Here is a 72,089-nt window from a genome sequence, read left to right as displayed (position 1 = left end):
AACACTTGTTGGACCAAAGTTCTAAGAGTAGACAGGATTAACTTAGTTCAATGTTGGGTACATCACTTTATCCTGAGACTAATAACTGTCTTAGTTTTATATACGAGGGCTTGGATTCTTCCACAGTAGGCGTCTGCAACGTTTTGGTGATAAATTCGAATAATAACCAAATAAAATATATTTCACTTGTTTTAAAATAATATATTTCAAACCAAGTTATATTATGTACAAACTGTCTTTACACTACGGATATCACAGTCATATCTCAAACTCTAAACAATTTTATTTTCTTGTCAAAAGTCGTCTAAGGCTGATTCAATTACTTTAGAATCCAATTTTTCCTTATATTCTTTTTTTCCACAACACAAATCAGTGAATAGCTCACTTATGCCACCCCATAGATTACTACAGTTGTATCCTGAATTTTAAATAATCGTTTTTTATCTGTCAAAATCCACACAGACAGGTTCAATTAGTTTGGAACATTTTTGACAAAAAAAAATTCTCCTTATCTCTATTAAACTGTGAAACACATTTCAAAATCTTGCCTGTTATGGTTAATCACTCACATATCTCTAACTTCATATGTTTTTTTTTGCTAACCAATTTTCTGAGTGAACTGCAGTTATTTCTTTACTTTACTTTATTTCACTTGACTTTGTTTCTTTAGTTCTCAAGTCGGACTCGCTTGGTCGCCCGTATTTATGCCTTAATCAGCGAGGTCTCGAACTTTCTGTAAAGTACGCGAACTGTGTTGATTTAACAATATTCAATTAACATAACGAGAAAAGTAGCGAAGTTTTGAGTAATGTGACGTCAACGATATCAGTGAAGCTTGGACAACAGTAGGATTGCAAACACAAGGGCCCGGCATGGCCTAGCGCGTTAAGGCGTTCGACCCGTAATCCGAGGGTCGCGGGTTCGAATCCCGGTCGCACCCAACATGCTCGCCCTTTCAACCATGGGGGCGTTATAATGTGACGTTCAATCCCACTATTAGTTGGTAAAAGAGTAGCCCAAGAGTTGGCGGTGGGTGGTGATGACTAGCTGCTTTCCCTCTAGTCTTACATTGTTAATTAGGGACGGCTAGCGCAGATAGCCTTCGTGTAGCTTTGCGCGAAATTCGAAACAAAAAAAGCAAGCTGCAAACACAAAGTACAACTAGTTACGAAACGAAATATGTCACAACTTATGCTTTTAAAAGAAGCACTCTTCAACACATTAGTCTTAAAACTAAAAAATTATTAAACAAGTCACAAAATAAACTAAATTACAAGACTTACATTAATCATTTTTGTATATTTAACAGTAATTAAACAGAATGACCTGTACTTAAAAAAAAGATATTTACAGTAATTTATATTTTTTTTTTTGGAATTTCGCACAAAGCTACTCGAGGGCTATCTGTGCTAGCCGTCCCTAATTTAGCAGTGTAAGACTAGAGGGAAGGCAGCTAGTCATCACCACCCACCGCCAACTCTTTTACCAACGAAAAGTGGGATTGATCGTCACTTTATAACGCCCCCACGGCTGGGAGGGCGAGCATGTTTGGCGCGACGCGGGCGTGAACCCGCGACCCTCGGATTACAAGTCGCGCGCCTTACGCGCTTGGCCATGCCAGGGCAGTAATTTAGATATATACATATACTAAGTCACGGTGTTGTTTAATTATAACATTTTCATATTATATCGCTGAAAGTCCATTACTTTCATGGCTGTAAAAAAAATGGATGACACATAAAATTCTGTTTTGAAAAAAAATTAAAATTGCGCTGAATGTACCATGTTTTGGATAAATTAATGCAAATTAGAACAGTCAATATTTATAATTATATGTATCTTTTATAATTAGGAAGTATTGCATAAACATATTTTTATTTTTATTTAATGAGAGCGTTGTGGGGTTTATATATATTTTGTTATAAATGAATCATTTAGATTTCTAACTATCGACTAGACTTTTAAATTATTTATTTTTCTTATTAACAAACGTATTTCATTTACTCAAATAAGAAGTAAAACGTTAATTGCGACAATAAATTAAATCAAATAGTTATATTGTAGAATAAATTTAACTTACTCTAAGCCCCTTTATTGATGTTAATTTCAAACAACCTCTGAATATAAACAAAGTTTCCCGAGACCAGATTATTAGAAGACAAACCTAAGAAAAGACTAGTTGAAAAAATTAATATAACATCCAAAGAGTACAATAAATAGAACTCTAAGTAATAGCTGATATACAGCCATGTGGCTAAGAATATCACTAACAACGAGAGTAACCATCGAATGAAATAACTACTTTGTTCATTTAAGAAAGAACGAAAAAATGATATGCGTAATTAGCAATATTTATTACTATCTTGGCGTTTAGGTTTTAATAATATAGGTAACTTGCTTTGACCAGAAATTAATATTAATAACAAAAATCCACGTTTTTATGAAATCTTATATAATTTCACATCATTCTTCGTTTTGTACTCCTTCAATGACAACATTAGAGTTACTATTTACCATATAGTATTGGGAACTGCTTTACAACGTAGGATGTTTCTTTTTAGTTACAAATTGATTAAAATATTATTGTAAAAAAGTAATAACACGTCTTTAATTAATATTTGCTTAAGTAATATCAGCTTTTCTCGAATGATATTTTTCTGTTTCCGAAAATTAAATTTATAAGAAAACTACAGAATGTGGAGGAATTACATAAGTGATGACGTCACTTAAGTCTCTTGCCAACAGATACCAAGTTTCGCTTTATGCTAGGAAATAAAAACTAACATTATGTAGCTGAAACAAGCCAAGCTTTGCATATGCAATAACAATTATTAAAGAAGAGGATTTTGTGACTTTTTTGTTTAATGAAATACATTCAGAATTTGAAAATCTATAAATATCCTCAACATAAAAAGTAATGTAATTTAAACTGTATATATAAAATCCAGTGCAATTCAACGTGTAGTTTATACCTAAAATGTTTTCATATTCCATTTGATTTGTATGTTACCTTGGAATATAGTTTTAGCGTGTGAAGAGGCTGGTCTTCAATTGTTATCATGTACTTTACTAGGTTTAATCATATTAAACATTTTATTTTTAATTACCTTCTTATATATTAAAGTAAGGTTTAATAAAATATATTAAATATGTGGCTTGGTATAGCCTGATGATTAGAGCGCTCGTTATGCAATCTACGGGTCGTCAGATAGGAATCTGTCATCAAACATAATCACCCTTTCAGCCGCTATAGTCTGACAGTCGATTACACTACTCGTTGATAAGGAGTAGCTTAGCAATTGGCGGTGAGTAATGTTGACTTGTTGTTTCTCCTGTAGTTTATTACTTTAGAATTAGTGATGGCTGGCGCAGATAACCCTAGAATAGCTTTGCGCGAAATTCAACAAGAAAGCAAACAAAAATGATCTTGCACGAATTTGGAAAATTTTTAATACAGTTTTGTTATCATATGTTTTGTACCTCACGTGCGAGTTGACGTAAAATTGGCAGTTTATTCCCATGTACACTTCTAGACAACGCAAAAATAATTAGAAATATTTCATTATTCGGTACTTATCTTTGAAGTAATCTCAAAAGTAGTACGCTAAAATTCTGTTTTTATTTCTGAAAGCTAAAGATTCATTACTTCTATATGATAGCTTAACAATTAAATTGCATTATGTCGTTTCTTCAAACATTCCTGGCTTATTTGAGATTTAATGTTGTACAAATTGTTTTGGAGTATTTGAGGTTCTTTCTTGTGAAATGTGTTGTATGAATCGGACATCAGTTTGGAATTGTTAATTTGAAGGGATAAAAGTTAAACCAAACACTCCAATTCAAAGCATAAAAGTAGACTTATATATTTTTTTGGAAAACGAACGGATAATGTAAAAAGTACCGATAGTTTCATCGAAATGCCATTTTTTACTTATTATTTTATGTTGAATACGTAAATTTTGAAACGTTTCACTTACTCATTATGTTTCGTATATCAGGTATTAATATTTCAAAACGCAGTGCCCCCAGCGGCTTAGCGGTATGTCTGCGGACTTACAACGCTAAAATCCGGGTTTCTATACCCGTGGTGGGCAGAGCACACAAAAAGCGCCCCATTGTGTAGCTTTGTGCTTAATTCAAAACAACAAAATTAAAAAGCCGGAAATTTTAATTTAAATGTTAATATGTATCAAATTCATGATATTAACCAACAAGATTGATACCAACAAATATTTTTAGCAAAAATCTATATTTTAATATACAGAAAAATAACAATAATATAATTTACAATAACGGTTATTACAGATGATGGTTTATATACAAACTTATAAGCTACACCGAGTCTTCTATCTGGTCTAGAACTTAATATTTTTTCAACGATCTAGGTCCACGAGGCACAAATTATTTTTATATTGATACGTCTGTACACTTCCTTTAATGGTTGGTTAAGTTTGAAGCACCCGTAAGTTTTTGCTGGCAACAATATCTAATGTTCTCGTAGAATTACTAACATTCAAAGTCAATTCACTGAAGTTGAACGGTTTCTAATGCTCGAAATATATAAATGTTCATGATTAAATTCTGTAGTCTTCCAATTAATAAACGTTAATTGCAACTATAACTATCAAGAACTAAAACACACTGACAACAACTGACTAATAATAATAATAATATTGTCTCTTGGCTCGTTGGTGTATATAGTTTAAGACATATTTCTAGATTGTTCAACAAAGTTTGAATACCCTAGCGTTTTCGTGAAACAAATATTGTTGACTCTTACTCTCAAGAGTCTTCTACAAGTTTAGAGAACAGGCGGAATTGCGTAATACACAGCCAACAATGTACGTCACATGCATAAAAAAACTATACTGAAATAAACGTAGGCGCTAAAGTAAATGTACAACAGTAAACCTGTTACAATTAATTTATATATATATATTTAAGTATTTAGAGGAGGTGGCTAGTCATAAATTCGCCAGTGAAATCATATACTTATGTAAAATACTTTTACATTAATCATAATTTTAAGCAGCAGCTGATTAGTTCATCAAGTACAAATCTTTATCTTATAGCTTTCTTATATTTTGACAGATTTGAGATCTAATTACACGTTTGAGCTCGGGAGGTCAAACCCTATTAATTGAAGTTTGATCACACCCGGGTCTCATAGATTAATATACCAGTATAGCCTAAGAGAATTTCAATGTGATGGTAGGCTAGTAAAGATCCTGATTAGATATAAAATAGAATCGGGTATACACGCGCATTAAGCTTGGTAGTGGTGATGCACAAAAATCTAGCTAATAAAAAAGGAATCAAAGGTCTCATGGATTAATTTACTTTTATCCTGCCTAAAAGAATCTTAAGTGCCGAAGATATTGAGGATTCCCTCTAGTTTTAGTTTTAATTACTTTTAATTGATTTTTGTGGCCTCTGTCTTTCAATATATGCTATACTTTGGCACTATACCAGTTTGTTTGAAAAACTATACGTTGGTATAGTTCGTTTGCTGTGCGGTAAATTAGTGGTTTTCAACCATACTGGGGGCTGAGATGCTAACTTTAAGAGGTAAGTTTTCAACTATCTTAACCCCAAATCGTAGTACCTTATTTCCTTATTTTCTCTTTTTTATTTTTAGTTCAATTAATATTTCCTTCTTTATTCTGGAGAGCAGTGACTTTCGCACAACTGTCTGTAGGCAGTGAAGGGTGACAGAGATGTGGGACGTTATTTGCTTGAGCACCCATATCTCACTCTTCTAATTTCTATTTCTATATCTATTGTTAATCTTTTATTTCTTATGTGAGACTGGCGAATGGAAGTTAAGACTAATAGACCGTGTATCCCCATCACAATGTGGGTCCTACTTCCGCAGTCACCACCAAAATCTAGGGCACATCCTATAATCCCCCATTATAGCTTGTATCCTTGGATCTTTTCAATTAGTGCAGCACTTTTTGTTTAATTCATTTTTGTTTCGGCTTGTTTTTACGTTATGTAATTAGTCAGAGGTTTGGATTTGCTGTTTTTAACTCAGTCCTTCCTTGTGAATTTGCTTATCTAATTTCATTAAAATGTATTCATTTTCACGAAAATATATATTACTTTTCTAGTTTTACAATTTGCTCTCCAGTGGTACTTAGGAATTTTCGCGGACATACAACATTATAAACCGGTTTTTGATACCAATGGTAATCAGAGCAAAGATAGTCACTTGTGTATCTCTGTGCTTAATTATAATCAAACTTCATAATTAATTTAAAAGTCATGCGTGATTCCTACTTTAAGAGGCTCGGCACGGCCAGGTGGTTAAGGCACTCAACACACAAGCTGAAGATCGCTTGTTCAAATTCCCATAACATTGAACATATTGTCCTTTCAGCCGTAGGGGCATTATATTGTGACGCTTAATCTCACTATTCGTTGGTGAAAGAGTTGGCGATGAGTGGTAATGAATAACTGCCTTCTCTCTTGTTTTACATTGCTAAATTAGGGACGGCTACTGCAGATAGTCTTCTTGTAGTTTTGCGCGAAATTACCAACGCACTTAATTTATTTTATTAGTGTGTTGTATTAGTTTGTTTTTTTTAGCCATTCCTAATTTTGCAGTGTACGACTAGAGAGATAGAAGCTAGTCATCACCACCCACCGCCAACTCTTGGGCTACTCTTTTACCAACGAACAGTGGGATTGACTGTAACTTCATAACGCCCCGACAGCTGAAAGGGCGAGCATGGTTGGTGCGACGGGGATGCGAGTGCCTTAACCACCTGACTATGCCGGGTCATCATTCAAATGAAATAAAGTAAAGCAAAATAAATGAAATTCAAAAAAGTATCAGAATACAGTCCTATAGGTGAGAAGTCGAAACCAGTAAAAACGATCAGAAAAAACAACAACAAAGAACGAAGGAGTAACAGACCAGCAAACACATTCATTAATAGCTAAAGCTAATATAAAAACAATATCATAGCATTGTGGTACCTTCATCTCTATAGAGTGATTTCGTTTTTGTTTATTACACAATCTTAATATTTGAAGTAAAAACAATACTAGCAGCAGTAAACTAAAGGTTAAGTGAGACGTTCTCTGCTGTTTCAATTAGAAATAACTTTTTGCAATTACTAAAAGCTGAAGTTTCTGTCAAACAAACTTAAATGTAACTGTGTCAAAACTTATAGAACTCTGCGTTCCATTACTGACAGGAATAACAAAAATGAATCCAAAGTTTAAGCACTTTCTGTGAGAAGAGACATTTAGGTTAAGTTTCGAAATTTTTAATCTTGCGAACTTTCTTACGAGCTGTCCAACAATGATGAATTTTTGTTCAGACTTTTCTATAGAATACTATAAAAAGAAACCGATTTTCATATTAGAAATCGGAATCATACTTTTTATTTTTTACATATTATTATCATTTACTTGTTACATAATACACAGTTACATTTAACACATCTATCAAGTGACTTCAGCGAATTCTGTTATTCTAAACTGAATTCCAAAATTAACAGATAGAGAGTACAGGTTTTAGAAAATGAATAAGAAAGTTTTCCTTTATTCTGTATGATAAAGATATTGATATATGATCCTGCAAACATAACAGCTGCTAAACGTAATGTGTCGCTAATATAGATCATCAACCAAGTAGAAAATGCACCAATAACTAATTATAAGGAAAATTATATTCTGATCTCATGATGCATCACTGAAAGTAAGTTAGTTTGGTAGTTAATTTTCTTATAAATAAACTGGCTCATGTATTTACAGAGAAGAGATTTTCAAAATTCATTTCAAATAAAATATTCTGTGACAGATAAAAACGTTATTTTCACATGAGAAATTTTCATAAATTACGTTTATATATTATATGTATATATTGAGCTTATGGCTTCATTGTAATATGCTGAAGGGTCATAATTAGATATCTAATGGAGGTATCAAGAAAATTACATAGCTTTAACCATATTTGTATAATCGTAAATGTTATGATAACTGTAACAAAATTTCACTCTTAATATTGTATCAGATAATTGAGTTAAGTAGATAATGTTGTAACTTCGTGGGAATTATAACTTATATTTATGGCGAAGCTACTGAAGCTATCTATCTATCACTGTTTCAGTTTTGAACTTCTAATCAAAAGGAAGACAGGCATCCTGTCGGTTTGTTTGTTTGTTGTGAATTTCGCACAAAGCAACGCGAAAGCTATTTGCGCTAGCCGTCCTTAATTGAGCAGTTAGTCATCACTACCCACTGCCAACTCTAGGGCTACTCTTTTGCCAACGAATAGTGGGATTGACAGTCACATTATAGCTTCCTAACGGCTAAAAGAGCAAGCACGTTTGGTGTGAAAGCGATTCGAACCCGCGACCTTCAGAAAGAGAGAGTCGAGCGCCCTAACCAGCTGGCCATGCCGGACCGGCAGCCATTCACCAGTACCCACTATCTAGTCAAAGGTTTTGAGTGTCACTCTTATAACATACATGCAGCAAAAGGTGTGGGAAATGTTTTTCTAGTAGAGCACGGAATTGAACTCGTCTACAACTTCCAGAACTCTAGTATATGGCCAGCCTGCGTCCAAAATTTATTATGTTAATTATAAACTCCAAGAAATTCATAATTTGTAGGTTTATTATGGTAGCAAATCATTCCTATAAAAAAAAAAACAATATGTTTTGTACGAATAATTAAATGCATTATCTTAAGCTCGTTTTTTTAAAATAACTTTTTATCAATTTAATAATATTAGAGAAAGATATTCTTTTTATGTTTGTTATTTTACCATTATAAAATGTATTAGTTAAAATTTACCGTCAGACATTGGAAACAATTCTCGGCCCGGCATGGCCAGATGGGTTAAGGCGTTCGACTCGTACTCTAAGGGTCGCGGGTTCGAATCTCTGTCGTACCAAACATGCTCGCCCTTTCAGCCGTGGGGGCGTTATAATGTTACGATCAATCTCACTAGTTGTTGGTAAAATAGTAGCCCAAGAATTGGCGAAGGATGGTGATGACTAGCTGCCTTGATTCTGCTTTTACACTGCTAAATTATGGACGGCCCTCGTTGAGCTTTGCGCGAAATTAAAAAAAATCCAAATACACTATTTACCTTTTTGATATATACTAAACATAAAAAATAACTATTTAAAAGATTCAATTATGTTAATGTATTATGCATGTAATTCCCTATATCACACTATTGCATAACAAGCAAACACAAGAACAAAAAATTAGAACCTTTCTACATATGGAAGTAATAACTGTACTAAAATGCTTTCTTTTCCGTCTCGTTACTTGTATTTTTACGCAAAAAAGATTTATATTATTTTCAATGGACTTATTAAATTGAACACATTTCGCTTTCAATGACTGAGTTAACTTTTTTAAACTAATACCTGTAGGGTACATGTAATTAAACACAGATTTTTGCTTTGTAACTTTCAGATACCAAAACCAGATTCGCAACTCGTAAACAGTTGTCTACAATACACAACAGCATAATGGCATTACTTAAACCATAAAATAGAAAGAGGTAACACATTCATGAAATTCATTCCACTCAAGAGAGCATTCTGAGCAAACATTCAACTTTCGGGCTCACTATCTTTCGGAATTATGGTATTGTTAATTTCATGCAAACATGCCAACTGTTTGATCTTCCGAATGTTTCTACTTATTTGAATAATTAATCTTTTAATGAAGTTGTATGCGAATTAAATTCATTTTATGTGTCAAACTATGGATATCGTGCTCTATGAGGTTTACGTAAGATGAAAATTTAATACATCTTGCTAGAACTTTTGCAACGTAGCACTTTACGTAACAGTTTATGATGCATCAGTGAAACAATATAGTTAAAGCTGAATCGTGTGCATAAGATATTCTGGCAAAGTTATAAACAGCAGAGATATTTCCCAACGTTAACTGGCTTAATTCCCACCTATGTGTTGTTTGGTATATGAAATTCGACTACATAAAGAAAATAAATGGAAAACCCGATGTATAAATTATTTTAATATTTCTGATAACTATTTATAAATTTCCAGTTTTTGTCTGTTTTAGCTCTGATAAGCTTACCATGGTGTAAGATAAAATGATTTTTGTTTAGTTTGATGATTATCTTTGGTTTTATTTTTTACTCTTCTTCTGTCTTAGTGTTCTTTCATCTTTCGCTAAGTCTATTATTTTAAAGTGTTCGATGTTTGACTTTTAAACACAGTCTCTGTTTACATTGTTGTAAATTCAAGAATTGTTGAAAGGATTATTTTCGACATGTTCCTCAATTCTGGTAACCAGCTTCATGTCATTGACCTAATGTAGTCATGCCTACAGCATGAACACATGTATGTATGTGCCACAATGAATCTTTTAAAGAACGTATTTTTGTCTCTGAAAAGTAAACACAAAAAGCGTATTCGTTTATTCAGTTTGAAAAATCATTCTTAAACTGACTTATAATAGGTTTAATGATTTTCATCTCGAACAAACGAATATGTTTTTTTTTCCTTTAAAAACAAAACAAAATATCTCTTACAAGAAAGTGCGTGCAGTTTATCAGTATACGTGTTCACGCTATAGACATGCCTACAATGGGTTAACAACAAGAACCATGGGTACCAGAATTAAGAAACATACGTAAAACAGCCCTCCTAACAACTAGAATTTTCAGTCATCTAAACATAAGGTTGTATTGGGAAATTACACACCACACATTGTCAATATCATGGTTAGTATAGTTAACACTTTAAAAACGAAGGTTTTAGAAGTTGTACTGATTTGTTATTCAATTGGTTATCAACTCATCACAAACCTAAAAAAATAGGGATAATAAAACGTTATTATTAAGTGTGTGTTTGTGTGTGTTTTCTTTTAGCAAAGCCACAAAGGCTATCTGCTCAGCCCACCGAGGGGAATCGAACCCCTGATTTTAGCGTTGTAAATCCGGAGACATTCCGCTGTATTAGCGGGGGGCACGTTATTAGGTACTGGTAAAACTAACCGAGTTCAAAAAAAGAGTTGAATAATAAAGTAGATTATCTGGAAAATGTACTAGTGAAGGAGAATGATTATCCTATAAGCGTGGTTAGAAAAACTTCAGGACTGATAAGTTGACGGAAAAAAAGAAACTGGTTTATTTTGTAATTCCTTATATAGCTAGTTATCAAATACAATAAAAACACTTTGGAGAAAAAAAAAGAAAGGATGTAAGGCTACCAGTTGAACAAAACTGGTATACTTTTACCAAGAAAAATGATTAATTTATACTTTAAAAACAGAAATAAAGCAACTACTAATGATAACGAAGTAGTTTCCACCGTGAAACGAACTGAATGGATTAATCTCTCTTTAGGAGAGAGTGGTAGAAATTTAAATATTAGAATACCAGAATATGGATATTTTCTGTCACGTCTACCAACATTTTAAAGATGCAGAATATTGTAATAAAAATAAATTGGTTAAAATTATATTTCGAAAACTTATGATTAGTAAATATAAAATAAATGAAACCATATTTCGTTTTTCTTACAATAGAACACGTTTTTACGCACTAAACAAAAAAGTTTTTTTTTCACGCATTTTTACAGATATAACGTATAACCATTAAAAAGAGTTTCAATGATGGTATGACATTATAAACTTTAATTTATCCAACAAACACAGGAAGAAACAAATATGTTTTTGGCCAAGCTATTCCCTTTTATAACACCAAACACTTTGTGTAGAAGCATGATAAACTGAAAACATTTTACATTATGTGCATATTGTCCGATAACAATAACTGAAGATGCATTAGGAACAAAAATTCTTAAAATTTCGTAAATATTTCAAAACATAAATAATGTTAATAATCATCAGTTCACAAAACGTCAACTTAGAGATCAACATTAATATTTAAACAGAAATTTAGAGGAGTTCTCTGTCTGCAATCCATAACCTTTGAATAAAACTTTTGCTGTCAAACGAGTGTAGATTAGGCCTATTGCTTAACACCAAATCTCACGAGGAAGAATGTTTGCTACAATAGGGAACAAACTGTTAAACATTTTATTGTACTTGTTAAAAATTTGCTGTTGAAAATGTTAGGACTTCAATCAGAAAGGCTTTCTCTGAACTTTTCGTTTTGGTGATCAACAGAGAACCAATCATACTTCATTTGAACGATTTCAATATGTTGATACAGTAACGAACCATGGCGTCATGGTGACGTGTTTATCACTCATATCAGTCCTTGGCTTTTGGCAAATTTCCAACTATTCAGTAATTCAATGCCTCCAGAAACAGGCCTATGCTATATGTCATAACATTTTCTGATGAAGCATATTCGTGTAATGAGACACAAAAATGACGTAGAGAAAAATTCATAACGTTTCCTCCCCTCAAAAACCATTCTCCAGTGTTCTCGCTAGAAACAGAAAAACAAAACTCGAACAAGTAAGTAACTGGAACAACACAGAGCTTCACACCTGCACCCATTGCCAATCTGAAGTAACAACATCGTCAGTAAGGTCAGAAATTTGGTAACAGAAGAGAACTTTTCTGTCAAAAATCGTTATTCTGAGGAGGTCTGGCATATTACTTCGTACCATTAACGAGATAATAATTAATAATAATAAACTTCATTGAGATTCACGAGCCAAACAAAAAAGTTACGTATCTAAAGCCAAACCTTGAAATTAACGTCTGTTTTTGAGAAAAATATCCGATATTTACGATATAACTTCAATGAATGCTACTGCTTTTGGTTTAATTGAATCTGGTTGCGGTAATCGTCCACATACAGTGGCTAAAATTAACCCCGTTATCCTTTGAAAGAGCTTGTTATAATGGAAATTGCTATGCCTTTAAAAGTATATATTTAAATCAAACTGAGCAGAACTACTGATGTAGAAAGTAACTCCAGGGACAACACAAGATCTGGAATATAGTTTTCTTACAAAGTGTGATTTACCTCAGTATATTGTGAAATTAAACCCCAAAAGCTACTATATTCAACGTAATTAAACTCCAACAGGATCTGCAAGGTTCTATTCGTTTAAAATATCTAGAAGTTCAAAGGTGACGGTTGTTGAAGGATTCAGAACCCAAAATACGTTTGAGGATCACGAACTGTATATTGCTGTCGATAGGACTTTCAAATTAAAGGAAATTTTCTGGGTTGATCTCAACTTATTAATTTTTTACAACTTTACTTTAAAATTATACATTTAATAAAATTCTGATGTAAATGCAGAGTTTTGATCTAGCATAACGTATTTATTTTTTAGTTTATTGTTGAACAGATAGGTCATTCACGTAACCGAAATAAAAAAGAAACACAATAAACAGATAGGCTTTCAAACTATAATTCTACATTTTAGTGTAACAATTGTCAAATAATTTTAACAAAAAGGCATATTGGTGGCCAGCAAAGTTTGATTTATGCAATATTGGATTGCTTCCTTATACAAAATTAATATTTTAGTTACAAAGTATGCGTTATTGCTCTCAAAAAACAAAATTAATTTAATCGCAAAGTTTCACTTATAATATGCAGAAAACAGATTGCTGCAATATTCCAGCATGTACATCTTTGTTCTTCACTTCCATTTCATGCCTATTAACGACAAGAACAAAATAAATATACATCATTTACTTTATTCAAACATCCTGGCTTCCGGTCCTGCACGTTTACTTGACTTAGAAAAAATGGCAGAGAAGGTGTAACCAGTTAGAAAAGTTACATCTGTTTTTTATCAGATAAGTGTCATAATTTTTGGTGCATGTAATATTCCTTCGTTATAATGCTTTTATACATTTTGGCTTACTCATTTATCTATAAAAGTGTTAAGTTTTTCTCTTCCAACTAAATTGAATTGCTGTGTATTTTTGAATAAAATCAGCAACAAAAGACGATTATGTAAGCTATGTATATATGTTAATGTTTTTTTCCCATGGTAGTTTTTAGAATATTTTAAAATGAGTTTATGTTGTCTGATACGTTGTTTTTAGTATTAGGCCACAATGTTTTCATTAATGAACTCATATTGCGCTTCAAGTGGCATGTTTTGTCACGTTAAAGTACACATGTAAAATATATTACACAAAAATAACGTAATATGAAGTTAACATATTCCATTCTATTCTCTGATAAGCAGTGGCAGAATAATCAAGTACGTGCCTGTGCCTCCCCGCCACACCAAATATGCTGCCTCCGTAAGTACAGTGGTAAGTCTACGGATTTACAACGCTAAAATTAGGGGTTCGATTCTCCTCGGTGGCTCAGCATATGGCCCGATGTGGCTTTGCTATAAACAAAACACATATCAAACATGCTCGCCCTTTCAGCCGTGGGAGCGTTATAAGTTGACGGTCAATTTCATTATTCACTAGTAAAAGAGTAGCTCAAGAGTTGGCGGTGGGTGGTGATGACGAGCTGCTTTCCCTCTAGTCTTACACTGTTAAATTAGGCTATCTGCGTTAGCCCTCGAGTAGCTCGAGAATTTCAAAAGAAACCAAACCAAAACCCTCCAGAGAAAAATGAAATGGCCACAAAGTAATTACATACTTTGTAAAATTATGACCTTTATTTAGTGTAAAATTTATAACAAAAACTTACATATGTAAACATCGATTTTGCAACGGATGAAAACAAGAAAACCATCGCTAAGCAGCTACAAAGAGAGAGATAGAGTAAGAAAAAGATCTCACCAGGCTCTCGTGTTCTCGAATGTAGAGCTTAATTACGTGTTTTAACGAAAAGGATAAAAACCTTTTATGACATCATATGAATATAATTAAATGAATGAAACTTAACCGCTGTATAAAAAGTGTTAAGCTATAAAATATTATATTTTGTAATGTCTGCAGATTTATTGTAGCCAAACTCAGTTAAAATATATATTTGATTAAAATCTGTGTGAATGTGTGTTCGCTTATAACTTATATGCTGCTAGACCAGTGTGGCGTGATATAGGTGGGCCACTGAATCCAAGCCCCATTTTTATATTCCAAAATCATATTTCTTTTTTATGTGAGTCGAACGTGGGTGTCAGCTAGTACGTATGCGATATAAATATTATGAAAGTAATGTGTGTTATAGAAGAAATGTAGTGTTTTCTGTTTCTTTTTATATAGCTGAGTATTTGGCCAGGTGGGTTAAGACGTATAACTCGTAATGGGAGGGTCGCGCCCTCCCGTTCGTATCCTCGTCGCGCCAAACATGTTCGCCCTTTTAGCCGTGAGGGCGCTATAATGTGATGGTTAATCCTACTATTGGTTGGTAAAAGAGTAGCCCAAGAGTTGACGATGGGTAGTAATGACTAGCTGCCTTCCCTCTAACTTTACACTGCTATTTTAGGGACTGCTAGCACAGATACTCCTCGTGTAGCTTTGCACGAAATTCAAAACAAACAAGTTGAGTATTTGTCCAGATTTAAAAATCAGGTGACTAAGGTAAATGAATTCTGAAGTTTTTAAACTTTTTAAATTCATTTTTCCTCTCCTTTTCTTTTGATCACGAAATAAAATGTTGTTTTTGCTAACTTTTGAAAAAGTAAACCATACGCTTAAAACAGTATTTGTTTGTTTTTCGTACGGTATAAAGCTACACAATGAGCTATTTGTGCTGCTCTCACTCCGAGTTTTAAAATCTAGGTTTTAGCGGTGTGAACCGTCGGACTTAATGTTGAGCCAGTGGGGTACTTTAAATAGAAAGCATTTTCTTTAGAATGGATCTGGGATGATCATGTGGTTAGGGCTCTTGACTCGAAATCTGAGGGTCGCGTGGTTCGAATCCCTGTCAAACAAACATGCTCGCATTTTCAGCAGTGTGGCGTCATAATGTGACGGTCAATCTAACTGTTTGTTGGTGAAAGAATAGTCCAAAAGTTGATGGTGGGTGGTGATGACTAGTTGCCTTCCTCCTGGTCTTTCCCTGCTACATTGGTGGATAACTGCGCGAAATTCAAACAACCAACCAATTTTTTACATCAGGGAACGACAAAAATTAAATACATGCATCATATTCTTATATTCTACTATTTAAAACACTGCAGTCTATAGTTTCTTTAAAGTTTCTAGTTCATAAGTATAATTGTACACGCTTAGCATCAACTACACGTTTCGAAATTTAGATGTTAACAGGTTGAATGTCGGCACTATGATGCCGGCTGTCAAAAAGTTAACATCCGGGGTAGTTGTTTATTATTTAGAACTGGTGTATTGTGCACTGGGGTGTGGAGTGATTTTTGCTTATTATATTTTAACAAAAAAACAACAACAGAAAAGTAGGGTAGATGTGGCAGGAGGTGAACAGGATAAAGGTTCGTGCGCGCTTGTTCTGACGTTTACCGAAGAAGCAGTACGTCATCAACAACTTATCAACAAAGGACTATTTCAGGACCTAGCAAGGATGTATGAGTTCACATCCATTACTACAATGCCTAGATTAAGTCATCCTTCTCTGCAAAGAACACTGACTCAAGATCTAAAGTTTTTATGTTGATATGTAACGAAGTAGCATAGCGTAAAGCACAGTTTTGATAATATTTGTAGTCTTTATATAAATATTTCTTAATTATTTCAGTTAATTATCTGTTATAATTTTAACAAATAAATATCCTTATTTGATACAGTGAATCTAGAAATTTGTGGAAAGTGAATTTGACGTTAACGTGTTGAGAATATTATTAAAGCATTGGAAATAAAGCTAGACGTCCCTCCGCTGGTAAGTCTACGGATTTACAACGCTAAGATCACGGGGTTCGATTCCCTGCGTTGGACTTAGCAGATAGCCAGATGTGGCTTTGCTATAAGAAAACACGCACATATAAGTCTTTAGACTAAGTAAACGTCTTTGTTAATAGCATCAGAGGTTGTTAAAAATTGAAACTATATTTTGATTTAGAAATAAAACGACAGTTGGTTTAGTAAATTATAGCCACGTGGTATTCTCAGGTACAACGACAACATCACAATCATAAATCGTAACTACAATTGTTGGATGAATAACTGAAAATTTTGAGCGAAATGAAAATGTAATTTTTATATGTGTACGTTGAGAGAAGAGAGGTTGAAAACAGTGCTGAAAAAAGTGAAAAATAAGAGTTTGTTTTATTTTATAGCAAAACGCATGTGTAATCTACAACAGATCACGAATTCACGATTCAACACATAACACTTCTCTAGAAAGAAAAATCTGAAAATTTTAAAGAAATACTACTTATGTCGTTCTGTGTTTAGACTAGGAGACCTAACCACTATATACTTGAACTAATAACGTCAACATTTCCACAGTGAATGCTACATCCACGTCATTTAGTCATCCTAGATGTGAATAAATGTATGGCATAATATCCAGATATCTTGTGACTGTGCACACGGTGATGTTACTTACTTGTACCACAAGGTACAAGTGGGAAATAGTAACGCAAACGCAAACTAACGTGGCAGGGGTTTAGTTTAGAGAGAGAGAAATCAGAAGAATTATCTCTCCAACTGGGGTGTTCAGGAACGTTGTGGTTCCTCTTCGTACCCTTTCGTGGAAGGTTATTAAATTTAGCTTTTTTTTATTATTTTTAAACTCTTTTCTTGGGTGAAGAAGTGAAGCTGGTCATACTTAATATTATTCATGAACAAGGCAAAGGTACCACCGGAGAAAAGGCCAGATCCCGTCCCGAAAGGCAGATGTCATAGTGAATGTAAACATACACATAAACGACCCGATTCAGGGCATAAAGGGAAATAGTTCTCCAGTTCGCTGTTTATATATTTCTCATAAAGTCACGAGTATATTTGAAGCAGCTTACTGAAAACTTATTGGGTTAGAATTAATTATTAAACAACACACTGGTGATTAGTTAATAATTTTTAAGAAAGAAAATTGGAATAGTTTATTTTACAATAAACTGTGTTACTTTCTATAAGCATCTACCACGTATTCCAAAGTTCTTCTCAATAAATTCTAATAATGAAAGTGATGAAAGGAACAACTGAAGCTTCTTCTTTGCAAACTGGTATTTCGCGTTTTATATATAATATCCTTTGAAAATGGTCCCCTGTGTTAAAAATTGCGAAGCAAATTATGTAAGGCTACAAGGTAATAAATTACTAATTTAGCGGTAAGTTTGCACACTTACAACGCTATAAACTAATTGGATAATAGGTAGTTTATAGGAGAGAAGGAGAAAGGAAGGATTAACCTTATAAAGTAAAAGGATGAGATGATTGGTTTGGTTTGTTCTGAATTTCATGCAAAGCTATCTGTGCTAGTAGTCCCTAATATAGTACTGATATATTAGACGGAAGGCAGCCAGTCAATAACATCCACCCCGACTCTTGGACTACCTTTTTACTAAAAAATAGTGGGAATGACTGTCACTTTTTCACGCTCTCACGGTTTTATGAACAAACATTTTAAATGATGGGGATTTGAGCTCGTGATCCTTAAATTGTGAGCCGATCTCCTTACCCACTGGTCATATTAGATCCTGACGGGATGGGATAATTTCAAATAGCTGCTAAATACTTGACGCCTTCTTGCATGTCACCTTTGAATACACTTTATCATTCTGATTATTTGGGATTCGGATCTTCCATTTTACATAATTTTTAAAGGCGCATTAATAAAGCTGGATTATTATTTCCACATATAAATTTATGAAATAGATATTAGGTTGCTCAACTACAAACTTCCAAAAATCTGCAACCTATTTCTTTATCACATTCAGTTTCTAAGTGTTTGTGTTGCAAATAACTCATAAATTACCATTTATGAACCCATTGCATTCTACTCCCGTAATATATGCAATCTACTTACACTTATTTAAACTAAATACACAATATTTGAGCTTTGTGGTTTGTTAAGTAAAAACTTGACAGTAACAAAATATACATTTTCAGAGTACTTTTAAGTTATTTCAGTGTAGTATCTTTGTACCAGTAACACCAAATCATATGTTACTGTAAATATGATGCCCATCAAAGTTCTTTCTCTGAAACTATTATAATAATAATGTTAACATTTAAACAGTAAAGAATTACGATTTCCTTGGAGAGCCAGACACGAATATTAAATAAGCCGGCTAAGTGTCCAATTAAATGTATATAATCTAGCCTATGTAATATTCAATTAACAAGGCAATGGTGTAAAAGCTAATTCTTGAAAAACATTTCCAAGTCATTTGATTTCGTAGCAATTTCCTTAAATAACTCTTTTTTATTACAATAACCTTCTAGTAATGTGTAATTTATTCAACTGATTATTTTTACGAACTTTGTAACAGTTTTTGAAATAGATTCAGAGTTATCGAAGAAACAATAGAAATCTATATAACATTAAATAATAAAAACAGGATTAAGCACAGAAATTTGCATCTAAATGTTAGAGTGTAATTTAGTGTGAGATTATTTATAATAAACATTTTGTATGTTAAAGTGTTATTGCTTTTCTGCTTATTTCTAGTTGATTTGTTTCGGCGTTGCCTGCTTTTCTTCCTCGTAAAATATTAAGGCAACATAAGGAAAGAAAGCAATTGCAATAAAAATGCCACTTTATTCAGCACAAATCACTACATATATCATTTATTTAATAACATAAAAATAGTTCGTATATCATTTTTACCCAAACGCATTCTACATATATTAAATCATAGAACAATCTCTAATAAATTTAGACATTTCAAAAAATATTTTCTCAATGAAACTCTCGCTATTATAGTTGTTAATAGAGTTTTAATGTCACTTTTGCATTTGTTAAAGTACTATTCAAAATAAAGAAAATACTCCATAAGTAATAAGGCCCTATAACAGTGGTTCTTAACCTGGGTTCAATCGAACCCCAGGGGTTCGGTGAGTCAGTCTCAGGAGTTCAGCGAAGGTCAAGACACACACACTGTATGTGTGTCCGTTCCGTTCACCTCACTCATATGATTCGTGACTTCATGCTCCACTTGGCCATCATTGGCTGCCGCTGATCACGTCACATCACCTGGCCTTAATATCTGTGCTGCAGGAAACTTTGTGCGCTTAGCAGTCTATTTATGACTGTAGTAATCGTGCGTCATTTGTAATTTTTTTCCTAATCTTTCAATCCCTTCATACTAACTATGTAGAGCAAAAACAGAAAGTGGTCGGACGAATACGTACAATATGGATTCACGTGTATAACGGAACATGATGGGAGTCAGCGTCCTCAATGCATGATTTGCAATGTCAAGTTGAGCAATTCTAGTCTAGCACCGGCAAAACTAAGAGAACACTCCATAAAGCTGCATGGAGATGAAAAATACAAGAACACAACGCTTGCTGAATTCATGGTAAAGAGAGCAAGGTTCGATGAAAAGGCTACTATGCCTGTTCTCGGCTTTGTACCCATCGACAAACCGATCCTCACAGCATCGTACGAAGTTGCGTACTTGATCGCAAAGCAGGGCAAACCACACACCATTGGTGAAGCACTCGTAAAATCAGCTGCGTTGAAGATGGCAAATATCATGCTGGGAAAAGCTGCTAGAAATAAGTTATCCCAAATTTCTTTTTCAAATGACACCATCAGCAGCAAAATAGATGACATGAGCGATGACGTTTTGGCTCAAGTAGTTGCAGATCTGATTTCAAGGCCAGCAAAATTCAGTCTTCAACTCAACGAGACCACCGTCGTTTTCAATCTAAGCCGGCTTGTTGTATTCGTGTGCTATGTGAAGAACGACGAGATAAAAGAATATATTTTTTTTATTTTGTAAGCCTCTTACAACAACAACCAAGGCAGCACAAGAAACTTGTGAATGACTTCTTCAGAGACAACGATCTTTCGTGGAATATGGTTTCTGCAGTTTGTTCGGACTGAGCTCCAGTCATGCTGGGACGAAACTCTGGTTTTGGTGCACTGGTGAAAGCCGATGCACCACACATCATTGTAACGCATTGTGTTCTGCACAGACATGCGTTGGCAATAACCTTGCCTTCAAAACTGGCAGAAGTATTAAAAATTGTAGTGGAATGTGTGAACTTTGTACGAAATGGTGCCCTGAAGCACCGCATCTTCAAAGAGCTGTGCGATGAAATGGGCTCTGAATTCGAGGTACTTCTGTATCATTCTAACGTTCGGTGGTTATCCCGAGGAAAGGTGCTGAATCGTGTTTTTGCCATGCGTGTGGAATTAGCCCTGTTTTTGCGAGAGCACCAACATTGTTATGCAGATTACTTCGAAAAATCTGAGTTTATTCTCATTTTGGCGTACATGGCCGATATCTTTAATGTTCTCAATCAACAGATGCAGGGTGGTGAAGTCAACATCATAGAAGCGGAAGTAAACCTGAAGGCTTTTCAAAAAAGCTACCGTTATGGAAACTACGAACAGAGAATGATAACTTCGCAAACTTTCCCCTGCTGGACGACTGTGTAAGTAAGATCGAAGATATGTCTGAAATCAGAGACATTTCTGTACCCGGGGAACTGAAGCAAGCAATTGCCAAGCACTCAGATGAGCTCGCAAAGTTTCTCGGCGGATACTTCCCTACCAGAGAATCACATCCATCATGGGTGAGACAACCGCTCACGTTTAGTGTTGCGACAGTAGATGCCAATGATGAATACCTCGGCGGAATCATTGAACTTCAGCAGAGCCAGGTTTAACAGCAACTCTTCAGAACAACAATGCTCTCAACGTTTTGGTGTCACCAAATCGTAGCATAGCCTCTTATTGCTAAGAAAGCCCTTGAGATACTCATACCGTTTGTTTCAACGTATCTTTGCAAGCAATCCTTTTCGAGGATGGTAGACATAAAAACAAAGAAAAGGAACATACTTTTTGCGAAAATGATATGAGAGTGGTACTTGCCGAGGTGAAGCCGCGCATTTCTGAACTTGTTTCTGAAAGGCAACAGCAAATGTCACATTAATTTGCAGTAAATATTCATTGAGTTATGTTTTCTGTGTGAAATTCATGTTTTGTTGGTTTTGTTCTTTGAATACAGTAATATTGCCTACAACTGATGCATGGTTCATTTTGCGCTCTAATAAAATATCTACTTATGTTTTGAATTTGAAAAAAATCATATTTTATTTTTCCAATTACGAAGGGTTCAGTGAATGCAAGTACGAAACTTCCTGGGTTCAGTACCTCCAACAAGGTTCAGAACCATTGCCCTATAAGTATATTTTAAATGTTAAAACTGAAAGTAGCACACATTTAATTTTTTATTTTGATAATTATAGCAGTCATTGGTTGTTCTTAATTAATTATCGTTCTCCAGTGTCACAATTATTGTATACAGTTACTACCTTAATTAAAACACCACAGAAAAAATATATTAACAATTTCCATTCGATTTTGCTGTTCGCAGTTAGTGATCTTTAAGAGTATGTAGTTGCAATCGCCAGGTGGTTAGGGATCTCAACTCGTAATTTGAAAGTCGCAGGTTGGAATCCCTGTCACACCAATCATGCTCGCCCTTTCAGCCGTGGGGGTATTACATGTGACGGTCAATCCCACTATTCGTTGAACAAATAGTAGCCTAACAGTTAGTAGTGGGTAGTGATGGCTAGCTGTCTTCCCTCTAGTCTTACACTGCTAAATTAGGGACTGGTGGTGCAGATAGCCCTCGTGAAGCTTTTCGCGAAATTCAAAACAAACAAACAAACAAACAAACGATTTCGCTATTTCTGTGATGTGATGCTGTCACAACACTATAAATGTCTTCGTAATGAAAACTATGAAAAAGAACGTCATCACACACTGTTAAACAAATAACAAAAAGTCCGGCCACTCATTGCTTTTTAAATATAAAATCTTTGGTAATGCACAAAATGTTTAAATTTAATAATTCATTCATATGCCTATATGAAGCATAAAGTAACTATTAACACATGTAAAATTAATTATTTTTTCAATAACACATATATGCAACAAAAGTCATAGTTATATGGGTAAAAAAATAACATAAGAATGTATTTAATCCATAAAGGCAAACTAGTGAAACAGTTACGTAAATACTGTTAAATTATTGCATGATATGTACAGATATAATTATGAAAAATCCGTTCTTTTCAGGACGATTATTTGTAAAAAATATGCTAGGAAAAATACTACTGCTTAATCGAGAATCCTACAAACTACGTTAACGTTTCACAATAACACAATTTGTGAAATTATACTATCCGTTTATAGAATCACCATCCACCTTTGTGAGATACATGTAATTAAATATATTAACAAAAACTGTAAAGATCATGAGATTAAAATAGCAAATTTAATGTTTTATCAGTGGTTTACAACACGGATCACAAGGAATTGCACAAAACATAGTAGACCGTTCAGACAAAAAGCACCTTAAACAACAAAAGTTCAGTTCAAACAACATTTTAAAATCTTTACTATTGACTGTTAAGGCTGTACACAGATAATAATGCACAAAAAACACGTATGTTAGACGTACAAGGAAAGAAATCATCTCTAAATGGCATGTTTGTAATCATTATTATTCTCTTTTATGTTTTACGTAAGCTAAAAACACCACAACTTCAGTATTAAATGAGGCTATATTAACCCCTTGAAGTAAGCTTGTTTTCAAACATCTTGTTATTTTAAAAAGCTTATATGCAGAGTGAAACAGGAACTACAAGCTAATAATAGATGAACATTAGATGACAGCAAATTTGGTTGACTCAATGCTTTCTACATTATACTTTGAGAGCCAAACGCTATATTATGCACGAAATGAAGGAATAAAAAATCGTTACACATAATATTAAATTTTATTTCACACAATCGTAGAATAATTACTTTTAATGACAGGAAAGTTTATTTAAAGCTATTTTTAGATGTAAATGTTTCGTTTTAAAAGGCTGCTTTTCTACTGGAAAAAATCGAACTATCGCGATAGTTACACTAGATACAGTAAATCATCACAATCCGTAACAATCTAGCTACTGGTTATGTTTATCATTATTACAATGTATAAAGTTAAGTTCCATGTCAAATAATCCTTTGCCTATAACTATGCAATAAAAGGGTTGTAGTTACCGTAGTAATCCTTTGCCTATAACTATGCAATAAAAGGGTTGTAGTTACCGTAGACATTATTTACTCAAACTACAATTCTATAATTTGACTCCTTCACAAGTAAGTCCTCGCTAGTACAGCGGTAAGTCTACAACGCTAAAATCAGCGGTTCGATTCCCCGCTGTGGGCTCAGCAGATAGCCTGATGTTTAGCTTTGCTATAAGAAAACACACTTATATCATATCTATTTGAAATAACCTTAAACAATACGTACTTTCTATTGTTTTAGAAACTTATTTTTTAATGCACTATTGCTAATATTCTTACTTATGTTTGCAATTAGAATAGAAGATTTCCGTACATTTACTTTGGATCTTGTTGTTTGTCAACATATTATCATTGTGAGCATACTGTGTTCTTGCCTTGCTCGTCATCGTAATGAAATAACCGTGTTTAATAAGCTTCGCTACGCTTGAACTTCTGCGTTTAAACTAATATTACACATGCACATACATCTAGATTTATGGCGAATTGTTCATACTTCTAGTGACTTTAAATACAATCAAACAGTTTATATAATAATTCCATTATTTAAAGGAATTTATTAGAGTGTTTGCTATAAGTAAAGTGAGATCTTTTTTACGAGAGAATAATAAACAGTACGCTATACAAAAAAATTATGATTTTGTTTATTCGTACAATGGCTTAATTTTATTGTATTGTATTATTTGTTGTATTATTCAAAGTTGTCTATTCTTATGTTGAATTCAATATTACAAATCATATCTTTTTCACTGAAATATTTCATGCTGCAATGAAGTTTTAGTTACTACAGGTTATTTCTACAATTAATGTATTTTCTTTTCTCCATATATATCAAAATTTGAATTTTATTTTTCCAAGTATAATGCATTTGGCTAGTTGCTATTGTGTCAATTTGTTTGTTCTGTTGAAGCTGGTGAAAGACTACTCGAAAACTATCTGTAATAGCCTTTCCTAATTTACAAGTGTCAGACTAGAGAGTTATTTGTTATTTTGAATTTTGCGCAAAGCTACTCGAGAACTATCTGCGCTAGCCGTCCTTATTTTAGCAGTGTAAGACTAGAGGGAAGGCAGCTAGTCAATACCACCCACCGCTAACTCTTAGACTACTCTTTTACCAACGAATAGTGAGATTGACCGTAACATTATAATGCCCCACGGCTGAAAGAGCGAGCATGTTTGGTGCGACCGGAATTTGAACCCGCAACCCTCGGATTACGAGTCGAACGCCTTAACACAATTGGCCATGCCGGGCCTCAAACTAGAGAGAGGGCAGCTAGTTAAAACCATCCACAGCATAATGTTTTATTTATTGTTGATAGATAGATATTTGCTAAAAGAACAAATATGTAAACAGTTAGAACAACTTGCAAGAGAATCAATCGTATACCACAGAATTTCATTTCAAAACATGATTTTACAAATTTCTCTGAAAGTTTGAATTTTCATCTCTTTAAAATTTACAAATGCTTTACTATTTCCGCGATGAGCATTTAAATAAAAAAAAAACAAAATCACACAAGAAACTTAGGCCCAGAAAATTTTAAATTACAAACTGTTATTCTTTCTGTAAATTTAACGGAAATGCAAATGATTCTTAATTCATGTCCAAGAACAAATTTGACCTACAATTATTTTCATGGAGATGCTTTTCAAGAATGTCTCCCCAGTCTTTTCTTGAAGAGGGTAAAGTGAATTTGTTTATGTAGTATCATGTTTCTACCTCTAAAATTCTAATCATTGGTAAGGTTTTTCAAGTTAATCTCTTGTTTTTTTTTTATGTAGAAACCGCAATAAGATAGATGTTAATTAAACATAATGAATGCGTTACATTTTGAATATATATATTTATAATGAGAATACTATTTTATTATCTAGAATTTTCATGATACTAAAGAAAGAAAATAGCCAGATAATTCCGGTATTCAGTAACATGTATTATATTTATGATAAAACATGTTATTCTTTTACTGTGGTACAGAGTAAACTGCTGAGAATACAGTGTTCTATTTTACAAAATAAAAAAAAAGTTTAACTCTAAATAACTCTGAAGTTTAGTTACATCGAAGCTATTATAAGGCAAAATATGAGTAAATGAAACCCGTTTACCAGTTGCTCTCAAACATTTTAATATCCTCGTTTTAAAATTATAGTTTGAACATCGAAATCTGGCGAAGCATTTTGAACCAATAACGTAATATTGATGATAAAAAGCCAGCTGTAGCCCTTTCTTCCTTTTCTTCCCTCTTTCACTTTCTTCTCAGTTTATCAAATTAAGTCAGCGATTATCCAAGAAAGATTTATATCTTATACTGTTACACGTTTATTAGTGGATGAGCTAGGATTATAACTTCTTAACTCTTAAAAAAATAGCTTTTTGTCACTTTTCCAGTGAGCACTTGGTAAACAATTTGGTCAGTAACGAACCAAACCGTTGGGGACCGTAACTACATGATCAAGAGCAGAAATCTAACCTAATATTGTTTTATTTTTACCTTTCTGAAGCGTTACCATGACAATCGATCCGATGGTTTCTCAGAAGTGTCTTGATAGATTTTTATGAAGATATTAACCAAGGTAACTTATGTAAAGAGTGCCTAAAGGGCAGTTTGGCAGAATATTGAAAGAAAATGAGTACACATGACTTTATTACGCCGATGGAATGATTAGGTTTAGAAAAAAAAACTAACTTCAACTAAGCCATGGATATAATTTTATAACATGCAGTCCCATTTCACCAGAAAACGTGCTATTATCATTGTATTTCGATTTTTAACGTCTAACTTCATTTTACTTACAATACCCTAGTTGCAAACGTACGAGTAAGTGGTGCGACGGGGATTCGAACCCGCGTCCCTCGAATTGAGTGTGAAGCGCCCTAATCACCAGGCTATGCTGGGCCTCTGTAAGTGTTAATGAAGATACAAAAATACATTTTATCATATATTTAAAGATAAAATTGCATTGATTTTACATTGGGTATTCCTTTGAATCTTTCACTTTACTTCTTCTCCACATAGGCCCGGCATGGCCAAGCGTGTTAAGGCTTTCGACTCGTAATCCGAGGGTTGCAGGTTCGAATCTCAGTCGCACCAAACATGCTCGCCATTTCAGCCGTGGGGGCGTTATAATGTTACGCTCAATCCCACTATTCGTTGGTAAAAGAGTAGCCCAAGAGTTGGCGGTGGGTGGTGATGACTAGCTGCCTTTCCTCTAGTCTTACACTACTAAATTAGGAATGACTAGCGCAGATAGCACTCGAGTAGCTTTGCGCGAAATTCAAAACAAACAAACAATCTTCCGCACATAATTATTTCCTTACTTGAAATAAGAAATTTTCTTATAACTATATTTTCCATTTATTATTTAATGCAAACAACTTAATTTTATGTAACAAACACATTTTCTCACATATGAAACTTATAAGCACGCTTATTTTGTTATGTTTGTTAAAAGTAAATATGCAGTCTGTGTATGGTTCTATAAAGTTCAAACAAGTTAGTGCTAGCGATAATAATTTAAATAATCTTCAGTGTCTTTTGTTGTTCATACTATTACATCAAAGAGACGTGTAAGGTTTTATTTAAAATTTATCAAAATATTTATGTCTTTGTTTTATTTTTCAAGACAGTGCATTGAAACATATTAAGTTCTAAGGTATGCTCTAATAATAATAATTTGTAATTTACATTTAAATTGCTTCATGCTCATGAATGTATAAAAGTATTTCTGGCAAGAATGATGGTGTTTGTTAATATAATAAATTATCCTTTCATGTAATGTTGTACTGTTTTGCTGAATGTTTTAAAAATATCAAGATAATTGAGTTTCGCCTCTTAGTGGTTGATGGGTAAGTCTGAAGGCTTATAAAGCTAAAATCAAAGTTTCAACACCCGTAGTGGGTAAAGCACAGATAACCATTGTCTAGCTTTGTGCTTAACTATAAACACACAAATAATAAAGAAGTTTATTCTTAACAGGAAAGTTGACAGAGAAAAATCTAATGAAGAAGTTTTTTTTATACATTTTAGATATCTAATCAGCAATATATCTTCGAAGAGTTTTTGTATTTCATGATCTGAGTCCTGACGTGCTCCGACTGTAAACCAGAAGATTCACAAACAACGTGCTTTGCACTTTAAACCGCGAATCCGAATATAGGGTCAGACATTTTTAATACAAAAATAGGCATGTTTCTATAGTCTATGCTCTAAAAATTAATTATTGTTATTTGATGCTAGCTCTTACGTAGCTTTGCACAAAAATAAAACAAAAATATAAAACATATAAAAAGTCATTTTTAAAACATATTTACCTTATACATTACGGTCCGACATAGCCTGGTGGGTAAAGGCGTTCGACTCGTAATTTGAGCGTCACACCAAACAAGCTGGCCCTCTCTGCCGTAGGGACGTTATATTGTGACAGTCAATCCCACTATTAGTTGGTAAAAGAATAACCCAATAGTTGGCGGTGGGTGGAGATGACTAGCTGCCTTCTCTCTAGTTTTACACTGCAAAATTAGAGACGGTTAGAGCAGATAGCTCTTGAGGAGCTTTGTGTGAAATTAAAAAAAACAACCAACCTTATACATTATTAAAAACCTGTATCAAAATAGCAAATATTATTAGATATATTATTTATCTGTGAAATGGAAATTGTAGTTGTAGAATGGTAAATATTGAAAAAAATTGAAATACTTTCTTCTAGTTTTTTCTGCACAGAACAATATTGAAACACTACAAACACGAATGTGACTGTAAGGAATAGATGAGTTGTTTTGTTATCAAACAGGATTCAGTTTGTTTTGAAATCTTTTGGAACAATATATGATCCATTTTCATCGTTTTATTAACTACAGCCGCTTGTCTTCTTGACGGCAAGTATGCATAAAAATGCTGTTATTTGTTTTTGTTCCTTTTGGAAAACCTAGATCTATAATTCTCTATCTATAAGTAGTGTAAACGACAACAATGACTAAACAATTACAACGATATGTTAATTCCAAAATTCATGGCACTTGATATAACGAGTCCATTTTTGCATATGTTACTTCATTTCTGTAGACACTAGACAAAATAATCTTAGACATCGGACATCTCATTGAATAATATTCTGAATTGTTCTGGATGCCTTATTAATTTTCTTCTGCAGAAGAGAGAGATTCACTGAATAATTATATAAAGAAAACAGTAAAAATAGTTCCGTGAGCAGGACCTGAATAAAAAGTGACCAACTTTTACTTAATATAAAAAAAGTAAAACGTAACCTGTAGCCTGAAAATATTTGACAACACACAAATAAATGCACAGATCAAACAATTTCGATGATAAGTTAAATTGTAACTTAGTTATAACAGGTTATCGATGAAACTTTGAATTCATGTATCTCCACAAATAACCCAAAATTTTCTTTACACATTTAAAGAACTTGCGAAATGTAAGTTAATGAATATTTAATATACAGTGTTTCCAAAGTAAGTGATATTTAGTTAAACAAACAAACAAACAAATCACAAGAACGCCGTTTGTGTTTCGCTAAAAGTAAACATAGTCAAAATATCTATTGAAAACTACCAATACATAAGAAACACCCTAACAAGCACATTGCTCAGATTATTTGTGTTCAGTTTATTTTAAAACAGTAAAGTTACAAAACATTTTCACTAGGTTATTTCTCCAAATGTAATAAAATTCCGTTATTTGACAATAAGATTCCTCATCCGACAATGTAGAATCCTTTTTATATGTTTATATGAAAGGACAGTATATTAATATGAATTCTTTAGACTGTAAGCCTGTAGTGAGTACTGGGGTTCATAGTAGCTATTTCTCATGCTTATACTGAACAATGCTAGTTCCTTTCTTGCTCAAGGGTGAAGTGAATATAAAGTACAAAATAGACGTCTCTCAAACTCTGTGCTTGCATCAAATTCGTTATGAGTATATTTAATACTACCATAAATCTAACTTATAAGTAAGGGATTTGGAGTCTCTTAATAAACATTATTCACGCAGAGAAACACATGGATCTATCTGAAAACACAAAACAAAGCAAAACCAATCCTAATGAAGTATTGGAGCTTCTTCTCTCACCAGACGTCTTTTTGCGAAAACCCTAAAGTATTTCGATCTCACTGATACTGTACAACGATAAAAATTAGATTACCACATCTTAAGTATAAATGTGAGAAAAATAAATAATAATTTCTTAATAAAGAAATGACACGGATATAATAAGTTTCTTAATAAAAAAAATGGCATGGATAAAATAAATTTCTTAGTAAGTTGAGAATTAATTATTGTTACAACAAAGTTTCATTTTGCTACTTTGATTCTTAGTGTAGTCTGAATACGCTTTTTTATATTATGTGAGAAGTAGTGATTTTTGTAATAAAATGTATGTATTATTCTTACTATATTAACCAGTTAGGATCATTATAAACTTCAGAATGTTGTTCTTCTGCAATTATTATTAATTCTCACAGTTTCTTGGTTTAATCATCATCATGGACTCTTTAATAAATAACTAAAAACAGTTTTTGTTTTATCTAATTTATTGTTTAGTAGGAGTTTTATACAATATTGTGCAAAAGAGTTAGAACAAGTGAATAATGTGTCATTATTTCTATTCTGTGAGGCTAATTTATTTCATGTCATTACAGAACATAAATTTGAACACTATGCTTCACTGACCCTTGATAACAACTGAATCAGCCAGGGTGAGAATACTTTTCGTTCTTTAGAATTTCCATATACTTTTATCAAGGGAATGTCATAAAGGTTCTGCTTTAATGAACATATTGATCAAATTTAGGGTCTGAAATAACTGTAATGGTACCTCTAGAGTATCTTAACTGTACAGAAAGAAGTTAGCAAGGAGCTAACATATAGTACCGTTAGACGCTAGAAGAAACTAACTGAACAGTACTTTCCAAACACTCTCTAGTACATCTTATATTGTGAGACCAAGAAAGGCAAATTTTAAAATAGAAACGAAAAAGGTAGAACATTTAAACTTAATGATACTTATATTAAGTATCTTCGTTTATGTGTATGGTTTATGTGTATGTGTATGGTTTATGTGGAACAGAATGAAGACTACCACTGATCTCAAGCATGAAATAAACGACCAAATTTCTGTAACAAATTTCAGAAAAGTGTTTGTTTGTTTGGAATTATGCACAAAGCTACACAAAGAGCTATATTCTGCCCATTCGATATTCGAGTATCGAATCCCGATTTTTAGCATATAGCTGGACCAGTGTGGGGCTCAGAAAAGTGTCCAGATCTGCAGTATCAAAAAAACTAAAATAAAATGGAATATTTTCTCGTGTAGCAGTTTTAAAAAAAATCTTTATTTTGATCTCCAAATATTGTCAAGAGATTGAAATTTGCTAAAATGTATTAAAATTGGACTGTTAATGGTTGGAAAGGGGTGTTATGGATGGATGAATCCAAGAGTGAAATGTTTAGTTTAAGCATAAGTTGTATGTTTGACGGAAGCAATGGGAAAGATACTTTCCTCAATGCATAGTACCTATCATGAAGAATGGAAGAGGCAGTGTGATAGTTTTGGGTGATTGTCTGGTGAGACGACTCGAGATATTTGTAAAATAGATGGAATAATGGATCAGCGCAAGTACCATCAGATAACGATCCGTCATGGTATACATGGTGGTTTGTGAATTATTGGTAAAGGCTTCTACTATCAAGAACATATTGAACTCAAACACTCATCCAGCCTATGCAGAAATTATTTAGTTAAAAAAAAGCTGTTAAAATAATTCAAATAATGCATTAGTCCCCACAGAATCCCGATCTCAACCCAATTGTACAAATCTAGGATTTGACACTTGATAAATCGAAAGTTACTTTTTTTTTGGAATGTATTAGAAACATTTGGAATAAAATGACAAAGGGAAACACCCTCATTAAATATGTTACAACAATGCTTTACTTGTTAAACAAAATGAGAACGTACAAAATATTAAAATTTTGCTGAACTGAAGCACTTCCGTTAAGTTTCTGTTGTACTAAATATGAAGATTAATTAAATATTGATGTTTCTTTTGTGATTTACCTTTTATTGTTTTTTGAAAGTGGCCTGAAATCTAAATTTGATGTTTTTCTAACACGTTTGTACATTACTGTATATACTTATTGATTGTACTGACTATTGAATTAAAACTCTGAAATTAAAAAAACGAAAAATTAAATTTCTTTCTAGGAAAGAAAACTAAAAAGAAATAATAAGTGACAAATAAATATTAAACTAATGTTGTGGAATACTAAAACTGAATATAAACGTAAGTTATTTAGATGCCGTTTTTATTTTTCAAGACAGCTTCTAGAGCAATGGTTATGTAGGTTATTCAAGCAGAAAGGACTACATTGCATTGGGAAAAAGTCTGAAGTCACAGGCGTAAGATAGAATAGTTTGTCTGTTTCGAATTTCGCACGAAGCTGCACGAAGGCTATCTGCGTTAGCCGTTCCTAATTTAGCAAAGCAAACCTAGAGGAAAGGCAGCTAGTCATCATTACCCATCGCCAATTTTTGGGCTTCTCTTTCACTAACAATAAGTGCGATTGACCTATATTATATCGCCCCCACGGCTGAAAGGGCGAGCATGTTTGATGCGACGCGGATGTTAAGGTTAAATCCACGATTCTAAGATCGATTAAGATTAAGATTCGAACGCCTTAACCACCTGGTTATGTCGGTCCGGATAGAATGGACACAAAAATAACTGATTCCAGCTTAACATATAAGTTTGTCAAAAGATATTGACAAATATTGTATTGCTATATCAACTTCGATTGACCGATGTATCATAACGCTCCCACGGCTGAAAGAGCGAACATGTTTGATGCGACGGGAATTCGAACCTGTGGCCCTCAGATTACGGGCCTCTCATTTCTAAAAGAGCTATTGACTTTACATATACGTGTTCGAATTCTCGTACCAACAAACATGCTCGCCCTTTAAGCAGTATGGGCGTTATAATGTTACGGTGAGTTGATGCCTCAGTCGTGATGCTCATGTAAAAGTGTGGTTAACATTTTTTTTTTATAAATTTTTCACTCAAGCGTCTTAACCACTTGTCTATGTCGGGCCTCTTTTATAATGTAAGAGTTCAAACATTAATAATTAGTTAACGAAAATAATAAACATTTTATAGCTCTGTCAAGATAAAGACGTTTTGTGTTTTCACTGTATTTTCTTATTTTGTCCGAAAATTAATTTAGTTGTCAAGTATAAGAGGAAATTATATGAAGCTATCAACTTGGTAAGAAAACTGCTGAGTTGAGCGTACAGAAAATATGTTTGAGTGTAACAATATTGCGTGCTGTCAGCGCCGATCATAGCTTAACTCACACCCCTACGAAGAAACGAAGGCTGCATCTCCTCACACTATAGATCCTCCAAGTATTCGAAGCCCTAGGAAACCACATAAGTTACCTATCCTTATCGATGGTCTTGTGTGCTGTACTAATTTATGAATATATGGAAATATAAAGTTAATGCTTTAGTGATGTAAATTTTATGATAAACAAAGGAGATTGTAGATTAACAGCATCTTGAAAACGAGGTTTTAAATTTCATATAAAGAGATAATAAACAAAAAGTATTATAAATAAAGAACACATTAATGAAAATTAATACAAACTATAGTTGTAATCTCTAATTACTCCAACATTGTAGATTATCGCCTGTAGTTTTGTTTGTTTGTCCAGGTGCGACATATTTTGTTTATGACGTGAAAATATACATCAAATGTTGTAAATATTCCCAATGAAGACGTGTCTATTTCTCACTCGATAATAAAACCCTCTGAAGTTATTTCATTAATGTTTAACCCCCGAAGTATTTTCTAATTACTTTTTTGTCATTTTGTAGCATCTGTTTAATATAATTACCAAACAAAATGAAAAATAAATCCACTTTTTATTCTTGTTCAGCTGGTAAGAAAACAGTCGTTTATCGATGTTTTTAGAAATTTTCATCCAATTGTAAAGTGATGATTTATATTTATTGGAATCTACCATCCAGTTTTGTTTCTAATGAGTTTTTTCTTCTCTATTAAAATTGTTCTTATGACTATTTCTTCCAAACGTGTCATCATGTCGCAGCATATGGTAGTCTCAGATTTTTTTGGTTGGAATTAAGCACTAAGCTACACAATGGGCTGTCTGTACTTTGCCCACCACTGTGAATCGAAACCCTGTTTTTAGCGTTGTGAATCCGCAGACATACCACTGTGCCACTGGAGGGCAGGTGGTCTCAGAAGTTACGAATGGAGCATAGCTACAGGTAAGGCTTAAATATGATCAGATATAGCATACTATAAATTACTTGCACAAACATAAAGTGATTAGGGCAGTGATGTATAGTCTCTCGAGAAAATAACTAGCCAGAGCTCCTGTGGGTGGACAAAGGAATCTAATAGAAATTTAAGACGAGAAACTACAGATATGAGAATAATATATTAACATAATATATTATGACTCTTTTCATGGTTGCTCAGCACGACCAGGTGGTTAAGACTCGTAATCTGAGGATCGCATATTCAAATTATCGTCATACCAAACATGCTCACCCCTTAAGCCGTGGGAACGTTGTAACGTAATGGTCAATCCCACTATTCGTTAGTAAGAGAATAGCCCAAGAGTTGGCGGTGGGTGTTGATGTCTAGCTGCTTTGCATCTAGTCTTACAGTGCTAAATTAGGAACGGCTAACGCAGATAGTCCTCGTGTAGGTTTGCGCGAAATTCAAAACCAACAAACAAACCTTTCTCGGTCCTTACTTATAGTTGGAAATATATTTTTGCGAAGGTTATCAAAACCATGCACTCGAGAAAGCCTCAGACTTCATATATTGGATCTTCTTACCCTGAAAAAGTATCTTCAAACATATTAGTTCAAACCTCCTTATATATATTATTTGTAATGAAACGGACACGTAACATTCATCGCAATACTTTAGTGGCTTGGCATTCAAGGCTGACCCTGAAGACCTACTCATAAACCCAAAGTTTACACTTTTGTTTAAAGACAACTAAATTACTTACATCCCATCTCAGCTTGATAAAAATGATGTTCGTAATCAAGTATATTGACACAGACGAGAAAAAAGCAACTTTGGGATTATAATTATAACAAATAGAAATAATGTTTAATGCTTAAGTACCGAGTCTAAGAGTTATATCACCAAGTCCCTCAATTATAGGTATCAACTTCTTACTTCCTTCATCTAACAAACAACTCACGAAGATCAGTTACGATACTAGTACCGTCACTGATTAACAAGGCTAGAAAAGGTAGTGAGACATATTTCAATTAGACGAGTGTTTTATACAGAGTTTTACCACTGTTTAGAGGAAACTGCTAGATTAAAGGAGCTATAAGTTAACGAGCATGCTTTGATTGCTCTTCGCTTCTGGCTTAGCTTCATTATCAATGAAGTCCACACCATACAAACGCTACTCTCAATGTACCTTCCACATTGTAGCGATTAGAGGAACGACTAACTAGCACTGTTATTGTTTAACACGTTTCTTTTCGAAATCTTATATCTCATTAATTGTCAGTACCATTTCAAACAACATATCACTACATTTATTTTATTGTTATCATTACTCTTGAATGTAAATTAGACTTAAAATGATCATCTGTAATATATTACGACTGTCTTATCGATATTTACTTGTAGTTGCAAATATATTTTTGTGAATGCTATCAAAATTATACACTCAAAAAGGCTCAGATTTGCAAAATACTGGAGAAACAAAACTTTTTCTGCTATATAATATCTTTACAGATACATTTAGTTTTCTAACAAACCACGAACCGTATAATGCAGGCAGGCTAACTATCTTACGTCGTGTGAATAATGAAGTTTACCTGAACTAAGTGCTTTTAATATAACCACAGCACTGAGAATATACAACTTAAGGTATTGTAAAACCAGTCAAATTCTTTTTTTTTTTCAACAAATTTAACATATTTTTTGGATATGTTTAAATGAAATTACCTACTTAAATTTGAGAAATTAGAGCAAACTCAGACTAAGAACTGAAAATGCATCGAAAATGTAATCAAATTTTTAGTTCTCACTCTACTTAAAATGTTACCCTTGACTAAATATAACGTCTTGGTTTGTTATAAATGATTACATTCTGAAGACTGCGTTGCTCAGTATATAACAGAAACGAATACAAAGCAAAATATAACTTCAGCTGCGTTCTGAGTTTGTTTTTTATAAAAGTTTTAGCACAGTTATTCATTTACGTTATTCTACGTTAGTACAAAATAAACATAGACATTATATTATTACATTAAATAAAAACTTTTGTATTTTTTTATTTTATTCTGTCTGATGCAAACACAGGACTGCAATGGATTTGTCTTGAAATGTTGACATGTTCTACAGTAATTCCTATACGCTGATTCCGAAAATGATATTCATTTTTCTACATCACGTACAGATTTTTTTACAAAACGTTACAAGTATCTTTATATGTGTGAATTATTTTCATTGAAATTTGGTCATATTTTGTTATGCTTAAAATGTTAACAACTACTGACTATAGATTTTTCTAGATCAATCGCGATGTGAAAGTCTTATCGATAGTTCTAGAACCCAAAAATAACAAAAATATTATTAAAAAATGTTCGATATGGTAAACGAAACGATAATTTGATCTAAGTAAGAAATGTTTTTCTCCTTGATTTGTAAAAAATTCTTGCGTGCTAGAAAAAATAAATATTATTTTCAAATCTGCGTAGCTGAATTTTAGAAATCCATTATTAAAACCAAAACAATTTAAATTCTCAGGCATGTGTATTTACCAAATAAATCCAAGTGTTAACACGCATACAATAAAACAATTATATTTAACAACCCCTAAGTTATTTTCTTATGAATTATTCACTTGGTAAGGTTAACAGTAGTAAGTAACACAACAAGCAGTTAAACTTTGAAATATATCTGCAGGAAGTTTTATAATAATGTTCCTGACGAGTCGGCAATTAACGAGTACGGTAAATTCATCGTTATTTGTTGTTTGTTTCTTGAATTTCGCGCAAAGCTACACGAGGGTTATCTGCGCTAGCCGTCCCTAATTTAGCAGCGAAAGACTAGAGGGTAAGCAGCTAGTCATCACCACCCACCGCCAACTCTTGGGTTACTCCTTCACCAACAAGTAGTGGGATAGACCGTCACGTTATAACGCCCCCACAGCTGAAAGGGCAAGGATGTTTGGTGTGACGGAGATTCGAACCCGTAACCCTCAGATTACGAGTCGAGTGCCTTAACCACCTGGTCATGCCAGGCCTTTATTTGTTGCTTGTGATAGTTATTTGCACAAAGAACATAAAACATCTTATAACTACAACTATAAGTAACAATGTGATTTAACTAGAATTATTTGTATACAAGAATACTAAAATATTTTCTTTGGATCAAACTATTCCAAATCATTTAGCATATCCTATTAAAATGTATAATACTTATTTTATTTAATAAAATGAATATAATATTTCAATGAAAATTTACAACGCATGAACTTCAAATTGGTGAAACAGCTGAATAAAGTACAGTCAATTCCCGTATTTATGGATGGTTAAGCCTTTCAAACATTTTATCTGAACAGTTTTCCGACAGTTTATACAAATACAACTTTTGATCTGTACAAAGTACTTTGCAGTTTTTATTTGTCTGGTAAAAATCGACGTCTTTTGGATTTATCTACATTAAAGAATATCAAATACAGTCTTTCGTAAAACCCCACAGAAAACTTTATAAGCTGATAACTAGTGGCAGCGTTTACGAATGTCACAGAATATTTTTTTTTTTTAAAAAATCTATAACAAATATAACTTAGACATGTCTTGAAAGCACTCCAAAACAAATCATGTTTTGATCTCAAATTATGAAGACGATTTATACATGAAACTATTTAAAATGAGTTTGAAAAACATTTTACCGTACGTTTGGAATCTTTCTAAGTAATATATCCCAGTTTATTCAACTTGTTTTGCTATGCTATCCCGTTTATTCAACTTGTTTTGTTGCATAGCAACCAACTAACTTTGTTTTTCAGTCAAATATTTTTTTACTGCAAAGAACTAAGTAGAACTGTACAAACGGAAAGAAAGAGTAAGTTTTATATAAATAATGAATTAAGTTTGTATCTCAAGATGTGTAGTAAAACTTTTATTAAAATAAAGTGGAGAACAACGTTTCGACCTTCTTAGGTCATCTTCATCAGGAATGAATTAAGTTAACTCTATGCATGTGTGATAAAGAATATATATAATTTCATCCAGATGGCATTTAATGTCAGTTATTTACGATAGTTGAACATATGGAATTCACAACTAATTTCGGGCGAAACGGTTAAGTGAATATTCATTCAGAAATAAGCATTCCCTTATTAACTATTTCAGGTGTAATTCACAAGAATATGTATTAATTAGATAACTGTAAAGATAGAATTGTCAAATTTAAATTTAGTCGCTATTTATTTGCTTTGGCGTTTTCCACAGAGACATCAGTTTATAGTTAATATCTTTATTTCATTCATTTGAGTTGACTTGAATTTTACATAAAGTGACTTTGACCGAATTTACATTATGAGAACAGTCAACAAAGGTAAGCTTCCGTCAGTGGCTCAGCGGAAAGTCTTGAAGCTTATAATGATAAAACTTTGGTTTCGATACCTCTGTTAAGCACAGTACAGATAGCTCATTGTGTAGCTTTGTGCTTAGCATCAAACAAACATTCAGCTACTGCTTTTTATTATTCGTATCCTTCATGCTATAATTCATGGAGAAATGTTATAATAATATATATTGATTATGTGTAATTAATTACATGCAACTATATAATGTACAATTCTACGTTATGTATGCTATTTAAATGTAGAAATATTATTGAAAAACAATAATCTACCTTTTATAAAAAAAATAATTTGGAATATAAATGACAGCTGAAGAAGCTACTCATCGATTTTTAACTTGTGGAAGATGCATGGAACTACGTGTGTGTATGCGTTTGTTTTAAAGCAGAGCCACATACGGCTATCTGCAGTGTCTAAGGCAGGGAATGAACCCCGAACTTTAGCGAGACTACGCCGAAAGAGTACAGGGTAATTATTATTTTTCATTTTAAACAGACTTTTTATTTTATAATAGGGGGCCCGGCATGGCCTAGCGCGTAAGGCGTGCGACTCGTAATCCGAGGGTCGCGGTTTCGCGCCCGCGTCGCGCTAAACATGCTCGCCCTCCCAGCCATGGGGGTGTATAATGTGACGGTCAATCCCACTATTCGTTGGTAAAGAGTAGCCCAAGAGTTGGCGGTGGGTGGTGATGACTAGCTGCCTTCCCTCTAGTCTTACACTGCTAAATTAGGGACGGCTAGCACACATAGCCCTCGAGTAGCTTTGTGCGAATTCCCAAACAAATTTTATAATAGAATATAATTAAAATTATTAACTTAAAACAGGGAATAAGGATCATCAAAATAGGTACAGAAACAAGTTGAATCAAAATAAAAATATTATATTTTTCAAGCCTACGACTATGAGCTCTAATAATTAAACACACTATTATTTTCGCAAGCTACAACTCCCTATTTTGACAAAAATTAATCAGTACTGTAGACATCTTTACTTTTTTTTAGAGTCTCTAGTTGTAGGCTTGAAAATATAATCTTTGCAGTTAGATTCAACTTGTTTCTGTACCTATTTTAATTATCTCTATTCCCCGTTTTAAATCAACAACTTGTAGTTATACAGTATTATATAACAATAAGGTGTGTTTGGAATGTAGAATAACAACTGCGTTAAACAAACTAGGCTAGAAATAGTGTCTACTTTATATTTTCAAGCAACAGTTCTCACTCCATGTCTACAATACTTATTAATTTTAGCCAAAATAGGAATTTGTTGCTCGAAAATAATAGAGACACTATACGCTATTTGCAGAGAGTTTATTTAATGTTTTTAGATACCCTTAATTGTAGGCTTGAAAACAAAATATTTGCGTTTTGATATACCCCTTGTTCCTATACTTTTGTTTAATGATCCCTGGTTACTTTTTTACATTATCAATTTTTAATTATTTTGTTTTTTAATATTTTTTTATGTCCATGTATGGAGCATGACTTTCAATCTACATGTGTGCACATTCATTCAGTTGAATGTTACGTGTTTTTCCACAGTTTACTATTGCGTTGATATTTTCTCCACCCAACCATTATTTACTGAGCCGTGTGGTTTTGTATCAGCACGCGTTTAACAAGTGAAATATGAAAATTAGTGGAATAAAAACCCAATTAACAAGAATAAAAAATACATACTATGGCAGTCGTCTACTGTTAGAACACTCACTGAAATAGTCGCAGAGAACTACCTAGAGACAAAGTACAACAGTGAACTCAAAAAATGATGAATCATCAATGTGCCAATTTCCAATTAGTGTGCAATAAATTGTATAATTATTTCCCAATCAATGCGCATTAGTAAAATGCCGCATTTTTCAATGGCTGAAACTGAGAGACTTAGAGAAATTCTTCATGGCAAAAAATCAAAGGCGCTTGAATTCATTTTAAAACTATTATATAACATACTCAATGCTACATTCATTACTATTGTTCACTTATTACTCTAATAAAAGAAAGCGTTTCCGGATAGTATAAAACGGAATATTTCTGAGCTTCGAAGAGCTTACTTATGCTGGTAGCGAAGAAGTTAGAGTAGGAGTATATTTGGTAGCTGTGCATAGCTTATCAAGCAGCCATTTTGGCTGTAGGCTTCGGTGTTTTAATGGCTTCGAAGAGCAACATGGACAGAAGCAATGGAAAACTGACAACATTTATTCTTCTCTTTCAAGAATCAACATGGTAATAATCCTATAACTAGCGCAGGAGTTGTTTTATTACAGGTTCGGTGAAGTTTGAATAAAATACTCATAACCGTTTTTTCTGTAGGCTTGTGATACAAGAATAACATGAATAATAATAATGTGAATAGCAAATGAATTAACTTTGTTTAACAATCGAAAAATCAACGTTTTTACTGTTATCAATAATATCGCAGTTTTAACCATTGAAATAGAAGATCTTGAATGTTGTTTCAAAGAACAATAGATGGTTTTTGCCTGTATATTCTGCCACAATTTTGTGAAATTCTTAGGCGATTTTTTATCATGATCGCCATCGTGGTTCATGGTGATTTATTAACATTATTAAACAGGAACCTCAGCTTCATGAGGAAATTAGTATGAAAATATGAATATGTCAATTTCTCAGAAAAAAACCTTTCATGTAATGAAGTATGCAGTTTCTCTAAATGTACAGCAAATAAATTAGATCATCTCATTCAACAAGCAGCCAAAAGCTGAGTTGTTAACCATATGTACAAAAATCTATGAAAGGAAATGCTTGTTTGTTGCTTGTCAACAAACTTACTTGCTTATATGTAACATTAAATACAACTATGATCGGCAAAAAATAGGTTGTTAGCCTACTGAATGTACGGTTACCACCAAATCATATAATTTTGTCGTGTACGATCGTATTACGCACACGTTATTTTCTACGATAGTATATTAGAAATACAAATGACGTTATGTAACTTACTGTGCATGTAACAAATATGTTTTAAGAAAAGAGCCCTTTTCTTAAAAGAGAAAAAAAATGTATGTTCGTTTTTAAAACGATTAAACGAAAGTTTCACACAACTTCAGGCTAATAAGGGTTCTATCGTCAAATATTTTAGAGGTAGCACTTAAACAGGTCATTCCAACAAATACAGTTGATTAATTATGTAGAAACATTTCTCACCGGAACAAAACTTGTAGTTGAGAGTTGGAGAGACAAATACACAGTAATAATTTTTTTTTTGTGAAATATTTAATTCAAGCGCGTTCTTGAATAGAATAAAAAAAAGAGGCAAGTGTAAGAAATAATGTTATTTCACACTATTGTGATGATGTAGAACGTAATTGTGCATCAAATAAAACATAATCGCTGCTTTTGACCAACGCGGGAAAGAAATTTAAAGAAACATTACATTGAAGCAGTGAAGAATGTTGCCGATAGAACTTTATCTTGTATGAATTTCAGCTCATACCAATGTTTTCTCGTAGCAAATAATATTTAAGGTTGCATAAGTTTCTCATTAAATCTAGTATTAATAGTTTCTTCAGTCATGGTTTTCAGTAGATTAAAATATAAATCAGTTAACTACGCCACAAATTAAAGAGTGTCTTAAAGCCAGATTTAAAATAAAGCTAAATAGATTCAAACAATCTTCTGTTATGAACTGAAGAGTTTGAGTTGTATGACAAAAGTAAACATAATCATGTCTCTTTTGTAGCTTGACTATCAAAACCTTTGCTAATTATTTCATAAGAGACAAACTAATTAATCTGATCACAAAAGTATAAACATATTTGAAAAGTTTATATTACTAAAGATCAAATTATTAAAGTATATACGTCAACAATATATGTAAGCATAATGTCGCTTCTTAAACATTGAACTTACACTAAATATATATACATACAAAGCATATAGTTATACGTTTTCCTGTATTTCATTGTATGTCTAATTAGTCACATTTTAATTTTACTCTTTTGTCGTCAATTCATTTTTACTTGAGAGACATTTATCTCTCTCTTTATGTGTACCCGCTAGTGCAGCGGTATGTCTCCGGATTTACAACGCTAAAATCATGGGTTCGATTCTCCTTGGTGGGCTCAGCAGATAACCTGAAGTGACTTTACTCTTAAGAAACACGCAGAAACACATTCTGTTTATATAAATGTGCAGATATATATGCATTTACTCATTAATTTGTGTTCATTTAATAAAAGTTAACTCTGCACTTTGTGTATTCATAATTAAACATTTATATGTGATATTTACGCATGTAATACATATACATGAAATCAGTTCTTTTAGAAATTATTTAGCTTTAATTGCATTCAAAATCAATAGATTTTTCTCAAGCATGACACTTATATTTATGATTTACAGTCCTAAATGTCATAACTAACCTTTGAACACAAGTTAGTAAATAGCATCATTTCTCAATCCCAAGATATCCTTGTCCCCAAATAAGTCTTCTTTCTGTAAGTCGTTATCCAACCACGAGCATAGATTTCTGTAGTTGTCATGACAACATATACGTATTCGCTAAACGGTCAGCGTTAAGAACGGGCCCTTTCTATGCAAGCAGCCAAACTATACTTGTTAGTTCATACTGCAGTGATCACAGATCTCTTCAGCCACCAACAGCGACCGAATCTTTCAATAGAGAAAGAACGTACAATAGAAGTCGTAGTGAAGTAATGTTAGATATAACAGCTTAGAGAGTAAAACACAAAACGTGAAGTTTTCAGAAGATCTGATATATTGAAATATTTTCTATATGTCCTTGTACGGTATTTGGTAGATGCTAATATTTTAAGGTTAATACGTTTAACACACTAGCATTATTTAACAAATTGCTTTATGAATTGAGCAAGATAATAAAATAAGAAGTTAAAAATAAATAAATGGCTTCTACATTATCGTCTTTACTGGATACAGAGCACGAGCGTGACAACAAAAATGAATTGAATGACAAATACATACTATATTTAACAAACATTACCGCAAATACAACAAATGAGACTTATGGCGAGCTACCAGATCCTTCATTCTATTCTATGTATTATCGTATAATTGGAACCGTATTTCAAGGCTTTATCTTCATAACAGGAGCTTTAGGTAATATTATGGTGGTACTGGTCGTACTCAGAACTCGAAGTATGCATTCTCCGACCAACTGCTATCTGGTTAGTCTTTCCATTGCTGACCTCATGGTTCTGATAGCTTCGGTCCCCAACGAGATTTTATCATATTTTTTGCTTGGCGACGAATGGATCTGGGGAAGAGCAGGATGTGCAATCTTCATCTTTCTCCAGTATTTAGGAATCAACGCCTCATCCCTGTCGATCACAGCTTTTACAGTTGAAAGATATATAGCTATATGTCACCCGATGAGAGCCCAGATGGTTTGTACCGTCAGTAGAGCTAAGAAAATCATCATCGGGGTCTGGGTGTTTGCTTGTATTTATTGCTCTCCTTGGCTCTTTCTCACCAAGATTAAATCCATCTTTTACAAAGGATACAGCAATAAAGAAACGTGCACTTTTGCATTGTCAAGAAAACATTATCTGGGATATTTCTTTGCTGACCTTATTATTTTCTATATCTTACCTCTTCTCTTGTCCTGTATACTTTACAGTTTAATTGCAAGAATCCTTTTCTCTAACCAGATTCCCAAGAATCCAGAGAATGGCTTCAGTCAAGCTACGGTCTCTAAACGAACCCATAGCATGAACGCCAGAATACAGGTAAAGTGTATTATATTCTAGAAGTTAATATAACCAATTTTGAAAGGTACCTTTAGCAAAATAAGCATCATGAGCCATAAACAAGATGATTATAACTCCTTTAAAGTTGTAGTTAGAAATAAGAGTATTAAATGTCACTATATAATATTATCTTTAGCAGTGACATCACATCGATCATACATGATTACTAAAATACTTTAGAAACTATATATTAGGATATTATATTTTTGGAACCAATGACACCAATGCAATATGCAGATGTTGTTTGACAATTCTAATAAGTAATTTTAATCAAAAGAATGTCAGAACTCCAAAGTTTTAAGAAAGATGTCCATTGGCGTTTTTTATAACGTGAGTAATTAATTTCAGAGAAAGATACATTTTCAAGTCATTCATTTCTTATAAAGAAATAGGAAAAGTAGTAAAAGACGTAGATTATAAATATGCTGAACGTTTGATGGCATGAAACTAATGAAATATACACTGTTGGCCAAAATCTTAAGACCAATGAACATAAAGAAATAAAACGCATTTTGCGTTGTTACACTCAACCACTTATTTGAGTAGAGCTTTGAAAGACGAAAATAAGAAAAGGAAAATAAAAATAAAAAACATTTTTAGCATTTAATACGGAAAATGTGAACACTGTAAAATTAGTCTAAATGCTAGCCGGTCAAAAGTTTAAGACCATACTGAAACGAAGCGTTAATAGGTAAACACGTAACAAAATTTAGTCATTTGTGTTCAAGCATTAGCGTTGTCAACACCTTCCACTGACATCTCCTCTGTTACATTGGGTAACAACATGGCAAAAGCTAAACAGTTGACAGAGTTTGAACGTGGCAGAATTGTCGAGCTGCAAAAGCAAGGTCTCTCTCAGCGTGCCATCGCTGGTGAGATTGGGCGTAGTAAAACTGCTGTTCCAAATTTTTTAAAAGACTCTAAGGGATACGGAGCGAGAATTTCAAGTTGTCGGCTTAAGAAAATTTTGCCAGTGTTGAGCAGGAGGATTTGACGGGTTGTTTGGCCAGACACCAGCAGATCGTCGAACCAGATTAAGACCCTAACGGACGCAGAATGCAACTCAAGAACAATAAGACGGCATCTACTAGAGAAAGGCTTTAAAAACCGTAAACGTCTTCAAAGGCCACGTCTCCTTCCACACCACAAAACAACTCGGTTAAATCTTGTTTAGAAGCATCAAACATGGGACGTAGAAAAGTGGAAGAAGGTTTTGTTCTCTGATGGGAAAAATTTAAACTGGATGGTCCAGATGGCTTCCAACGTTAATAGCACGATAAGGATATCCCACCGGAGACACTTCCTACACGACACAGTGCAGGAGCTTCCATCATGATCTGGGGTGCTTTCTCCTTCCATGGAACAATAGAGCTTCAGGTTATAAAGGGGCGTCAAACAGCAGCTGGCTACACTGGTACGTTGAAGAGAGTGTTCTTATTGACTGAAGACCCTCGCTTGTGTGGAAATGACTGGACCTTTCAGCAGAACAACGCTTGAATTCACACTGCCCCAAGGACAAAGGACTTTTTTATGCCGAATTACGTGATTCTTTTGGATCATCCAGCGTGTTCGCTCGATCTAAACCCCATTGAAATATTAGGGGGTGGATGGCAAGAGAAGTCTATAGAAAGAAATGGACGTCAATTCCAAACAGTGCATGATCTTCATAAAGCCTTTTTCATCACTTGGAATAACATTCCATCCAGCTTTCTGCAAACGCTTATATCGACCATGCCAAAGCGAATGTTTGAAGTTATTCCCAATGACGGCCGTGCTACTCACTACTGAAACCTCTTGTTGGGTATTTCTTAGCCTGTTTAGGACTTCTTTTGGATACTGTCTTGAACTTTTGACCAGCTAGTATTTAGGCAGATTTCATAGTGTTCACATTTTCTCTATTAAATGCTAAAAACGTTTTTTTATTTTTATTTTCCCTTTTCTTATTTTGATCTTTTGAAGCTCTACTCAAATAAATGATTGAGTTTAACAACGCAAAATGCATATTTTTTCTTTATTTTTATAGGCCTTAAGATTTTGGCCAGCAGTGTATACTCAAAATATTGGCCAATCTAGCTCTTAAAGATCACACAAACACGGCAATCTAAGAGTATTTCATGAATTAAATTTTACTTTTTCAGGCAATCACACTTTCTGAAACACAAAAATTGTAGTTTTATGCGTTAGAAAATCGTGTTCAACCTGTCTTTCTTAAACATTAACGATAAAAATGTTCAATGAATATTTCATAGAATGTTACGAGTAATTTTAATAACAATATAAGTAAAGACAAGTTTAGTTGGAGAAAGTAAGTTTTATTGATATTAAAGTGCGTAAAAAATTATTGTGCTTTTGAGAACTTAAGTAACAAGTAAGTTTACTGACAGGCAAAACTCGATTTGCTATATATGTTTTAATTACACGATACAAGCTAATGGAAACGTCGAAAGGAAGTTTAACAGTTCCTCATCAGATTGTGTCCACTTATAATATGATTTGTATAATGTTAAACTTATAATGTGCTTATATTTCTCGCTTTTATATAAAGACAAAAACAATTGACACATTTTGAAAATTATAGAATTGTTAATGCAATAGAGTCATTAGTTTCATACTTACAGCATTTGAAATGCTTGAATGATTCATTGTTGAAACACAGAAATAAACATTGTTAAAGTGATTTGTTTGTTTGTTTTTGAATTTCGCTCAAAGATACACGACGGCTATCTGCGCTAGCCGTCTCTAATTTGGCAGTGTAACACTAGAGGGAAGGCAGTTAGTCATCACCACCCACCGCCATCTCTTTGGCTACTCTTTTACTAACGAAAAGTTGGATTGAACGTCACATTATAACGCCCTAACAGCTAAAAGAGCAAGCATGTTTAGTGCGACGGGGATTCAAACCCGCGACCCTAAGATTACAAGTCGAGTGCCTTAACCACCTGGCCATGCCGGGACTAGACTGATTTAAAAAGGAAGGGTTTTTCAACCGAAAAGTAATATTGGAATTTAATTACAGCTTACAGTAGATAGTTAGAAATTTTTGAATGTTGAAATACGTACAATGTTTCAATTATTAATGTGATCATTTTAAATACAATACAGAACAATTTAATTTAAATACCATTGTGAAAACTAATAATATGATAGATATGGCACGTGTTAATAATGTTAATGACAGAAAGATAAAGTATCCTGTCAAGATTCGTGTAAATTGCATTTATTACAATTAGAATAATTGAAATACACAAAATGTTAAACGATAGGTTAAAATTGGTTTACTTTAAAAATTAAGTATTCGACAAAGTATTTTAGTTATAGTAACAAAGAGAAACTAGAAAAACGTCAACAGTCGCACAGCATAGTCAGTATAAAATTATACAAGTAGCTTTCCTCAAGAAAGATTTAAGTAGTAATTAATATTAGATGGTTAGTTAGTTACCACCATTAGATTCCATCTAGGAACATAGGGCCGTAATCGCTTGCGGATTCTTCAAAAAGTATTTAAGTGAGTAGGTCTTACTTCTAACGTTCGGAGGAAAATAGGATAAAAATAAAAAACGATAAGATTCCTAGCTTACTACATTATTTTGAAAACAGAATTTCCACCTTCTACTTCCTAAGAACCATATTATTCAGTATACGATATTTTAACTTTCATACATGCTAAGATACCTTTACTTCAAGCAAAATAATCATGAAAGATTAGATGAATTTAATCAAATGACGTTTTCTAAGAAACAAATAAATGAATAAATTACACTTGACCTGGCATGGCCAGGTGGTAAAGGCTCTCGACTTGTAATCTAAAGATCACGGATTCGAATCCTCGTCACATCAAACATGCTCGCTCTTTCAGAGGTGGGAGTGTTATAATGTGATGGTCTATCCAACTACGTGTTGGTAAAAGTGTAGACCAAGAGGTGGCGGTGGATGGTGATGAATAGCTGTCTTTTTTTTCTACTCTTACACTGCTAAATTTGGGACGGCTAGTACAGATAGCCCTCGTGTAGCTTTGCACGGAATTCGAAAACCAACAAATTACACTTTTTAATTTTTTTATCGTTATCAAGAGTTTTGTTCGTCACAGGACACCACTGAAGAAATACATTATTCTGGAATAATTATATACATTATATTTTTTATCCGGGCATAAGTAACTCTTACTGTAGACTACATTAAGATGTCGTATGAAGAAAGAAAACCAGGTTATAAAATTAAATATTTGCTTATGTGTAGTATCCAAGTTTGTGAAACGTCTTGAAACAATAGTTCTTGAATGGAATAAAGTGACTATTAGCGTTACATTTTTGTCATGGTATTACCAATGTTGGATAGATTTATTTAACTGAAACTGGTCTTATTCTTATCCCTAAAGGTTTACACCTATGGTACTTCGATATACCCCATACAGTGCGATGCAAAAGTGTTTGGACAAAAGAATATTTTGATGATCTTTTTATTTTCTCGGGTTAATTTTTTCTGTGCCATTACAGAATGTAACTTTTAACAATGTGGTAATGGATCACTGATCCTTGTTGACAAATGAATGAGCCAGGGTGACAATACTTATGTTTTTTTAGATTTCTCAAGGACATTTCGTAAGGGTTCTGCTTGAATGAACACACTGACCAAATGTATGGTCTGAAGTAACTGTCATGTTATCTTAACTACACTAGGAACTTAACTACAACTAAGAAGCTAGCAAGGAGCCAGTTTATGGTACCAGTGTATGCTAGAAAAAATCAATCTAACAGCACTCCACAAATAAACCTTTATTAAAATAGTGTTTAACGCTATATTTTAAGTTTTGATGCCACGCTACAGCCCCAAAAGCGTAGAGAATTCTCAGTAGAGCAGAATGTACACATAAACGCTTTCTGTGATGCTGGTTGAAACTTCCGAAAATTGCTGCTAACTTTAAATGCTCCCCACACACTGTCAAATACAAAGCCTGTAAATTTAAAAATAGGAAAGGAAGAGGCAAAATACTTAAATTTAGTGATAGTGATGTTAAGTATCTTTGTTTATGTAGGCTGTGAGGCAAAAGGAACACCACCACTTATCTCAAGCACGAGATAAACGATCATGAATCAAATAACAAAGATCTGTCCAGGTCTACAGTAACAAAAAGGCTCTATTAGAATGGAATATTTGGTCGTGTAGCAGCTAAGAGACCTTCACTTTGATCTCTAAATATTGGTAAGAGACTGAAATTTGCCAAAACTTTCAAAAACTGCAGTGATGATGATTGGAAAAGGGTGTTATGGATGGATGAGTCCACGTTTGAGTTATTCATGTTTGTCTCAAAGCGTAGGTTGTACTTCCAGCAGAAAAAAGGTAAAAGATACCTTAATGCATAGCACCTACTGTGATGGTTTTGTGGTGGTTTCCTGCTGAGAAGACAGAAGATATTTGCAAAATAGATGGAATAATGGATCTGCGTAAGTACCATCAGATACTGATCCATTATGGCAAACTCAATAGTTTGTGTATTATTGGCAAAGGATTCTCCTACCAAGACGATAATAATTTCAAATACTCATCCAACGTATACAGAAAGTACTTAGCTAGAAAATAAGATGCTGGAGTCATTAAAATGATGCAATGGCCCCCCACAGAGTCCAAATCTCAACCCAATTGAGCAGATCTGGAATTTGATAAATCAAAAACTTATCAAATAAAAAATTACTTTATAGGAACCTATTAGGAACATTTGGAATAAAACCTCAAAGGACACATTGATTAAATATGTTTAAACAGTGCCTTAAAGATTGTCTGCAGTTATTAAAGCAAAAGAAGAGATGCACAAAGTATGAACAGTTTGCTGAACCCAAGAACTTCCACTGAGTTTCTGTTGAACTAAATATGAAGGTTAATAAACTTTTGATGTTTCATCTGTAATTTACCTTCCGCTGTTTTTTGAAAGTAGAATGAAATCTAATTTTTGACTTTACCCTAACAATTTTGCACAGTAGTGTAGCTAATAGCTTGCGTTTCGAGCCGAGATAACACTTTGAACATAGTCCGAACTTTTAGTTATGAAAGCGTTTGAAACACCAGTTCATTAGAAGATATTAAGTTAAATGTTATAACATTTAACTCTTTCACTCCCATGTTTATAGATAAAAAACCCTGCTGTGCTAATTTCTTTGAGATATAGAATAAAAAACAAAACGAACGATGTTTTAATACTTCCTTAGTTATCTGAAATCTGGAACTGATAACATTTTGGAAGTGTGAAGAGACACATCTTTTTAAAATGAGACTACAAATTTCACTGCAGTAAAAAAGTAAAAGAACACTTCAGACTTAATACATTTATCCCAGTAAATGTAACTTGTGAGACGAAGAATTAAAAGCCTGTATTTTTTCTTGTTGTATTTACATGCTAATTCCATTACTAATTATTTCAAAGGGAAGGTCAGATTTGTCATATACGTTGATTCATTTGTTTTCCTAGTTTAATTTTGCCTTTTGAAACACGTTTTGCATGAGTAAACATTTTTTACTTCGCTACTTTATAAGGAGCTATTTCTCAGAAGATATTTTTATGTTCATCTCCGTATATCATAGTGTATCTCGAGATTGTTACCCTCTTTTAACAGTAAAACTCCGATAACATTAAAATAAATACTATGTTCAGGAAGCCTCAGATGCAACTGGGCATGGTCTAGTCACTCTAGTGAATAACATGCCGAGCTGCAGATCTCAGGATCCAAGATTCGAGCCCAGATATGTTATTGAATATACGCCAGTATTGGAAACATTGTAACTGCCAATCCCGGTATTCGGTTAACAGATGTTGCTGATTGGTTGCCTCCTGTATTGTCGCAAAGCATTCAAATGAGGACAGCTTATACCAGAATCCTATAAATTTCTGGTCTGCCTTTATAGCAGATGTTTGTTTGTTTGTTTTGAATTTTCACGTAAAGCTACGCAAAGGCTAACTGCTCTAGTCGTTCCTAATTTAGCAGCTAGTTAATATCACCCATCGCCACCTCTTGTGTTACTCTTTTATTAACTAATAGTGTGATTAACCGTAACATTATAACGCTCCCACGACTAAAAGACTGAGTATGTTTAATGTGACAGGGATGTGACATGTGACCTTCAGTTTACGAGTTAAGCGCCCCAACCATCTGACCATGACGGACCCAGAAAAGATGAAAGGTAGAAAGCGTATCCTAGGCTTAGATGTCAAGACGAGGAAATTAGATCATTGTTTTGTTAATATAATACGATTTTATCTTATTCATGAAATATTTAAAATATTTTAAATATTTCGCTTTAATTATACATCTTTGCAATTTGTTCATAAAACAAATTCATGGAGTAATTATTTATTCAAATATCGTGTTAATTACGGTAAACATTTATAGCCGTTATTAGTTCAGATTAACAAGTGAGCGTAATTATCAATAATAATTGAGTCGATCTATAAATTTTGATTTTTCCCCAACTGATATTTGGTGGATAAGACACTCGACTCGTAATGCGAGGGTCGCAGATTCGAATCCTCATCACACCAAACATGCTCGCCCTTTGGGGCGTTATAATGTTAAGGTCAATCCCACTATTCGTTGGTAAACAAAAGAAGCTCAAGAATTGGCGATGGGTGGTGATGACTAGCTGCTTTCCCTTTTGTCTTACACTGCTAAATTAGGGACGGTTAGCGCAGATAGTCCTCGAGTTGCTTTGCGCGAAATTCAAAACAAACAAATATTTACTAGTAAATGTGTACTGCATTGTTTTTCAATCTTATTGACACCTATATGTTTTGCAGTTTTTATTCCATTTCGAATACTTTTTAACAGATAATGTTCGACGTTAACATTATGATAAGAAGTAGTATCCTGTAATATCTTATTAAGTAAAATGTTGCGCATAAATATAACATGTTTCTCAATGGGTTTGTTATTCTAAATTTTTACCTATCTTGTTTAAAGTCAATATAAATTTCTTAGCCATTTCTACAGAGCTTCTAAAAAAGGTTAAATACTTTTTAATATATTTATAAATATCTTCACATATGCTTTATTTATACTTACATATACATTATGAGTTAATTTGCTACTAGTTTAGTGATAAGCTTAATGCTTTACGACTTTAAAATCGGAGTTTTAACATTATGAGATAAAGCTTTTCGCTTTGATAGCAAACGAATAAATGAATTGTAAACAAACTGTTTCAGACAAAAATCACAATGGAAAGCCCTCTCTGGCTTAGCGGTAAGTCTGGAGGCTTATAATGCTATAAATAGGGGTTTCGATATCCGGGATAGATAGAGCACATATAGACTATTGCTTCGCTTTGTATTTATGAAAAAAAAAACTCACCAAATCTTTATACTGTTACATATGTTATATAATTTTTTTTAAACTAACCTTGGGCAGTAATTATGCTTCTATAAGTATTTTTTGAGAATGTGTACCGTAATAAACATTTTAGTTCAATTTTGACTGATTTTATAGTGAGCCATAAGTTAATTTATGTACATAAATTTTTCCGCAAATTAATAGTAGAACACTTGCATTAAGAAATACAAAAGAAATTTATAATTTGGGATAAAACGGTCAGAGGTCACAAAATAGAATTAAAATAATGTTTTTGTAAATACACTATCGAAATCATAAAATCTTTTTAAATTTAGCTCGGGGATATAATTACACATATATTTTGTCAAAAAATAATTCTATATTTATATACAGGAATACTTCATTGTGGTTGGAACAAAATTATTTATTGCCCATAGCATTTGAGTCTCTTTTTAAGCCATCACACAGTAACCTAAATTGATTTAGGTATATGAGTAACATACATTGCACCTAATTTGTTATTTGATATTTATACAGCGTAACAATTGTTTAATTATTATATATGTGTTTCAAAGATGTCTTTTATCCCCAAAAGTGAAATTGAAAAGAGAACCTGTGACGTTTGATGCAAAAGAAAATAAATCCTTAACACATGTTATATAATAATTAAACAGTTGGTTCGCTGTATAATATCAAGTAATGAATTAGGCGTAATCTATAACATAATTCACTTACTTAAATCAAGTTAAGTTACTGTAAAAAGAAGTAAAATGGATTCAAAACCCCATGAACTTATATACATTTCACTATTATAAGAAGCCTAACCGTATTTCTCTGATTTGCTCACCCGAGTTGTGCTAATGAGCCTTGTATAGGCGAAATCGCAGTCCATAACAGAAGGAACAGTCAATTAAAAATTTTATAAGGCCTTTACGTCACACATTCTCTTTTGTGTTTCACTTTCGGCGGAATAAAGTAAATCCTTAACACAAACACATAAAAGTTGATTTTAACTTTTTGCTAGTTCGTAGACTGTTAAAACTTCCAAAATGTGTACAGATGTAATTAAAAAATAAGAATTGATTTACATCAATTAAAATTCATTATCTTTTCTTTAATATAATTCTTTTTTTTTCTTGAAACATGATTTGCTTAAGAATATATAAAATGAAATAAGTTTTACTGTATGACATCTAAGTGTACCTCAATCACTGTTGGCATTAGAGACAAGAGAATTCATGATCAAGTTGAACTCATTAAAAGATTCTACAATGATGTTGCTTAAGGACTTTAGTTTGTCAGAAACTAATTAGGATTTGTCGCTGTCACAATCAACGCAAGTTCAATTTTCATAGTACTTATATATGGTTCTTTGCAATTGTTCAAGGCCAGAAACCATTAAACGAAGACAAAATAATCTGCACTCATTTGCCTCCTAATCAATTTCATTAATCAGTTTCCTTGGCTGGTGAATCTACTTATTGCTTCCCAGAATAAGAAAGTTTTATTTATTTTTCTTAGCTGGAGACATTCTTTTCAGGTCCCATTTTTGATTATCATTTGCAAAAGATCCATCGCCGAACACTAAAAAAAATGACTATTAAAATCTTATGTAAAGAATTATTTTGAGAACTTCACTCAACACATCGTTTTATTTGGCTTAATGGCTTTAGTAAACATAAGGATGGCTTCTATTTCAAAAATTGTTACTCTTACTGGTATTGCTATTGGAATATGATAAACTTAGAAAGCTATTTATAACGAGTTACGTAGCAAACTTAAACCCACCAAAGCATAAAAGTGTTTAAAAGCTTGGAATTGAAAAATCTATGCTTCAGGTTTGTCTTTTAAAACTCTTACTTAAACAAAACTTTGTTGTTATTTCTACGTTGTACAGTGATTAATTATCAGTTTTATAAGATTGATATTTTCTTATAACGTGACAAAGTGAGTAATGTAATATTTAAACAGTTTGGTTCATTGGACTCATAGGCGGATGGTTGTTTTTAATTAAATGTTTATTTCGATAAGTTAAGACACATTACATTGTGGATTATTTGAGGATCGCGGGTTCGAATCCCCGTCACACCAAACATGATCGCCCTTTAAGCCGTAGGGGCGTTATAATGTGACGGTAAATCCCACTATTCGTTGGTAAAAGAGTAGACCAAAAGTTGGCGGTGGATGGTGATGTCTAGCTGCTTTCCCTCTAGTTTTACACTGCTAAATTAGGGACGGCTAGTAGAGATAGCCTTCGTGTAGCTTTGCGCAAAATTCTAAACAAACGAATCATTGTGGACTCATTATGGCTTGAAATATTTTTGCTATTATAGTAGATAAACTCAGCTTCATTTTGGTGTCTTAATTAGAGGCAAAAGGCTGATACTGGCATTATGCTAAATGACCTTCTAGTAGTTCATGAGAGTGGTACAGCGGTAAGTTTATGGATTTACAACGCTAAAGTCAGGGGCTCGATTCCACTCACTGGGCTCAGCAGATAGCCCGATGTGGCTTTGCTATACGAAAAAACACCAACGCACATTTTAATGTCTTCTTACAAACAGTGGATCGATATTGCATAATTAATTTCGTAGTAATTCATGAAAGTGATTCTATTTAGATGCCTTTACTAGAATCAGGGAACCATATTACAATAATTAACATCCTGTTAGTTCATTATAATAATTCTTTTTTGATGTCTTACCTAAAATCAGGGGATTTATACCACAGTAATGAAGTTACTAGTAGTTGATAATGGTAAGAAGGTAAATAATTATCACGCCTTTCTTGTTTACGTACTAAGCCAAAAAAAAGGCACCTAGTAACTGAATTTGAAAATTTCTATTCTCATCAATATTATTTTATTTTCTTAAAATGATTTCCCTGTGAAAATATTAGTGTTTTGAAATTCTTGTCTATTAAAAATTGGTTTTTTGTTGAAAACTATGTAAAGTTAATGTCTGTTAAAATATGAATGTGTTCTGAGTTATGTCAGGTAATAATGAAACTTCGGAAATCAATTGCTTGTCTACGAAGTTGATTTTGATTTTCATTCTTTTTCAGTATTTCGTATAACGTTTTTCAAGATAAGATTTATCTAGTACAAAAATAAAACACATACTAATATAAGGATTTAAGTGAAGTTTATCTACCGTGATAACAATAAATATATTGAATGGGCTAAGTGTCTACAAATCGTCCCCCGCTAGTACAGCGGTATGTCTCCGGATTTACAACGCTAAAATCAGGGGTTCGATTCCCCTCGGTGGACTGAGCAAATAACCTTTGTGGCTTTGCTAAAAGAAAAACACACATTTCTAAAAATTAAACGATATTGATAATGTTTTTGTAACTTCATACAATTTACATTCATGTTTATATTGTGATACTTCTTTATAGTTGAATGTCATGTATTTTCTCATCTTAAGTAGAACAACAACAACAACAAACAGTGTAAAAGAGGTTCTAAAAGGAAATGCTATTTATAAAATAGAATTATAGGTTGTTGCCTTTAGATAAATAACTTCATTTATATGCTTTTCAAACGAAATTGGTAAAAAATATTTTAGAGTATGTTTATAAGTTGGTTTGTTGAAATATATAATCTTATTTATTTAGTTCTGTTCTTGACTGAAAGTTCATTGTTCGTGAAAGTTAAATTCAATGAAGACGAATGTTTCTATGAGATGTAATAAAGCGTTCACGGTTGTTGTTTGAAGTACTTGTCCCAGAAGAAGAACAAAATATAGCCATTTCCCTTTAATAACGTGTTTTTTTGAAACCGGTCATTTTATTAAATTTATAGAAAATGTTGACATCAGTAATGTTTGGATCCCCTTTAAGAAATGAAGAAGTTAATCTTTTAAATTTGACTAAGAAACACTACTTTATGTAATTGTTTACGCATTAAACCTATCATCAGAACTGAAAATAACATTGCCCGGCATGGCCAAGTGGTTAAGGCACTCAACCCCCTAATCTGAGGGTCGAAGGTTCAAATCACTATCACACCAAACATGCTCAACTTTTAGCCGTAAGGACGTTATAATGTGACGACAAACCCCACTATTCGTTCGTAAAAGAGTAGCTTAAGAGCTGGTGGTGGGTGGTGATGACTGGCTGCCTTTCCTTTAGCCTAACACTGCAAAATTATGGACGGCTACAGTAGATATCCCTCGAGAAGTTTTGCGCGAAAATCAAACCAAACATTTAACATGATGATTTTAACAAAGAAAGTTACTGTTGTCAGGAAGTTTATGATAAGTTTTTGGACAATTCTTTTAATATTAAGCTTCATTCTAAAACAGCTAGATACTCACTTAATCCAAAAATAGTTATCTTCTTCATGTTGCTCGAAAACACAAAACGAACTATTTATGCAGTGCTTATAAAGGCAGCGCATAATATATATGTATGTGTGTAATGGTCAAAATTATTGCTAGAATTAAACGCAACTTTCAAAATTTATTTTAGATTTTCTCAAATATTTTTTTATATTTACATTTCGTTGGATCTGTGCTTTATTTGGCTTCCCCTCGAGAGGCCTCCCGCTAGTCTTCGGATTTACAACGCTAAAATCAGGGGTTCGATCCACCTCGGTGGACTCAGCAGATAGCCCGATGTGGCTGTGCTATAAGAAAAAAAAACACACACCCCTCGATAGGACATCGCTAAGCCTAAGGACTTACAATGTTAAAATATGGGTGGACACAGCAGATAACCCAATGTGGTTTTGCGTTAAAATAAACGAACACTTTATCTGACAGTTATTACGATATGCAAAAAATGCTGACGTGTAATATGAGGAATATATTCGTTTAACAAGGGAAGATATTCAATATGAACTAAACACCTAAAATATACCATCGTAAACGTTACAGAAAGCTATCTATCTTTCGATATGAATGTCTTTTCTTGAAAAAAGGTTAGTTTAAACTCTGTTACAAAGATGTTACTGATTACATTATTACTATAATGACTAATAAAACAAGAAAAAAATATAATTTTAGGAAAGTTTCAAAACTCTTGACAATTTCATTTGTATTGTCTTTTCATTTTCACTAACAAAATGGTAGTTAAATTTGATTAGTTTAATACGCTTCTTTCTTTGCAATATTTCTTTTTTAAAGTTTAATTTATCTGATTTTAAGTACAAAACTACACAATGAATTCTTTGTGCTGGGTCTACAGAGGGTATCAAACCATATTTTTTAGTGTTTTAAGCCCCAACACTTAACCACTTAATTACTGTGTTATCCTTTGTTAAGTATTAAGTAAAATAGTTAACAAATCAAAACAGTTTTGGTTTCAATAGAAACGAAAAATGTATGTATTATTATTACCTGTGAAATGGAGTTGAAAATACGTGTAATAAGTAAATACAGAGAAATTTTATGATCAACTTGTTGCTACTTACTGCATAAAATAACTGGTATTACTGGATATAACTTATAATATACAGTATATCGGATCTGATGAGTTTTTGGTGTATTACCTTCAGAATTGTTTCAGATGTCCTTTTATTTCTGATTGGATTCATTATCTCCAGTGAGGGTAAGGAAAGAGATGCGTTCGTTTCTAGTTAAATTAACCACGTAAGGTGGATTATAGATTATCACTTCATTCATACAAGTTTACTTCTTCAGATGTCCCCTGTTTTTATTTTGAAATTATTCCATCCTCTACGTCTTGGGCTTTCTTTTACAGCTTTAATTTCCCGTGTACACGTTTCTTCCTATAATCAGTTGAGTATTACGTTTTACCGAATCTTCGACAAAACCATTTCTCTTGGCATTTCCCACTGAAACGATCGCAGTGCTACAATAGATCTCATAGAACTTTTATTCCTTTTAAAGCTAACTTGATTTAGTCAAAATGTATTTGCAGCGGAATTCAAAGTATTAGTGTGGGTAAGGTAGTTCAGGTCGTATTTAAAGACAGCTCATTCAATAGAAACGATTCCATCAGTACTATCATTACTGTAATTCTTTTTGCAAAGTTAACAGTAATTCTTAGAAAAAAAAACAGCTTTTTTTAAAAAAAATTAAGTTTATGCGGAATATAAGTTTTTGTAGCTGGGTTTTACTCTAGTTATAGATTAAAATAAATAAATCAATAAGACACAGCATATATATATTATATAGTAATGTGGTTCTAATGTTTCAAATTATGTGTTAGGCAAATATTAGTCATAAAGTTATTTAGTTTGAAATTTACAAAAAAAAAAGAAATGTTTCTACAGACCTACTTATGCACTTTCTTTTTAAATCAGTTATCGAACATTTATTTGTTACGAACAAAATTTGGTTTTACGAATGATTAAAGTTGAGTTTGTGAAAGATATGAAACATGTTACATTTCGACTTTTCCGAAATGAGATAAAAATAAGAATCTCATCTAACGATAATCAATCAATCTCAGAAGTAAAAATAAAATAGTTAAGTGTCAAAACTTTAATATCTTTCGAGATTTACTTCTAGTTAGAATAAAAAAAATAGGAAGAAATAATTGTTTTGAACATATTAGACAACAGACCAGTAAATCTCTCGACTTAAATCATGTAGACTTTGGGTCCTTCGTACTTTATCTTTTGTCCCCCGCTGGTACAGCGACAAGTCTATGGATTTACAATGCTAAAATCAGGGGTTCGTATATGGCCCCAGTGGCACAGTGGTATGTCTCCGGACTTCTACCTCTAGAAACCTGGTTTCGATACCTATGGTTGGGAAAGCACAGACAGACATTTCTGTAGCCTTGTGCTTAACTTCAAACAACAAGAGTATATGAAACTGTTTTCAGTTTTTACACGTTTTGCCTTAATCACTAGTCGCTTCTATTAACTCCTACTGGCTCAGCTGTAATTTTGATGTTTAATAACACTAACTATATAATTTGATATCCGTTATAGGCACATCACCAATAGCCTACTGTGTAGTTTTGTGTTTAACTACAATTAGCCAGACGTTCTTATCACAGAAACTCCAGTAGGTCAAAAGAGATCACTCGTTGTTATTTTGCCAAACAAAATTACTGAACATAATTACATATAACTTTTTTAAATATTCATTCACCTGGTAATTGCTACAATGGTATAGTGTTTACACATATACACGAGTGCATGTTATAGGGGTGTTTTCGATACCCTTTGATTACACGAGGGCTATCAGGTGGTTGCGCGTAATCTGAGGGTCTGTCCCATTAAATATTTACCAGTGTAACTGTCCCTTATTTACCAGTGTAAGACTACAGGAAAGGTAGCTAGTTATCACCGCCAACTCTTAAGGTACCCTTTTACCAACGAGTAGTCGGACTGACAGTCACGTTATAACGCTCCCACGGCAGAAAGGGTGAACATTTTTGCTGTGACGGGAATTCGGACCAGCGACCCTGAAATTACAAGTCAAGCGCCTTAACCTCCTGGCCATGCCGGGCCGGTCACACAAGAGAAGTGGTAAGTTTATACACTTACAATTCCAAAATCCAAGTTTCGAACCTCAGTGGTGGACACAGCTGATAGCCCAATGTGACTTTGACATACAACAAACAAACAACACATAACCATTTAGCAACACTGATGTTAGTCCTACAAAATATATTTGACACACAAATAGCGAAACGTTATACATTAATTCGAAAACTATATGAACGACGTTAGTTTTTTATTTCAAGAATAACGTAGATATTCAATTCAGTAACCAGTGAAAGTAATAAAAAACAGTCTTTTTTTGAAAAATTCATGACATAATAGAATTTAAAAAATGCAAATAAATGGTTTATGTATACAAAAGCAACAATGTATATTTGTGAGCTCTTGCAGATGGAAACAAATATTACAAATATATTTTTATTTTTATCTAGCACAAACACAATGTAATCAAATAAAATCTCTTTATTTTTACTTAGTATTTAACGAAAGAGATAATTATATAAAAAGTGTAATACAAGCTCAATATTTACATTGTTTATTTACATCTAATTTTAGTTTAGACACGTAAGTTTTTAAAGAAGCAAAAAAAGAATGAATACTTAGTTATTTATATTTTATTTTGAAAGTTGTGTAGCAGTGAAAACTTTTTTGTACATAGCTCGCGATATCACTATTATCTATAAGAGGATGTATTTCTCTTTTATTGTTCCTAATGTGACATCTATAACAGACAGGACGAACGTACTCTTTAATGAGCATGTTCGGAATGACCATGAGCCAGAGAATTCGTTCATAATACGAGGCCTATTTTTAAAATGCTCTCCGCACTTTGATACTGCGATGGGTATCGCCCTATAAGGGTGATGGGCAGTCAAACCTCAGTGGTTAATCTGTCAGACAAAGACAGCTCGAGAGTTGACGGCGTGTGCTATCGATAAAGTTCCTTCCCTCTAATGTATTAGATCAAAAATAGAGACGAGTATAGGCAGATAATTCTTTGTATAATTCCGCAAAAATTGTTTTAAAAAATCAAACAAATTATAATGGACAAATTACGTGAAACTTTGAAAACAATATTAGTGTCTGATATTATTACACGGATGTTATGCCAAATAAAAGCAATGAAAGTAAATTCGACATCAAAAGCAATATTCTCACAAATATATATGGTGTAGTAAACATTTTAACATAATATGTAAGAAGAGGAATATATGGACGGGATAAACTATTCTGTGAAAGAGAAAGACGGAAGTTCAAATTCAAATCAAATATCAACAGATACATAAAGTGTAGTTTTATTAGCTTACTTTTAAAGGCAAAGCTGCATGGTGGGCCCTCTACTCTTTACTCACCACAGGGATCGAACCTCAAAATTGGAGCAATACACGCCTTCATGATCACCGCTAATCCATGAAGGGTGGCATGAGTTTTGACAAAATAACATAACATGCACTTTTCTTAGAACAAGAGCTGTAGTACTATAAAGTATATAACACGCCACGGACTTTAACGGGTTAAAGTAAATCACAGTCTCATTACAGTAAAACATGTATTCTTTGTTACGGGTTTTAATTGGTTTACAGTAAAGCATATATCAACAGTTTCAGCTAAGTAAATGTGAAAATGAATCGTTAAATATACTATTTAAAAGCATGGAGCGTCTATAATATTTTGCACCATTTGTATTTCTAATACCTACTAAAGTACATAAATAACGAACAGTTACAATATTATTTATTTAATGTTTTCTATCTTTCTTTTTTTTGACGAAAATGTATATAATCATTGCGACTACTTAATTAGAATACCCCATATGCTTGCACATGCAAAAGAACCTGATAACATGTGACCGCTTAAGCCGTAAAATATATAATATTGTGGTTACTCTGTAAGACTGTTAGTATAGAACAAGGCTGTCTTTGGCTTTAACAATTACAAGAGAACAAAGTTGTTTGGTTTTAACAATTAGTAGAAAACAAAGCTGTCTTTGGCTTTAACAATTACAAGAAAACAAAGCTGTCTGGTTTTAACAATTAGTAGAGAAGAAGGCTGTCATTACTACAAGTCCGCAGAGATTTTATCAAAGTTGATAGGTAAGTTGCGTATACGTTGTGATAAATTTTCAAGAATAATCTCTAGGAGATTTGTTTAGTTATATTTTATAGTGTTACAATATTATGTTTCAAATATTAACATTAAACTTGCATTTCTAACCCTTGGAAGGAAATAATTAATATTTTAAATATGAACCACATGTTCAGACCAAACGAGAACAGCTTAATATGATTAACCTGCAAAGAAATGGCATTCCCTCTAGGAGGAAGGCATTACTGTTTTTATCTTCTTGTGCCAATTAAGCCCGAATTCATCACCAGAATCTGTGTGCCTCTTGGCGTGGGAGCGTTTTCATTAGTTTGGTAATACGATTACCATCAGAAACATCAAACACGCCATCTAGAATCTGTATAAATAGTACCTACTACCCTCTGTAAGGTGTTATGTACTATAGCCTTTGATGTGACACCTGTATGAACGTAAACTCAAAGATACATTTTCAGAATGTAAATGATACCGGTACTAATGAACTTTTCATGGTATGGATATATATTTTACTACATATTACAATACGTTGATTACTCATTTTATTCAACGTTTCCTATGATAGCACAACAGAGAATCACATCAAATGATTTATCCTGTTGATAGAGATGTTACTGATTTTTCACACCTCAACATTTCTTGTTTTTGCTTTAAAAAATAGAGGTATTTGATTAACAATTTTTATTGCGGCTTTTTTGATAAAAGATAAACCAATTTTTTACATATCAAGAAAATAAAAATATTAATTTATCCATTTAAAGTTACATATTTGCTCTGGAAAAGTTTATACACTATAGTAACAAACACAAAATTCCACTCCTATATAAACTTTTTAATTTAACAAGGATTTCCTCGTACGCTACATATTTGTTTCAATTCTTTAGAATAACTTGACAGATAAATTAAAACTTTCTAAACTAACGTACGTTAGATCTTGTAGTTTTGGATCCCATGATGTTGAGCTAATTTAACTGAGATTTTCAGAAGATAACTATTAATATTTATTGAAAAGACTGGAATCTTACGATAAAGTTTTTGTTGAATAATTGTGCATTATATTTGATACAATAACTGAAAGATCATATTATTGTTCGTTTTAGTGTTATATGACGTTGGAAAATAAAAACAAACAAACATTTTGCTACCAAATAAGGTGTGTGTGTGTTTTCTTATAGCAAAGACACATCAGGTTATCTGCGGAGTCCACCGAGGGAAATCGAAGTCCTGATTTTAACATTGTAAATCCGTAGACTTACCGCTGTACAAGCGGGAGACTGATCAACAAGTAAATAGACATATCTGTAAAGGATGAGGACAGTGAATTATAGCTTTATTCGAATAAAATACGTATATATCTTTGGCATTTGGATATCTATATATGCCCTATGAGATACAAAGATAGAGTACGAGTCGCTTAGGCTTTAGAAAAATCATATAACTAGAATTAAAACATGGTGATAATTCAAATTAACACTGATAAATTATTAGGCACTGATACGAAACTAATATGGTGTTCTTTTACAAGTTTATTGACGATGTTAACATGTTAGAGTACTTGCTTTGAAAATTAATTTAAAGCGTCGCATAATTTACAATAAAACATTAACAAGAGAATTGCGACGCACAATTAAGACATTTTATGCACAAGATTAAAGCTACAGACTAAACGTATTTTTGTTGTTCAAAATAACTGAATTTTAAGTAGCTTTAAATATTTAGGAAAAATAAGAAACAAGTTTATTATTGAAATATGTATTTAAATTTTACTAATAAATGTATTTTTTCTTTAACAGGTTGTTAAAATGCTTGCTGTAATTGTTGCAGTCTTTGCCACTCTGTGGTTGCCATACAGAGTCCTGGTGGTCTACAACTCACTTGCCAAGCAGCGTTATATGGAACCATGGTTCTTGATGTTCTGTAAAACAATGATTTTCATCAACAGTGCTATTAATCCCATCCTGTACAACGCTATGTCTGTCAAGTTCCGGCGGGCCTTTGCAAGAATGCTCTCTTGTAACCAGAGAGACCAAGGATTTCGAGGTCCATATGGTAGTGTTGCTGGATCTGTTCGATTTAATCCAAGTATCCTGACGACTACTATGAGCAGAACAGAATCCTACAGGATGGATCAGTTGCAACATCTTTAACTGTCTGAAAAATGCAAGTTGTGGAGGTGGTACCGTTCTGAAACGTTTCTTGACTAAAAAAACAAAAATCAAATTTTTAAGGTTTTTTATTTCATTTTAGTTCTGTACTAAATTACTAAATTACAGTATGAGGTTTTAGTAAAAAGAAAATTACGATTTCAGATTATTTGTGATCTTTCTTAGTATTTAACGTACACCATATGAGATTAAGGTAAGGGGGCATGCCAAAAAATATACGTTGTAATATTTGTAATTTAATAGAAATTCAAAAAACAAGATTATGTTCTCACTATTGACATATAATGTGCAATGTGTTTTTAAAATGTCTTTTCCTTCTCAGAGTAACATGATACATTACAATATTGTTACCAATTAATTTCGCAGTATTTATAGAAAAATACTTTACTGCATGTAATAGTTCGTTTTTCCAGTTTTTAGTAGAAGAAAATATAATAGAAAATCTACTCATTAGACAACTTGTTTCATTACCTTCTTGCATTAAATTTGTTTTGAAATATATTATTTTTGTCGAAGACAAAGAGAAATGAAGCAAAAGTCATTAAGAGCTTAATTAACTATTCTCTCCATCTCTTTATTGTAATTTTTTAAAGTTAGTTTTATAAATATCACTATTGTTCACAAGAATTTAATCGATTATTTGCGTGCGCACACAAACATCTGTATTCACACATTGACACATATTATATAGGATATTAACTACACATGCGTGATCCGAGTACCGCAACATTAAGCTCATCAAAACGAATAGCACGTTGAACTACCATTTGGTTAGCCCATCAGTGGCACAGTGGTATGTCTGCGGACTCCCGCCGCTAAAAACCGAGTTTCGATACCCGTGGTAGGCAGAACAGAGATAGCTCATTGTGTCGCTTTGGGCGTAATTTTTAATAAACAAACAAAATATATGGGTTAAAATCCAAGTCTCTTTTTAACCTTACACCTTACCATATCAAGTTGAACTTCCTTAGTTTTTAAGCAGAAGTCAACAGGACATTCTGGCTATTACTATTTTTGTTTATAAACAGTATTTGACTCGCATCCTTTAACAAGTCTTGTCCAATGAACAAAGTTGGTAGACAAAAAAGTACTACCATTGATAATTTTATTAACTAGAATGATTCCAGGCTTAAATTGTGAGACTTAAGAATCATTATTATTATGACTCCCTTAAAGCATGCCCCTGAATTCCCTAATAATTCTATACAGTTCTACTTGGTTCTTTAATTTTTGTTTTTCATCTTTATTTTCGCTTATTCAGCGCAATTGGTTTTAAAAGGATCTCATTTATAGCATGCGATTCGAACTGAATAGATGTTCTGTCTTACAGAATTTAAATAAATTGTTAAATAAACGTTTCAACAGTACCAATGTTTTCTTGACTCTAAAATAATAGTACAATAATCAATTTGCAGTCTAAAAAACGTATTCACAAAGGAAATTATAGTCTCTGTTTTTAAAAAGAGAAAGGATAACTTACTGACTTTAAAATAGCAATTACTAGTTCTAGAAAAGATACTTTTGTGGTATTTGTCCTTTTATGAAGCCGTTAACTGAATTATAATGACACCTTGATAAAATATTTAAATGATTGATAGTTGTGTATTAAAATTTTAGCTGTACGTGCTGTGAACAATAAACAGATCTTGTAAACCATGATGTATTCAGTGATTTACGTTTTCACGTATTATTTGTCATTAATGTTTTTTCAAGCTTCGTTTAGTAAGACAACTATTCGGCATGCATATAAGTCGATTTCACAGCAGAATTTGTAAAATATACAATTAGATGTTATGTATTTCCCTCATGATCTGCGTAATTATTGATCCTCTAAATTAATTTAAGGATCAAAATGGTACAACTACTGTGGGTGCGCCATGATTTGATGGGCGGAACTCATTTTTAACGTGTTCTAACCAAATTTGTGCCTCCCCTGATACTGATCATATTGTAATAGGTCACGTATATTCACATGCACTAACGAAAGTTACAAAACATTCAGTTCAATAAAGTTTACTTTATACGTCTCTGACCCTTTGCAACACTTACATTCTTTGGTGATCAGAAATATTTGACAACAGATGTATTTGCACCAGTTAAGGTTGAAACAATGTGTATTTTCGCAGTACATAATATTTTCAAGAGTGTTTCATGTTTTCCTATCCTCGACTCTTCATCCCCAGTGTGTTCGGATTCCCATTGTTATACTAACTGGAATTTACACCCAGTGTTCAAAGGGATATTTTTGGAGGAAGGAATATTTAATTGTTGTTTACCACAATACAATCTACAGTGTGGTTAAAAAAAATCGTCTTTGCATATAGCGACACCTGTTGGATATTTTCTAGAGACGATAATAAATTTCTCGTTATGGTATTTCTATTAATAAAGAGGATGTCGTTCTCTTTTCTTATAGGTATGGGACATATCATGACATAAAATCGCAAAGCAGTGCGTTGTCTTTCGACTGTAAGGTAAAAAAGTATTATATTTCCTATCAATTTGTAAAAGGCACAAAACGTAGTTATGAGTTTAAATAAATAAATCATCCATTTCAAATATTTTGCTCAATGACTGTTATTGATTTGCGTTGAGAAGATTTTCTGTTAACGTTATCAAATAGTCATGGCCTATTCTCTAATATTTCTAATGTGAGCTTGATATTTATTAACTTTAAGAACTTTTAAGTGTTACTAACTAAACATTTCTAGGGAGTTTTGGGCAAGTGTGAGATGTATTTGATGTGTATAAGTTTCTTGTTGTTTTAGGACAATAACATTGCATTTTTGATAAACAGTATTGATTTGTACGTAGTACAATGTGGTAAACGCGTGAGAGTGCCTTGTTTGCTAAACGTTCTGGTTGCATTGTTGAGTAAAAATATTGTAACTGTATGTATATACAGAAGTGGAATCTTCTCTTTCATGTTTTCTGCATATGTTATAAATAAATAATAATAACATAAAATATAAATCGGTTCGACCTATTTAATTTAGTCAAATACAATTACATGAAGTTAATTCACTCATACGAAATACATTTGATTAGCAAGAGTTTACAGACTTCAAGTACGTTATATTAAAACGATTTTGGAGTCTCATCACGTAGTTGCAGTCTATGTCGCCACAAACGGTCATGATCTATCAGACGAACGTAGATCTTAATGAAATATCACTTGCATTATTGTTTCAATTAACTAAAGCTCTGTTGTAAAACTTTTATATCTGAAGCATAACACTGCTCATATGGTGTACAAAGACAATGGTTTCCCAATGCTTGCTTGAACAACACTATTGCACAGAAATCCGGCGACTTGACTGGTATATCTAGCAATGTAATACCACGAATACCCATTTAATTCTCTAGACGCTCAAAATTATTAATCTGATAAGTTTTATAGCTATTTGTGTGCTTTTAACATTGTTTTAGCAGGATATCATTGATTATATATGTTGTGTATGTTGCTTGCTTGAGCCGTTTCCATGGTTTTTTTTACTACCTTTTGTGTTAATGAATTTTCGCTTATTAGAAAACATCCACTTTGTTCACTTCACTTGGGGTATAACTTTGCGCGGGTCTCTTTCAGAATGGGCCTGATTACTCATGTTGATTCATATTTATTTGTTATTTTAATGTCATTGAGAACAATGTGCATCCGCACTTTGGAAATTCTAGATCCCTGATATAAACCCACCTTTATGACTTGAGTGTATAAATATTTTGTGTCAAAAAGGATTGTTAAATACCCTTTCAAAAAGTGATCAGTTTACAATTACATCACATTATCTATAAAACGTCAAATATTGCCAAAATGTAGTTCTCATACATACTGTTCCAGAGCGACTTTATATCAACTATGATTGTGACATGACTTACTGATTTGCTTATCTTATGGTTAATAAAATAGTACAGAGAATCATCTAGAAAGTTGTAATGTCTTCAAACAAGACCCGAATATTGAGCGCTTTCGAATGGTTCACTATTTTTCATTGAACTAGATAAGCAAATCAATTAAAACCAAAACTCGAGAGCTTTCGAATAGTTTACTGCTCTTCACTTAAATTATCATCACACTTTATCAACAACATATAAGAATGAAATAAAAAAGAATAAACATAATAAAATAAAACTTTCCTTGTTGAATATCTTATTGTTGCATTACCATCAAAAGGAAAGATACAAAAATATCACCAATAAAATATTTTATCATGTAGCTTTTATGTGTTTTTAGTTTTGAAGAAGACGATGAAACATAGGTTATTCCTATGTTACTATCATATCTTTTATTTAACAGCTCATTTTTGTAATTAATTGATTCTGAGTGCTGGGATCCATTGGCTGTATATCTCACATAATATGAATTTATCTACTGTTCTTAATGCATGTAATCAGTTTGAGTAGCACAGACTAACTAAGGATTTTTGTTTGAAAGGTTTATTCGTAAGAGACAACATTGAACTGGTTACAGAAGTAAAAACAAAAAACAAAAAACGACAACCTTTTATTGGTTTAACACCTCTAAACTCTATTAATCATCCACGTGGTAATTTTATCAACTACCATGGATTCCTTTGAAAGCATTCATGATCGTATTACATTTAATTAAGAGAAGAAACTCTCTAATAATAAAAACAGAAATATAATCAAAGAGCAAGCCTTAGATCTATTGATTATTCCTTGAGTACGAAGAGAGTCTATGAATTAAAGATATCGCCGTTGAAGAAAGAAAGGTGCTTTTGATAGTAGTAAAAATAGCAAAGTAATATGACATTAGAGTAAAAAAACAAGACTCTTAAAGCGAGGAAAGAAAAATTCGTACTAAAACGAATGGCTGTAGTGCTACGAACTTATAATACAAGGATTTAATGTATCATTTACCACTTTAAGAGATTTGCTATAGAATAGTTTACACCTTTAGCAGAAGATATCGAGTTTTCTTAGGTTTATAATAGTGAATTTAGAAACAGAAAACGACGTCTAATGTTTGTTAACAAATAGTAAAGCATATAATTAGTATCAAACTGAAAGCACCTTTGTTACCCTAATAGTTCTAAATGGCTTCGAGACTGCAAAAGGAAAAATAAAAACTAAATTAATATTAAATAATGTATAATATTAATATAGAATTAATAATAAACATCCGTCATATGTTAATTCCTTTTCTGCTGGCCAGAACTCACTTAAGATTATAATAAATGTGATTCCTGTAAACACAATGACATAGATACCTGGTAAGTCTGTTTCATTAGAGGACCAACTCAGTTCTTTTACTTAAACTATTAAAGATAGAGTTACCTCGAAGGTAACCTTTGGGTCAGTTCATTAATTACATAGATATAACGGTGGAAGAACTAACAAAGAGAGATTACACAGTTCTTCTGATATGATTGTAAAAGATTAAACACAATAAGCTGCTGTACAAGAAACAGTAAGCTGCAATTAATATTTTCACTGTAAATATTTTGTGAAAGATAACTCATAAGACTAAAAATGTTTAATTATACTAAAGGAAAAAGTGAATTCAAATCCAAATCTTTGGAGCAAGTTAAACATAAAACAAATACTATAATACTTTTCTCTTCAAATCTATCCACATCTTTAGAAGTTTATACTTTATTCAAGAGAGTATAGTTACTCATAATCTTTAATTATTTAATACAATCTTCGACCAAAGTTGTTAGAAAGTCCTAGTAAATTATTCACAATTAATTTTATTGTTAATCTTTATGGTTTGTTTTGTTTTGTTTTGAATTTCCTGCAAAGCTACATGAAGGCTATCTGCGCTAGCCATCCTTAATTTAACAGTGTAAGACTAGAGGGAAAGCAACTAGTCATCACCACCCACTGCCAACTCTTGTGGTACTATTTTACCAACGAATAGTGGGATATATCGTAACATTATAACGCTCCCATGGCTGAAAAAGCGAGCGTGTTTGGTGTGACGGAGATTCGAACCCGCGACCCTCATATTACGAGAAGAGTGCCTTGACCACCTGGCCATGCCGGGCCTAATCTTTACGAAACGTTGGAACATTTCTCTTACTCGCTATTAACACCAGTAATAATTGTTTAGACTTTGCTAATCGCGTGCTCCAATATATATTTAATATTCTAACTCACTTGTAATACTAGTAATAATTGTATCAACCTATGCTAATTGTGTTTTTACACAGATATATTATGTAATATCATGTTCAGTTTTTCTAAATTACAATGCAAATAAGAAATGATATAAGTTAAATACACATAAAAATGATATAATTACTTATTTATCATAAACAATTTAAAATCTAACTATATGTATTAAGATAATATCTATAAAGCTGTATAAAATATAATACATAAATATATTAGTTTGATATCTCATAAAAGCTTATTTTGGGAATATCTACAGAAAATGAACGATTATTGTGTAGTATGTATTTGTTTGTTGTTTACAAGAAACTACCTGCGCTGTACCCAAACCAATATTAAAACCCCTCTTTAGCGTTGTAAGTCCTCGCGTATACCACTGAATATTTAAGAAGAATTTGTGTATATGTGTCTGTGAACTTAAACTGCTAGACAACGGGTTTCGAAACCCGTGTTGGGCATAGATAATACTTGTGTAGTTTTGTGTGTAAATGAAAAGAAAACGAATAAGTCACACGGCAATTTACGGCCTTTAAAAATTCAAAAGTCTGTTAGTGTGAATAAAAAAGTTGAAATTAAATATCTTTGAACTTCTAAAATTTATCTATAACTCTATGTAACGACCAATATCTTAATCAGTAACATTTTTAATGACATATATTTGAAGATCGAACATATATATTCAGCTCCAAGTTTCTGCAACTTATTTTGATGTCGAAGAAATCTATAAAATAACATTTCTGACACAGTTAATTAGAACCAAGAATTCTATCTGACTGTTTGTTTGTTTGTTTGTTTGGGAATTTCGCACAAAGCTACTCGAGGGCTATCTGTGCTAGCCATCCCTAATTTAGCAGTGTAAGACTAGAGGGAAGGCAGCTAGTCAACTCTTGGGCTACTCTTTTACCAAAGAATAGTGGGATTGACCGTCACATTATACACCCACACGGCTGGGAGGGCGAGCATGTTTAGCGCGACGCGGGCGCGAACCCGCGACCCTCGGATTACGAGTCGCACGCCTTACGCGCTAGGCCTATGTCACATAATTATGAATTACTAATAATAATTTTGAACAATAAATGCTTCGAGAATTAAAATGTTTGGAATAAAATAATGGTTAAAATTACCATTGCGCAAACTTTACGTGCATTTCTTTTGTTTGGCAAAGACGTTAACAGTTCTTTTGAAGTCGATTTCTTTTAGCTCGTTCCTGTTCGATGGACATAATCTTTAGTAATCTCAACTTATGTTGACTCATCAAAATAGTAGCAAGTTCTTTATCATTTTCAACATTGAAAATAACTGTTCTATGTTAAGAAGGTAAAACAAGCAGTGCACACGACTGGAAAATTCGACAACAAGAAAATGTTTCCAGCAATCAGCAAATGGTCCAAGTTACTCATGGTGGACTCTTGTTCCATTATTTTTTCTTGTACTCCCCCATAAAACAAATAATTCGTTACTCAAAGTTCGAAAGATATAGTTTTTTTTTTAAATTC

The 72,089-nt window shown here is 32.9% G+C and overlaps 1 protein-coding gene across 1 annotated transcript; it reads left to right on the top strand.

Moving 5' to 3' along the window:
• Positions 1-43,288: 43,288 nt before the first annotated feature.
• Positions 43,289-67,351, top strand: LOC143232171 (thyrotropin-releasing hormone receptor-like). Its single transcript, XM_076467278.1, has 2 exons — positions 43,289-44,431; positions 64,087-67,351. Exons 1-2 carry the CDS (start codon positions 43,589-43,591, stop codon positions 64,438-64,440), a joined length of 1,197 nt encoding a protein of 398 aa, XP_076323393.1. The 5' UTR covers positions 43,289-43,588; the 3' UTR covers positions 64,441-67,351.
• Positions 67,352-72,089: the final 4,738 nt, after the last annotated feature.

This window comes from Tachypleus tridentatus, chromosome 11 (genome assembly GCF_004210375.1).
Source record: "Tachypleus tridentatus isolate NWPU-2018 chromosome 11, ASM421037v1, whole genome shotgun sequence".
Taxonomy (NCBI): Eukaryota; Metazoa; Arthropoda; class Merostomata; order Xiphosura; family Limulidae; genus Tachypleus; species Tachypleus tridentatus.
The sequence above is the reverse complement of the archived record's forward strand: the minus strand, read 5'-3'. Positions and strand labels throughout refer to the sequence as shown.

Bases quoted from the DNA above. Each gene is read 5' to 3' on its own strand.
- LOC143232171 (XM_076467278.1), top strand. From the start codon at position 43,589: ATGGCTTCTACATTATCGTCTTTACTGGATACAGAGCACGAGCGTGAC. The intron at 44,432-64,086 runs GTAAAGTGTATT...TTTCTTTAACAG, and splicing joins GCATGAACGCCAGAATACAG to GTTGTTAAAATGCTTGCTGT.